General features: G+C 48.6%; 1 long non-coding RNA gene across 1 annotated transcript; it reads left to right on the forward strand.

Moving 5' to 3' along the window:
• Positions 1–26,955: 26,955 nt before the first annotated feature.
• On the forward strand, positions 26,956–41,612 carry LOC142923342 (uncharacterized). The gene is made up of 5 exons (XR_012940689.1): positions 26,956–27,127; positions 29,620–29,736; positions 35,081–35,255; positions 40,540–40,623; positions 40,890–41,612. It is a non-coding gene; the product is annotated as an uncharacterized LOC142923342 (long non-coding RNA).
• The last annotated feature ends 30,477 nt before the right edge of the window (positions 41,613–72,089 follow it).

A 72,089-nucleotide genomic window follows, 5' to 3' on the forward strand; every position in this document is an offset into this window, starting at 1 on the left:
ATTATAACTAGTATAACTACTACTGTTACTACCACACCGTAGTGTTATTATAACTAGTATATCTACTACTGTTACTACCACACTGTAGTGTTATTGTAACTATCATAACTACTACTGTTACTACCACACCGTAGTGTTATTATAACTAGTATAACTACTACTGTTACTACCACACGAGTAGTGTCATTATAACTATCATAACTACTACTGTTACTACCACACCGTAGTGTTATTATAAGTAGTATAACTACTACTGTTACTACCACACTGTAGTGTTATTATAACTATCATTACTACTGTTACTACCACACTGTAGTGTTATTATAACTATCATAACTACTACTGTTACTACCACACCGTAGCGTTATTATAACTATCATAACTACTACTGTTACTACCACACCGTAGTGTTATTATAACTATCATAGCTACTACTGTTGCTACCACACTGTAATGTTATAGCTATCATAACTACTACTGTTACTACCACACTGTGGAGTTATAACTATCATAACTACTACTGTTACTACCACACCGTATTGTTATTATATCTAGTATAACTACTACTGTCACTACCACACTGTAGTATTATGACTAGTATACTACTGTTACTTCCACACCGTAGTTTTATAACTAGTATAACTACTACTGTTACTACCACACGTAGTGTTATTATAACTAGTATAACTACTACTGTTACTACCACACCGTAGTATTATTATAACTAGTATAACTACTACTATTACTACCACACCGTAGTATTATTATAACTAGTATAACTACTACTGTTACTACCACACCGTAGTGTTATTATAACTAGTATAACTACTACTGTTACTAATACTGCTACTGTTACTATCACACGGTAGTGTTATTACAATTATAACTACTCTTACTAATATTACTTCTGTTACTACCACACCAAAGTATTCATATTACTGCAGTTACTACCACACCACAGTGTTATTACTACGGTTAATACAGCACTACCACTTAGCCACATCACACGTGTACACTCACGTATACACTCACGTATACACAGGTGTACACTCACGTTTACACTCATACACACTTGTACACTCAACAACAACAGACCGCCATTCCCCACTAAGTGGCGGTGATGTCACCATGGTGCCTCTGCCAGGCTAGATGCACTTGAGGCCACGTGACGTGTCGAAGGTTCGCTGACACAATGTCACGGGACACACCCAGATGCCATGCGTTGACTAAGATGCTTGGTGGATGCACCAGCTGTGTCCTTTACTGCGCCAACTTGCTGCATTTTATCCACCCAGCACTCCGTTCATTGTTGTGAGCGCCGCTCCTCTGCCCTGAGTTGTTGTTGGAGGGCGACTGCCTCCAACTGCCCAGTAGCGTCTTTCACGACCCTCCTCCATAGAGGTCGATCTTAACACCGCTGGTACCGGTCTTCAGCAAGTCCACTCAGCTTCACATCCTCCCGTATTGCATCAGTCCATCTCTACTCCAGCCCGTTTCTTGCCCTTTTAACCTCTATAAATGGACAAACAAGCAACTTGGGCATGAGGTGGTGGGGCATGAGGGCTACATGACCCAGCAAATGCAGCGTTGCCTGCCGGAGGAGCTCATTAATGGGACTGTGTCGCGGTCTTTCAAGGACAATCCAGCCTGGTTAAACCAAGGATGGACCGTACGCAGGCCAGCCTAAATGTTTCTAACCAGCGCAGATGTTCCATGAGGGGTCAACATTTCACAAGTATAGAGAAGGAAGGGCATGGCTGTGGTTGAGACGATCCAAAGCTTCGTGTTGCGTAACAGACCATGAAGCTTCCACACAGCATTAAACAGCCGATGAATAGATAATGCCGCCTAACTGATTCAGAGTGAGACCTCTGCTGTCAAACCGGAGCTGGTCATAAGCACACTGCTTAGATATGGAAAACTCTCCACTTTACACTCTACAAATGCTCCATTGTAGATAACACAACAACAACCGCCATTCGCCACTAAGTGGCGGTGACATCACCACGGTGCTTGTGCCAGGCTATGTGCACCTTGAGGCCATACACACACGTGCACACTTGTACATTTACACACTTGTACGCAATTGCACACTCACACACATGTACACACGTAAAGACAAAGGTCTTGTAGCCTACACAGAATATTAGGTCAAGTGCCCACCTATCAAGGACGGCACTAAACACAAGGGAGGTGGTGTGACCAGCGCCATGGCTGGCCGCCTTCGTCTCCCCCTTGCTGACGTTCACTACAAGCCACACCAGGTTCTCGTATTCATCTGAATCTAAGTAAGTTGGTAAATTTGTAAATGCGCAACTATTATAAGCCAGGTGATCACGAGGAGCGCACAGGGGATGAGAGATCGGTTCTGATGTTTGCTGTCGCCATTCTTAACCGCGCACTTGACTCGAACTCGGCTCGCCGGGTCCGTAGCGCGGTGCGCTATCCGCTACGTGAGCGCCGATGCCGCGTCAGTTGTTTCTGTCACAGTTGTTGCCGCCACTGCTCGCACCCGTAGCCCTCATCGTCCTCCCCGTCGTCGTCGTTGTAGCGCAGCGACCCGGCGTCCCGTCTGGCGGCCGCCCGCAGCGGACGTCCCCGTACTTCCAGACCCTCGCCGTGGCCGAATCGCAGCGCCAGCGCCCCGAGCCGGCCTCCCTGAGCTCGCGGGAAGATCTCGACCGCTGGTAAAACGGTCGTGGCCGGCCCAAGTTCGAGTGCGCGCCCTCCCTTCTTACAGGTGGCCCAACTCGGATTTGGAGCTTGGGCAAACGTCCCCAATTCCCAATTCGGCAGCCTCTCACCACCGTTGTGACGGTTCAGAACTGGTTTCTAGTGCATTGCACACAATACCCGCTTGGCCACTCGATGTCCGATCACGGCCACGATGCACCACTCCGCTACTCCTTCGGCAATCATCTGGCTCGACCACCTCTATCCATTCAGAGTGGTCTACATCGGCCGCTTCTACTGCCACCCATGCGCCCACCACTCGCTCTGCCTGCCTGTCAATTGCCTTCAACCCAATGGCTTTGAATACACCACACAGTCTCATTGGCTCTGGGAGAATAAGCAGGCCTGGGCTTAGTGCTTAGATAGGAGACTCCCTGGGAATACCGGGTGTTGTGGGCTGTGGCCACAAGGTGACTAGTCGAAGGCGTGCATCGATGGATTCTTGATTCCATCTATCCTTATCATTGAGGTGCATCCTCGTCGTATTCATGACGTTCTACTTGGTACCATTTCCTCCCACACGCACCACTCAATCCAATTGGCCAAACATTCCAATGTAGCGGGAGCCTCCTGATAATGTCTTGAGACTCAGTAAGGCTCTCCTGGGTAAACAGAAGGCAGCTTTAACATTTTGTCATTAGTCACCCTTTAACCCTTGTCTCTACACACCAACCTGCAGCATGTTCAGAACTCATCCAGCTGACTGTTCATCAGCCCACCTTGGCCACCTGCTCCCCGTCAGCTGTTCCCTAACTTGGCCATTCGTCCGAATCGGCTGGCAGTGATTCAGCACTTTGGAGGCAAGGGTTGGCCACTCCGTGCTGGCCACATCACCCCCTCATGTGCCGTTCCGGCCTTAACAGATGTTTGCTCGCAGCATTTGCCCCGGCGGTCTCTTGAGGCGATAGGAGGGATCTTTGTCCTCTTGAGCTGGTGACCGAGCGATCGTTTGAGTGACGCGGCTCCCTGCCCACAAGTCGCCACCACAGATCGCGGGTCGCATGGCCCAGGACTCGGGCGAGCTCAGCCTCGTGGTCACGCACGGGGAGCCAGAAGGAAAACCCCACTCAGAAAGTGGAACGTATTGGCGACGTCCTCTTCGGTAACAAATGCCCTCCCCCTCTACTCCACTCCCATCACTTCTCACTTTCCTCATTCCGAGTGTGGCAATGTCTGACAATCCCTGTGTTTTCCCTGTCCCCAATTAGACTGTCAAGAAAGGCTCGGCATCCTCTTGAGCGAGTGGAAGCAGCCCATGAGGTGCGGTCTTGGTCGTGAAGCCCGTTGCGCTGACGCTACCGACGGCAGTATCGCGCTTTTATTCTGCCCTCGGCTTCTTGTGGTGCTCACAAGGGGCCGGCATTCCACCGCACTCCCTCCCCAGCAACTCAACTACTCTCATTGCAAGGCCCACTATTCGATTCCGGATCAGATAATTTGTATGGTCTTGTTATCATTTGTATTGTTTCTCAATTATTCTCCGTTTAACGATTAAATGTAATAACTTGTTCAGTTTTGTGTGCTCTGTTAGCCGCGGTCTCGCGGCTAACAGGTGTCACATTGACCATCACCACCATGGGCCTAAATGTCAAATATATTGAACAATTGGAAATAATAACTTCTCACGCACGCAACTCGGCGCTTTCATCAGGTGCGTATCGCGTGGCGTGATTATCAAACGTGCGGTTAGGGTCGAAGCTAGTTTTGTGTTGTTTATCAAAGTCGGGGCCATGGTCCGGTCGGCCCAAGTGCATGTAGAGTCCGGGCTCCGCTCGGTTCGGGGTACTGCCGGTGCCGCCACGCTCGTGACGCCGGCACTGGTGTCTCTCCGCAGCTCGAGCGAGCGCTACGAGGAGGAGATGGTGGTGCGAGCCGAGGCTCTGGTCAACTCCGGCAGGCGGCTGGTACAGAGGTACGAGCAGGAGAAGAGCCCTCTCGCCGACGGGCTGCTCCACCCACGCTCGCACGGATGGCCGGATGACGTCGCGTCCGCCGAACCACCGACCCGACGGACGACCCCCGCCCAGCCGCCAGCCCACGGGTACCCCCAACAAGTAAATCACCCGACAAGCATCATCCTGACCCACCGACCAAAAAAATTACAGACCGATAACTTACCACCCCATCCAATGACCCCAAAAACACTTTCGCAACAATATATATGAACCCGACACCCGACTTGCCCACCCTCTGACTCTATAAGACACCGAGGCTAATACAATACAAAGGCAACGCAAAACTAGTTTAGCGCCAATGGATTTGACTAAAACCACTCGTGCACAAGGCCAGTTGAAAAACTATCCTGACATTTTTATAAATTAATACACACCGTGAGGAGGGGAATTCCTTAATCGGCATGCTCGAAGTGGTCGAGTGACACGGACGTATGTTCTCCTGTACGTGCATTACACGTAGTAATGTTCTCCTGTAAACGAGGGCTACTCCGAGGAAAATGTGCACAGCGCACGCTGCGCTCCCACGGTTTCGTCTTTATGATGAGCCGCGCTTTCCATGTCACAGCGATCTGCAGGTTCTGCGCTTGTTTAGCTTGAGGCTGTAGTCATCGCCGCGATGCCGCCAGGGAGTCTGCTGAGTGAGCTCCTGCGCCCCGTTATCAATCGAAGGCTCGCGTCGACGAGCCGCGTGCCGCCAGGCTCGTTCGGAACAGGACTGTGGCTGGGAGGGCTCGGCGGGTTGTTTACAAGTTCTTGGGAGACGCCGCCGTGTTTACACAACCAATGGGGGAGCAACGTCGGCTCGGAATGAACTCGGCAAAATTATATCACTTGAGAGAGAAGGCTGCAGATTTGTGCGTGTCGTTGTCTCGTTACCAGCTTTTGGTGAACACTTGGGTGTCACGTGGTGCATTTTATCATTCTCGTGACAGACTGCAAAGGCTGAGGGGGAATTTCCTCACATCCGACAAGACACAATATACGCACAGACACACGTAAAATGTACCCCCTGTACTTTCCAATATTCCTATAACTGTGCTTGATTCAAGACACTTATTACCTTTTTACCGGTGACACATTTAATGGTCATGTTTTTTTTCTGGCTGTTTTGTGTGCTTGGGTCTTTGGGACTGTCCGTGATGAACAAAAATAAAATTAGTTCCTTGAGTGTAATCCCCTCCATATACGTAGGCTTTGTTCGGGCACTCCAGTTTGCTGCCACACACGACAACCAATTCCGCTCCTGCCCTTGTCCTCAGGACCCTCTTGGAAATGCAGCTTGAGACCACCAATCACTGCACCACCACTCCCCGAATGCATGATATTGCAACATTGGTCAAAAATAAAATCCATTCCAGTCATTCTCAGTACAACAACGGATGAAGGCCCCTCCCGTACGTCGCGTTCATAATGGGGGGTCATTTTACCATATTTCACCACGCTGGTGAGTGCGAGTTAGGAAAGCGTGGGTGCCGGTCAGTCCAGATGTCGCTCGCCACTGATACGTGCCGTGGGTGGGAATCGAACTCGGGTCGCCGGGTTTGTAGCGTGATGCGCGTAGCACTGCATCACCGCTTCCCAAACGCACGTATTGCACCATGTACCTGTACTGTGCAAAACAAGTGTTGGCACACACGCATGTCCTCCTTTCTTACAATTGCTCTGACGCTTCTCTGAATCCCCTTGCTGGCAGGTGCTCAAGTCATCCACTCGCTCACCATAGCACTCTCATGGGACAGCTGCCGGGAAGAGGTTTCTGATGGGTGCTGGGTGGTATCTTTTAAACATCGCCAGGCACACCCCAATTCTCCATTTCACAGCCTCGAGACGTTTTGCACATTTGTAGATGCAGGGCTTTACATTCCTCGCTCTACATTCCCCCCAGGATGCTACTGTATTCTGGCTCGGAGTGGGAAATATCGGCGTAAGGCACTACCACTAGAGTGTAAGGTATGCCTTTCCATAATAATGCTTCATTATCGTCCTCATAATCTTATAAGTCTATAAACAATTTTATACAAAATTGTGAGGACCAAATAAAGAGAGATTGATGTGGCGTGGCAAAATAATCCCCGGTGCAGCGATCCGGAGCCGTTCCGGCTGAAAGTAAACATTGAGCGGCGCGATGGAGAGAAAGAGCAGTCTAATCACGAGAAAAGAAGGAGCGATGAAGGGGCCGCTCCTACCTCTTGTAGCAAGCCTCCCTTCTCACGCCTCTGGATACTTCACTGTCTATCAATGCTCACAACACGCTCGATTCTCTCCTTGTTTTTTTTTATTCTCGTCGATTCTTTTGTATGGAAGCCCCCGTTTCAGTGAGCCCGGTGCTCTCCTCCATCCCGTAGGCATTAGGACGTGACTCGCCTCCTCCCGTGGAACGTCTGACCTCCATGCCCCTCCCTGCGCTCCGCTCCCACAATGCGCCCTCTCCTCACCAGTTCCCAAGTTCTCCATTCGGTGGCCACACTTCCCCTACAAGGTGAGCCTGCAAGCGGACCCGGGAAGCTGCGATCCTTCGTGAACTCGCCAGCACTTTCCTTCAGCATCTTTCTCTGGAGGCTTCCTGAAGTCCGGAGCTCCGGACTGATTAAGAAGCTGAGTCTGTCTAAACTCCTTTATTACCTAAGGATGATTCCTTCCCGCATTATTTTTTGTACGGTGTGGCCCAAAAGTCAGGACACATCGGGTTTTTATTGTAGAGTGTGGCCCAAAAGTCAGGAAACATAAGGTATTTTTTTACAAGGTGGCCCAAAAGTCAGGACACTGAGTGATTGTCCAGGGTGGCCAAAACGTCATGGCACATCGGGGTTATTGTTGTACAGTGTGGCCCAAAAGCCAAGACACATAGGGTTATTGTACAGGGTGGCCTAAAAGTTAGGACACATTGATTTATTGTTCAGGGTGGCCCAAAAGTCAAAAGAAAATTGATTTTTATACAGGGTCGCCCAAAAGTCTTGACAAGTCTCACACAGAGAGACTGTGTGAGACCCAGAGGCATTGGGACCATGGAGACCGATAGATTTACATATAGCCTCACACCGAGACCCATCGAAACACAGAGACAATATACTTGCACAAAGACACATAGACTCACAAAGAGACTCAGACAATGGACTCTCACAGAGAAAAGACTCACACAGAGACCCATAGACATACACATCGACTCACACTGATACCCATCAACTCATACAGAGACCCAAAGACTCACACAGAGACGCATCCACTCGCTCACCCACTTATTCACTGCTTGTGCACCCACCCACTTACTTACCGACTCCCTCACAAGCTTACTCGCTCACTCGATCCCTCACCGACTCACACATCCACTCAGCCACTCACTCACTCACCCACTCACTCACTCACCCACTCACTCACTCATAGACTATCTCAGAAAATCACCCACTCACACACTCAAATGCTCGCTCACCCAAACATTTACCCACTCATCCACTTGCTCAACGACACGTGCCCAGACTCACTCGCACCCAGTCTCATTCGCTCCCAGACTCACTCGCTCCCAGACTCACTCGCTTTCAGACACTCACTCACAGTTCTTGCTCAGAAGCTCACTCACCCACTAATTCAGAAACTAACTCAACCACCAAACCACCGACTCAAATAATTCCCTCACTCATCCGCACCCACTCACTGACCTATTTCTTCATACATTCACTCTGCCACTCACTGGCCAACTCACTCACTCATCCACTCACTCAGAAACTCCTACGAACCCCGAGCCATTCACTCAAAAACTCACCTTCTCACTCACCCACCCATTCACCCACTCACTCATCCAATAACTCCCTCACTCATTAAAGTACTCACTTACTCACCCATTTTCTCAGCCACTCAATCGGAAACTCACTTACCAACTCGCTTAGACACTCACTTACTCATAAAAGGACCGTTTTACTCGCCCACTCACTCAATAACCTGCTCCTTCACTCATAAAATAATTTAACCTCTCAGTCACAAACTCGCTCATCCACTTGCTCAAGCAGTCAATCGCTCACTCAATATTTTTTCCATTTATTCCCTCCATCAATCATTCAGCAACTCACCCAATCATTAAAGAATGATGTACTCACAAACGCACCCACAAACTCAGTTAACCACCCACCCTCTTACTCAAAAACTAAATTTTCCAATCATTCACCTACCCACTCATCTCGCTCACTTCCTCACCCACTCACTCATATACAAACTCGGTCACCCACTCACTTAGAAACTTACTCACTACTCACTCACTCACTACTCACCCACTCACTCACTCACGGACTCACTCACAAATTCACACTGTCACTCACTAAGAAACTCACTCATCCATGTGTAACGACCCCAGGAGACCGTTTATCGCGCGGTTTCCACCACGCGAACGACTGCGGCTGTTGATCGCGCAGCTTCCGCCACGACGATCCCCTCCACGGTTTAGTGTTTCCCCCTCGTAACCGTGGAGTTTCTCTGGGTGCTTCGGTTTCCCCCCACTTTTGTAAGCGCTCGTCATTCATTGGTCGAAATATCTTAAAATGAAAACTCAATTCAGGACCTTACTATGACTCAGTGTGGCTTTCCTGGAGTAAATATATTATTATAAAACATTACAGGAAGTTAATATTCAATTCTGATTCCGCACCCCTCAATGCCCTTTTTAAGTTCAATTTGTGCATGTCCAATGACATGATGACACCTGCTGGTTACAAAAAGGGAAGCACGGGTACAGGCACCGCTGAAACAACATCCAATCCGAAAGGGAGAGGCATCTGGGCCAAAGGTAATGGGTGGGGCTGGCCGGGATGCTTCGGGAACCCGCTCGAAGGTTCTACTATAGGGCGTGGCCAGTGGCGGAGCCTAGCCGCGCTTGCGGTGATATAAGCGGGGGCGGAGGACTCTTGGGTCCGGACTGCGTCGCTGCTCGCCGTCATCTCTCTCTGTCGTCCGACCACGTGGAAGATCTACCTCGGCTTCCATCACCCTCCTCGGCACGCCACCAGCCAGCGGCTTGGCCGAGCACGGATGGTGGAACCACGCTGAGTTACCGGCCGTGTGTTTGTAGCCCATAGAGATGCTAACATCCAGTGTTGTATTCGGAGTGAGAGATACGGTGTTGTGCCCGTATATGAATAAAATAAATCCCCTCTGCACAACGTGTCGCGGAAATCGCTCATTACACAAGTAAGACTCACACAAGCATCCATACTCAAAGGCCCATAGATTCCAACAGACATCCACACACTGCAATATACACACACATAGACTCACACAGCGACCTTATAGACTCGCACACAGACCCATAGCCTCACACAGAGATCCATACATTCAGAGACCCAAAAACTCACACCGAAATCCATAGACTCGAGGCCAATAAGAATACAAATTAAAAATATTTATATGTACTGCAGGAATCTAACGAGCGATAAAGATATTTTTCACAGATGTCCAGTCAGGCGGGTCAAAATGTAACAACAAAAATAGAATACAAAACACGACAGGAGAGATATACAAATTATTTACAAACATACAAATGAAACTAAACAATTTTTTATCTTATCACAGACCCCTTAGACTCAAAGAAACCTAAACTCCTTAATTACTAAACCTATAAGAATCGAAACCCATAAACCCGCTAAACCTCTAAACACCTAACCCTCTAAACCTATAACCCTCTAAACCCGTAACCTTCTAAACCCTAAAACTCTATCCTTAACCTTCTCATCCTCAAAACCGTAACTTTCTAAAACCCTCAATCCCTAACCTTCTAAATCCCAAACCATCTAAACCCCAATCCTCTTAAACACCTAACCTTCTAAACCCCTAACTCTCTAAACCTCTATAACCCTAAATACTAACCCTCTCAACATGTAACTCTCTAAACCCTCTAAACACATAACCCTCTAATCCTATAAAGGGTTTTTGGGGTAAGTTAATGTAAATGTATCGTTACACCAGCCACCACACGACAGCCAATTCATAAATTCTATCACATAACTAAAAAATGCCGATTTGTTTCTACTTTAGGACACCGGTGTGTTGGGAGACTAACCCCAAAAAAAACCTTTATTACAGATAATATTGTTAAGTGTAGGTGTTAAACCCTCTCATCCCTGGCCCTCTAATCCTTTAGACCCTTGAAAATCCTCAAACCCATAACAAACATCGCTGGAGAGTTTCTTTGAAACAGGGGAAAGACCCAATGATGAACCCCCCCACCTCTGGTCCATGAAAAAATTGTCTTCCACGAAACCGGTCCCTGGTGCCAAAAAGGTTGGGGACCGCTGCTCTAAACCACTCACCCTCTAAACCTCTAAACCAATAAAACCATAACCCTTTACAACCCTAACCCTCTCATACCATAATAATGGTTTGTTGGGTTAGATTGTGTAAATATAAATGTCGTTAAACCCGCCACCATCCGACAGCCAAATTAGTAAATCTTGATTTGAAGCTTTTGTGACTGCAGGAATCCATACTCTTAGAAATAAAATAAATCATGACGTTTCGATCACAACACAAGCGGTCATCATCAGGCAAAGGAGTCAGCCTCTAAAGGCAAACTGTTCATCAGGGTTTGGGAAGGGCATATCCCAGGTGTATCAACAACACCAGGAGCATGGGCGGTGCACGAGTGCCAATGCAGCAACAATGCCAATGCAGAAACAATGCCAATGTAGCAACAATGCCAATGTAGCAGCAATGTGAATGCAGTAACAATGCCAATGCAGTGGGTGAGAGAGCTGCCGTGGCAAGATGTTAAATAGGTAAGAAAGGGGGGTAGGAGCAAGGAGGTCAGAGAGAGGGAGGGGGGGAGTGGGGTAGGGGGATGGGGGGGGGCGCTGCGTGAGCGCTAAGGGGAGAGAGGACGTGAAGCTGGGGGGGAAGTGGGCGGGGCTGCAAGTGGGAGGCTGGGAACGCTGGGGATGCAGAGGGAAATTAACTTTGATAAATAGACTAGTACCCGACAGATGTGATGGAACAACCATCAACAGTTAAGGTTTTACTTGGTTAATAACATCCTTCCAATGATTGCTCAATTTGTATCCATCTTCTCTTTTGAAGTTATGTCTATGTTTATAAATCTGGATGGCTTCATGAACAAAACTTTGATGGTAGCCCGAAGGTTTGCAGAGTACCTTGGTATCTGAAAAAACAATATCATGCGAGCCCACAGTGTTATAATAATGGTCAGCCATGGCAGAGGTATTGGTTCTGCCGTGTTTCAGATCTGCCTTGTGTTCGCGAACACGGTCCGAGACATGTCGTTTTGTTTCCTCAATGTAGCTGCTACCGCAGGTACAAATCAGTTTGTAGACTCCAGATGGGATTAGATCACGGATTAAGAAGGTATTCCACTTCGGCCAATCGTTTCCACTATCAACTCACCTACCTACAAACTGGCCCGTTTTCTGTCTAATACCTTGCTTCCATTCACGGGCAAGACTACCTCAGCAGTACGTAACTCAGCTCACTTGGTCTCTCTAATCAAGGGAATTTCACTGTCCCCAGATGATTTGCTAGTCAGCTTTCATGTGGTTTCTCTGTTCACCAAGGTTCCTGTACCTGACACTTTAGCAATAATTGAAGATTTAGTCCAACATGGACTGAATCTTGATGTACCTACTCTGCTTAGGCACTGCCTTACCAACACGTACTTCACCTGGAATGGTACTTTCTACAAACAAAATGAAGGTACCCCCATGGGTACCCCCTCATCACCAGTGATAGCGAATGTTTTCATGGAGAAATGTGAAACAGATGCCATCCAGACATTCACCCTACGTCCTTCCTCGTGGAAGAGATATGTAGATGACACTTTCGCCATTTGCCCACATGGCTTGCCAGCATTGAACGAATTTCTCAACCACATCAATTACATACACCCATCCATCAAATTCACCATTGAAGTAGAGAAGGATGGTAAGCTACCATTCCAGGATGTTTTGTTTGAGAAGAGACCTGACGGCTCGTTGGGACACGCTGTCTACAGGAAGCCACCCACACATATTCCTATCTGAAACCTGATTCCCACCACCATCCGGCACAGAAGAATTCCCTCATCAAAACACTGCACCATAGGACCCACTGCATTTCCGACCAACACCACCGAGCAAGTGAACTGGAACACGTACACCATGCCCTCAAGATGAAAGTTTTCTCGGACCGCATTATTCGTAAAGCTGTTTCTCCAACCATTGGAGAAACAACCCCCTCAGAAGCCAATCAAAACCATCACGTTACCAAACATAGCAGGTGTTACCAAAAATATGTCCAAAATCTTAAACAAACACAAGATCCAGGTCCGATTCAATAAAGTACACAAAATCCGTGATCTAATCCCATCTGGAGTCTACAAATTGAGTTGTACCTGCGGTAGCAGTTACATTGGGGAAACGAAACGACACGTCTCTGACCGTGTTCGCGAACACAAGGCAGATCTGAAACACGGCAGAACCAATACCTCTGCCGTGGCTGAAAATTGTTATAACGCGGTGAGCTCGCATGATATTGTTTTTTCCGAGACCAAGGTACTCTGCAAACCTTCGGGCTACTATCAAAGGTTTGTTCATGAAGCCATCCAGATATATAAACATAGACATAAATTCAACGGAGAAGATGGATACAATTTGAGCAATCATTGGAAGGATGTTATTAACCAGGTAAAACCTTAACTGTTTATGGTTGTTCCATCATATCTGCCGGGTACTAGTCTACTTTTCAGAGTTAATTTCAGCCTGCATCCCCAACGTTCCCAGCCTCCCACTTGCAGCCCCGCCCACTTCCCCCCCCCCAGCTTCACGTCCTCTCTCCCCTTAGCACTCACGCAGCGCCACCCCCCCATCCCCCTACCCCACTCCCCCCCTCCCTCTCTCCCCTCTTGCTCCTCTCCTCTTTCTTACCTATCTAACCTCTTGCCACAGCAGCTCTCTCACCCACTGCATTCGCATTGTTGCTGCATTGGCATTGTTGCTACATTGGCATTGTTGCTGCATTGGCAGTTGCTACATTGCCATTGTTGCTGCATTGGCATTGTTGCTGCGTTGGCGCTCGTGCACCACCCATGCTCCTGGTGCTGTTGATACACTTGGGCTACGTCTATCCCCAAACCCTTATAAACAGTTTGCCTTTAGAGGCTGACTCCTCTGCCTGATGACGACTGCTTGTGTTGCGATCGAAACGTGGTGATTTGTTTTATTTTATTTCTAAAGACACAAAGTTTATCACATTAACAAAAACTTCCAATTAGTTTCTCCTATAGCACACTGGTGTGTTGGAGACTAACCCAAAAAACCTTTATTATGGATAATATTAGTTGTGAAAGTCGAGGTCTTAAATCCTCTACACCCCTAACCCTCTCAACCCCTAAACCTCATCACCCTATAAACCTCTAATCCTCAAAACCCCTAAACTTTGAAAACCCAAATCTTCTAATCCCCCAAACATCTAAACCCCTAAACTTATAACCTTCTAAACTCCAAACCCTCCAAACCAATAAACATCTAACAATCGAAACCCATAAACTCTCTAAACTTCTTAAACACCTAACTCTCTAAACTCATAAACTTCTAAACCCTAACCCAATGAACCCCTAACCCTCAAAACCCCTCACCCTCTAAGCACCTATACCATAAAACCCTAAACCTCTAACCCCCTAACCGTCTAAACCCCTAAAAAAACCCCAAACTCTAAAACCTATACCCTTATAAACTACTAAACTTCTAACCCTCTAAACCACTAAACCTCTACATATCGAAACCCATAAAGCATCTAGACCTCTAAACACCTAACTATCTAAATCCCTAACTCTCTTAACCCATAATATTCTAAACCTTAACCTTCTAAAACCCTAATCCATAAAACCCTAACCCTCTCAACCCCGAACCCTTTAATTCCCTAAACCCCGAAAACAATAACCCTCTAAACCCCTTATGCTTGAAAACCCTCACCCTCTAAATCTCTAAAACCTCTAAACCCTTAAAACCCTAACCCTCTAAACCCCTTACCCTTTAAACCCCTCCCTCTAAAACCTTAAACCCATCATCCTTTAAACCTGTAAACCCCTAAACTCTTAGTCCAATAAATGTCTAACCATCTAAACTTCCAACCCTCTAAACCCATAACCCTCTAAACCCCTATACCCTCTTAAACCCCTAACCCTCTTAAACCACTAACCCTCTTAAACCACTAACCCTCTTAAACCACTAACCCTCTTAAACCACGAACCCTCTGTGTGGAGTATGTTGAGTAGTCGGTATCACGCTGTGGGTGGGTGCAGGGTGTGTGTGATGGGTTCAGGTTGTGTGTGGTGGGTGCAGGGTGTGTGTGGTGGGATCAGGTTGTGTGTGGTGGGTGCAGGGTGTGAGTGGTGGGTGCAGGGTGTGTGTGGTAGGTGCAGGGTGTGTGTGGTGTGTGGTGGGTGCAGGGTGTGTGTGGTGTGTGGTGGATGCGGGGTATCACAGACTGGGTGCGTGCAGGGTGTGTGTGGTGGGTGCAGGTTGTGTGTGGTGGGTGCAGGGTGTGGGTGGTGGGTGGAGGGTATCACACGGTGGGTGAGTGCAGGGTGTGTGTGGTGAGTGTGGTGAACGTGGTCATGGTTCACACCACGCCTACTGTGCAGTGGACCGGCCACCACAAAGCAGCACGCGTCGGAAGAGTGAGCGGATGGCTCTCCCTATGCGGGCCAGGCTCCCTTGCTTCTTCTTCTCCTCTTGTACCACCAACTCCTCCACAAGGGTCTCCTTAAGTACCACAAACTCCTCCACAAGGGTCTCCTCCAGTACCTCCAGCTCCTCTATCAGCGTCTCCTCCTGTACCACCAACTCCTCCACCACGATCTCCTCCTGTACCACCAACTCCTCCACCAGGGTCTCCTCTTGTACATCCAGCTCCTCCACCAGGGTCTCCTGCTGTACCACCAACTCCTCCCCCAGGGTCTCCTCCTGTACCACCAACTCCTCTACCAGGGTCTCCTCCTGTACCTCCAGCTCCTCCACCATGATCTCCTCCTGTACCACCAACTCCTCCACCAGGGTCTCCTCAAGTACCTCCAGAACCTCCACCAGGGTCTCCTCCGGTGCCTCCAGATCCCAAACCAGGGTCTCCTGCTGTACCACCAACTCCTCCACTAGAGTCTCCTCCTGTACCACCAACTCCTCCAACAGAGTCTCCTCTTCCTCCAGCAGCACCAGCTCCTCCACCATGGTCTCTTCTTCCTCCACAACCTTCAACTTCTCTTTAGAGGCCTTGGCGAGCAAGGAGGATGGGCGCTGTGCCGGCTCCACTCTGTGAAGAGATGCGCATGACACCGTTCCAACTTCCTGCTCCAGCAGAGATCAGTCCCCCCCCCCTCCTCCCCGCCCCCCCCCCATCGTCCATGGGTGGACTGTGTGCCGCAGAAGATTAACCCATATAATTAACAGTGCCGCTATAATGCAGCATAGCTTTGCCCACCGTGAGTCTGGTTATGAAATGGGCATTAGTCTGGCGGTGTCTCAGTGGATGCAGGGCAGCATGGCAAATCAATTGCCGCTTCATTATCTGTCCTAACCCAGAAACCAATTATGGAATCTACACGTTCTTTATGGCTGGAACTCACAGCCAGAGAGGACCTGGGTTTGATTCCCATACGTGGGCCACTTTCTCCGTGTGGAATGTGGAGTGTGTTCTACCAACCCCCCTACCCTGCCCCCGCCCCCTGCATGAGTTTCCAGAATCAGAATCTTTATTTAGACTGGATGAAGAGGAGTCTGATGAGCTATTAAGCTCTTCTTTCACAGATGTCCAGTCAAGGCACAGGATCAGCAAGTTACAACAACAAACAAAACAAAAGGAGTACAAAGTATAGAAGAGTCACTAAAAAAAAAATTTAGGCGTATAAATACAAATGGCATAAATAAATAAAATCCTGTTAGTTTTTCAACACTAAATGCAAGCTTGGGCAAGGCAGCGAAACAACAACAAAAACAGCCTCACACCACACCAAGACAACACAATCCTTCAATAAAATTGCACATTAAAATTTCACTTCCATTCCTCTGGGTTTGGCAACGGAACCCTCAGAAACACGCCGTGCAACCAGTGTTGGATGGACATCTCCGCCAGTGTTGTAAATTGCACCTCCAAATCACTCAATTGGGATCGTACAGCAGCAGTAGCAGTAGATTTGTTCTGTACAGCAAAGAACTTGGCAGGACCCTCCTGAAAAAGAGTCTTGAGACTGAGTGAGGCTATTGCTGGCTAAATAAGCGTAAAAGTAGAATAAAGAGAAATCGATATTAAACACACACAGGAGCACAGTCGTCCCCCAGGTACGGTGTATGGGGGTGACCACCCCGGGCCCTGAGCTTTGGGGGGCCCTGAGCTTTGGGGGGCCCTGCGCTTCGATGTCACGGTGCAAGACGTAATACTTCCGTTTAACACATAGGCTCTCGCTCCGGATTGGCTCACAAGTGGTGACATTACATTCATCCCTCTATTTAAGACCAAAAGAGGGTGATTTCTCCGGGATTCGAAAGGCCACACGGTGTAACTTGCCCCAGGCCCCGCACCCTCGTATAGACTGCCTTGACCACTGGACTAGCAGATAGTGGCTTACCGTCGCTTAGCAGTTCCAGGGCGCTTCACACTGCCAGGAGCAGCAGCGGTGGTGGTGGTGGCTTTGCTGGCCGTGGTGGTGCTGGTGGCTGCGGTCCGGAGCCAGCTATGAGCCAACGCCTGCGTTGGCGTCATACGGCAATTCGGATCCCATCTGTTGAGAGATGCACGGGGGACACACGCGGCCACGTGGTGAGAGAGGCATGCTGAGAGCTTTGATGTTCCTTCCTTTTCCCACGAGGTCTAGGAACGCACAGCAGCAGCGGAAGCTGCAGTAGCAGTGGAGCCCTCTGATGCCCAGCAGTGGCTTGCACAGACCTCCCACTCCTCCACAGAGGGGTAACTTCACAGAGGGCCAGTGACACCGCTTATTGGCAGGTCCACTCAGCTCCACATCTTCCTGGTGATCGGTGCAGAGCGGTCGCTGATAAATTGGAGGGGGGAATCCTCGTGGGGAGGGGAGGGGGGGAGTGGTGGGTGGTTCTTACCGCAGACAGGAGCTGATGAATTCGACAAACTCCGGGTCGTCGCTGTTGAGCACCTTGTGCAGTGGGAAGCTCCCCGGCACCCTTTTTTTGCCTGGGCAGAACATCTTCCCCCGATGGTCTGCAGGAGCCATGCACAGCGGGAGAGACGAAGTCACCAACCACCACGTCGCCCACCTACTCACTTACTGACCAATCCATCAACCCACTCATCCACCTACCCACGCATACTCTTCCACCTACCCAATTGCTCACCCACTCATCTACCCACCCACTCACCCACCCTCTCACTGACCCGCTGACCCACTCACTCACACACTCACCCATCCATTCGCGCAATTACCCACCAACCTACTCGCCTACTTACCCACATACCCACCCACTTGCCCACACACCCATTTACCCACCCACACACCCAAGGAATTAAAAATACAAAAACGCCCCCTCCAAAACAAAATAACAACAGCCTGAGGCTACTCCCTAAAACTGAATCCGGTCTGTCACTCACCCCACGCTTCAACTCACCAAAGAAGTCCGTTCTGTCGGGTGCTGCATTCACAAAGTATCTTGGAGGCATCCCCAGAATCTGCACATGGTTGACATGAAGACAAAGGTCACCCGTAAACTGTAGGGGCAAGTGCTGTTAGATCGAGTAGCAAAAGCAGCAGCGTTTGTTGAGGGCCAGCACTGTGGCGCACAGAGACAGGAGTGGCGGGCCACATTGACCCAGGTACTTCACACATTCCACGAGGTACTCAGTTGAGGCTGACTCAAACTAGAGGAGGCCCAGGACTGTTCAGACAATCGTCACTGGTGTTGGCCATGAGCTGGAATCGAACTCAGTTTCTAGCACAGCAGGCTGACCGCTATACTACTGCTCCCTTACACATACAAGACACACACGTGTACACGCAACATATGACGGCCGTTATTCACAGATCACCAAGTGGCCACCCCCCCTCCTGCCACCCCCATAGCCCATGACTTCACGGAAAGAGAGGGGGATCACGAGCGGACAGACGCCGTGTGGGAAATACCTCTATGCAGCGCGGGAGGTGATCTTCGTGGCTGTTGGACCGGAATAATTCCCTGCCCGTCGCCAACTCCGCCACCGTGCAGCCCAACGCCCACATATCCACTCCGCATGTCAAGCTATAACCCAGCAACAGCTCCGGAGCCAAGTATTCTAGGGTCCCACCAACATTCATAGCTGTACAATAATCACAAGAACAACAAACATTGGTGCGTGTGTACACACTGTGTCTTAAACAGCATCATCATTATACACATAAACAGTCACATGTACAGACACTCAGATACTCACACACAGACACACTCAGACAAACGCTAACATATAGACACTCACCCGGACGCAGAGACACCCATGCGTAAAGACAGCCATACAGACACCCACACGCAGACACTCACACACCCAGGTGAGGTCACTCACGTTGACTTTCCACAAAAAAGCTCGTGCCAAAGTCCGTGATCCTCACGGTGCCAGTCACGGTGTCTTTGACGAGAACATTTTCCTGGAGGGGTAGAATGAATTCAAACTCAGAGGTTACGCCGATATCATTCATCCAGCAGTGGATCAATCACATACCACAACACGCACTAAACAGGGGAACTAGATGAGGCATAGCGCTGTCGACTAGCGTCAGTCAAGTGCAATATTCGCTGTTTTCTGACAGCTGTCACTGGGTGGTGCCCCTTTCAAGTACGTCAAAATTGGAGATGTGAGTAGAGGCGTGTCATGTTCAAAGCACTCTCAGGCACCATCAAAGTAAAGGGGGTGGCTCTATTGACAACCGATTGCCGTTGTTCCAACAGGAGAGCTGCATGGAGCTCACAGCTGGATGAGTGCCCGTTAACGAGTTACAGACAAAAAGCCACTCACAAGAGAGTGCAAGGATTCCGTGATGGTTTCCACTGCACCTTTGTCTTTGGACGTTTTCAATTTGTAGAATGGAATTCGATAACGAGCAGTTGTCAGGCCAAAATGTACGTTCTTTTTGACTCCGTTTCGTGTCTCCCAGGGTTTGGGGCAACGCTGATCAACGTTGCCGGTTTTGTCTCTGGTGAGTCCCCAAGAGCGACACGACTCTACACTATAGTTTAATTCATACCAGATCATCTTCACCAGAGGTAGCATGACCCTGCCTCCTTCCAGTGAGAAGGGCAGAGCTAACGTATCAACCTTGTGACCAACATGGCCGGTTTTCTCTGTGGAACGAGTCCCCAATGAAGATACACCTCTGCACCAAAGTGAAAGCTGAACGCTGTGTCCACTCACTGGCTTGATGTCTGCGTGGACGATTTTCCTGGAATTTATGTGGCACAAGAACTTGAGGATGCCCCTAGTGTAGGTTTTCACCATCGCCATGTCCAACCGCCGGAGCCCCGCTTTTCTATTCACTTCATGAAGGCTCTCCCTGCGAGAGAGGCAGAAGCAGCAACAAAAACAGCATCAGTGCCATCCCCTACAATGCTGCACTGATTCTGATAACGATAATCATGTTAATCTTGTACGTTCATGTGCACGTTCATGACCAATATTAAGAGTTATAGTTCCGTGTGGGTTGAGGTCGTCAGTTTGTCAATAAACCAAATAAATTGGCATATATGCCAACTTGACAACTTTATTTCATTGGCTTTGTTGCCGGGTGGTGGAGGGTTATGTATTGGGAGAAGATAAAAACTCCACACAGAAAAGAAGCTCGGATTCTCGCCGAGAGACACAAGCATCACCACTGCTATCCAGCCACCCTGCTGATTGAGTGGAGGCGTGGCTTGGTAAAAGTGGCAGGGCTATTGGAGAAAAGAGAAGTGGCCTCCAATGCACCCATGACACATGGCAGCTCCACAGTATTGCAATGCATGGGTGGCGTGGGAATCTCAAAATTAACAGCTTGCCGCGGTGGCGAGATGACATCTCCCCCGCCTGGTATGGAGGAGGTCGTAGGTTTGATCCCCACCGTGACGCCTGTACATTTGGAGTTTGCATGTTCTCCCCGTGGGCACGTGGATTTTTCTGTGGGTCCACTGGTTTTCCCCTCCACATTTAGAAACTACATGTTACTTTTTAAATTTCGATTTAAAGCTTTCGTGACTGCAGGGATTCATATTCTTGGTTCTTTCGGTAAAGTCACGTAGAAGGGAAACAATAAAATTATAAAAATAAAAAACAATCAAATTCCCACGACGTTTCGACTGCAACACAAGCAATCATCATCAGGTGTGAAAACCACAACAAGAAAATTTGAAAAAAGTGGCGGTTATTTTTAACGTCGTGAGAATTGTATTGTTTTATATTTCTATTATTTTATTGTTTCCCTTCTACGTGACTTTACCGAAAGAATCAAGAATATACATGTTACTTTGTTAAGTTTTTATTTGTGGCCAGGTCGCTTCTAAAAAATAACGAAAGTTTGTTAAGTTAGTTAACCACATTATTGGCGGAGGCGGGGGGAGGGGGCATGCAGTACATACTTCAACAGCTCCAGGACGATACAGTGGTGTCCTCTGAAATAAAATGTATTCAGGACTTTGATGATGTTGAAATCTTCATCACTGCCCTCGCCCTGAAGTTCCAGAGCTATCTGGAGTTCCATCTTCTGGTATGTTTCTTGCTTGGAGCTGCACAGAGGAAGTCCACAAATGAAGATCCTATATTTGCTTAAGGGATATCCAGAGCCAAATTCTAGCCAGAATAAATTAATTAAATATGAATTCACCAGGTCTAACAGCACCATGAGTTCCAGTAGTACACTCAACTATCATTGGTGAGGAGCTACCACAGAGGGAGCAGGAGCCGATGTAGTGCACCCGATAAGATTTGGAAGTGAAGAGCCATTCAAATCGGATTGGTCATTTGAGAAATATAAATGAAAAAGCATGTTAACACAACGCATCTTAGCTTCAATGTGGCTCTTCTATTAGGGCACACTTTTCGCACAACGCGGAATGTGCCCGTAATAACACGAACGCGTCCATTGCATAACGGAACGCTTTTCGATTTAAAACAAAACACACTTGTTAAAACGTGGAACATGCCTGTTAAAGCACGGAACCCGCCCGTTATAACACTATTTGTGAGTAGTCAACAACGAACTACTTTCTTGAGCTGCAATGATAAATTACTCGCAATGATAAAGTAACATGACGGTATACCCTCAGTTATTGGTCTCGTCATCTCAAGGTGTATGAGTGCATTGTATCTCGCCAAACATTATTATTACATTATTTATGGGTAAATTATTTTCGCTCAATACTTTTTTGCTGAACGCGGAACTTTTCAGGAATTTATCTACAGCATTAAATGAGGAATTACCGTAATGTGCAGGTAATCCTTCAGCAATGGGATGCTTTGCCCCAATATTAGTTTACACTGTGTGTGTATTTTAAGCTTCATGGAGTAAAAATTTGAGAACCCAGAAGGAACTGATGCAGAACAGGGGTATAACATGTAAACTCCATACAGGAGGGCACCCGAATCAGGAGTCGAACCCAGGCCCCCCTTCTCACTTTGATGCACAGGTGTCACCACCGCATCGCACGGCTGCCCGTGGCAACGGACTTAACAACATCGGCCTCGTGACGGCGCGGCTCTGAAGTCTTACCTTGATGGTGACACCAGGATCTTGATGGCCACCAGGATGTTCCTTTTGTGATCAAGGCACTGGATCACCTGGCCTTGACCTCCTTCTCCAATCTTCTTCAGCACCTCATAGCGGTAGTGGAGGTGTTCATGCCGGAACTGCACAAAAGGTACAATCATTTAAAGTGAAAATAATTCCAATCACAAAGTTTAAGAAGTGAGGATGTATATTCTTTGGGTCTTTCGGTAAAGGCACGTCGATAGGTTCAAAGAAAATAACCAAAAAACAATCAAAGGGCTGCCAGGTGAAAATTAGCATGTTATTGAGAGATTAGCATGTTAATGAGAGATTAGTATGTTAATGAGAGATTAGCATGTTAATGAGTCATGAGTATGCTAATTAGAGATTAGAATGTTAATGGAAGATTGCAGAGCAGCAACCGAGGGGTCGGCGCGCGAAGTGGCTGTGTTCGTGAGAATCCTGTGAAAGCGCAAGTTTGAAATGGGCATGAAGCACAACTAACATCGGAAGGTGGTAGGATGGGAACATCATAGCCAGTTATGACTTAAACTGGTTGATAACGTCCTTCTAATGATTGCACAGTTTGTACCCATCTTCTCGGTGGAAATTGTGTCTGTGTCTATATATATGGATGGCTTTATGAACAAATCTTTGTTGATAGCCAGTAGGCTTGCAAAGTACCTTCGTCTTAGAGAAATACATTTCGTGTGAGCCCACCGCGTTAAAACAATGATCAGCCACGGCTGAGGTATGGTCCTACCGTGTTTCAGATCCTAACGAGTTTCGGATCTGCCTTCTGTTCCCGAACATAAGGCAGATCTGAAACTGTCGGGTTGGCTGCCCACCACTTGCATTAATATTGGCTGCTGACATTTGGGCTACGCCCAATTCAAACCCTTATAAACAGTTTGCCTTGGGAAGCTAACCCCCCTTTTCCTGAAGACGACCACTTGTGTTGCGATCGAAACGTCATAGTTTTTGTTTTTTGTTCTTTTCTTTGAACCTATATATGTGACTTTACCGAAAGACCCAAAGAATATGAATTCCTGCAGTCACAAAAGCTTTAATTCAAGATTTAAGTGAGAATGTAATTTTCAAAAGTATTCTCTGTAATTATTACGTTTTTTTTTTACCTGTCATTGTGGAATATTCTAATGTCCGCTGGCTCAGTCACCCTTGAAAAAAGAGCTTCTTAGCTCAATGGGCTTTACTCGGGATTAAAAATTCTGATTCTGAAGTACATTGGTGTGTGTGTGTGTGTAATAGCCCTGGTTGGTACTTCAGGTGCAATAACAAGAAGCCGCAAACCCCGCTACCGATGGGCCCTGTGACCGCCCCCACAGTTGGTGTTTTGTGACAAGCCTCACCAGAATGTAATTTCGTTCGTAGTCGTCGTATCCACCATTGTTGAATCCCTCAGATTTGTTGTAGAGTGCAAAGTACCACACTTCCTGCATGGCTGCGAGTTCCAGCTTCTCACGGTTGGTCAAGTGAGGGCCAAAGAGAGCCATGATTTCTGCAGACATGAGAAGAACAACAACAGCTGTGTGATCCCAAATTTGAGCAATTTGTAGGAAAATATTTCAGGATTGGGATATTTTGGCCAATACCAGGTATGTCTGTATGTATGCTAAACTTCTTTTGCACCGTACGTTGGCCACCTGGATATCACCCATGCATCATGGTCGCTATGAAAGCTCCACTGCATCATGGCCACTGTGACATCCACCATACAACATGGCCATCGTGATGTTACAGCATTCACCATGGCCCTCTGTGACGTCCCTCATTACCGTTCTTACCTTGCGGTGATTTGCTGCAGGCGGAGGCGGTGCCCTCTGGGGACAGCGCACTCCACGTGGTGCAAGATTCGCCCTTACTCCTCGCCTCTCCAGCTCGGCTCATCTACACGCACACAAAGACAAAGGTCCACCACATAAGCTTTAGCAAGATGTTGGGGAAAGCGCAGGAGGCGAGCACTGAGCCAGGATCTCTGAGATCCTGGGCTACACAATCAGGAGGGTCCTGCCAAGATGTTGTCAGTTCTCAGCGTTGGGATATTTGGCCGATATCTGATGTCACACTTGCATTTACAATGAGACGCGTGTGGATTTAGAGGACACACGCAGGTGAATGGCATCCTTCAAACTGTTAAGAGAAGTGGGCCTGGACCAGGAAATGCCACGGCCAGGAGGAACAACGATGGCCGATGGTCAAGAACAATAACGGAGCTGCAGCCAAGTATCGGAGCAATTCTGAGAGGACCGCTGCCGGAAAGATGGAGCGACAAAATCGGCGCTTAGTGGATTATTCAATCCCAGGATCATGAGGGGTGGTAGCAGGGTCTCAGGGAAGGAGGCCTTCATCCAGTAGTGGATAGATAAAAGTACTGTAGATTATTCACGTGTAGACAGGCAGGTACACAGACAGGATCTCGGGGGAGATACTCTGATAGATGCACACACACTCAGGCAGGCAAGCAGATGCACACTCAGGTATATGGATAGGTGACTGGTAGCCACACGCAAAGTGGAGAGCACACGTCCATCCATACTTCACCACACGAGTGGAGGAGCCACACGTACCTCCATGGTGGCAACTTGCAGAGCAGGGTGCACAGAACTCGCAGCGTCTCTCGCACAGTCCGGGTCTCTGCATGCGGAGCAGGAGACGAAGGCGAGGATCACAAATAGTCGAGGGGGCGTGACGGCACCCAGATCTCAACACGAGGACTCACATCCTCACCATGAACGCACATCATCAACGCAGACTCACATCATCACCACTTACTCACAACACGAAACACAAAAATAACAACAACCGACATTCACCACAAAGTAGCGGTAATGTCACCACGGCGCCTGTGCCGGGCCAGGTGCACTTTTAGGCCACGTCAAGTGCCGAAGGCTGTCAAGACGTCACGGGATAGACCCAGGTTCCAAAGGTTGGCTGAGATGACTGGTAGATACACCAGCTGTATCGCAAACTGTGCCAACTTGCTGAATTTTATCCGCCACTCGTTGTGAGCGTCACTCCTCTGCCCTCAGTTGTTGTTGGAGGGCGACTGCCTCCAACTGCCCAGTAGCATCCTTCACGAGCTTCCTCGTGAAGGATGCTATTTACACCGCTGATACCACACTTCTGCAAGTCCACTCAGCTCCACATCCTCCCAGACAGCATCAGTGCATATTTTCGACAGCCCATGTCATGCCCGTTTAGCCGCCTTTATGCGGCCAAAAAAACTGCTTGAATATTCGGGCTACAAGACCCAGCCAACGCAGCCTTGCCTGCCGGAGGAGCTTACTGGTGGGAAAGTGTCCAGATCTTTCAAGGATTTGTGAGCCCCTCACACAATCCAGCCTGTTTAAAGCCATGACGGATCGTAGGAACCACCACTAACACCACGAACAACACCACCACCAACAACACCAGCACCACCACCAACAAGAATATTACCACCATCAACACCATCACCAAAAACATCACTAACACCACCAACAATACCAACACCACCCCCATCAACAACACCCCCATCAACAACACCACCCCAATCAACACCACCTCCATCAACACCACCCCCATCAACACCACCATCAACAACACCAGCAATACGATCACCAAAACCACCAACACCACCACCATCAACACCACCAACACAACCACCAACAACACCACAATCAATACCACCAACACCACGAACACCACCACGACCACCAAAACCACCACCAACAACACCACCACCATCAAAACCACCAACAACACCACCTCCACCACCAACACCACCACCAACACCACCACCATCAACACCAACAACACCACCATCAACAACACCACCAACTCGACTACCAACACCACCAACAACCCCACCAACACAACCACCATCAACACCACCACCATCAACACCACCAACAACACCACTAGCAACAAAGATAAAGATCCCCCTTATAGATGAAATAGACTGTTGGGGCAAGTGCTGATAGCCAGCAGTACCTATGAAGGCCAGAACGGCACACGAGGGCGTGGGTGGCCAACACAACGCCCGGCCGCCTTTGTCTCCCTAGTGGCGACGTTTACACACCACACCAGGTACTCATTTGAGGCTGAGTCGACCTAGGGGAGGCCCAGGATCGGTTCACATAATTGTCACCGGTGTTGGCCTTGAGCGGAAATCCAACTCGGAGTCACCGGGTTCATAGCGCGGCGCGTTAACCACTACACACACACAGACTCACACACACACACAGACTCACACACACACAGACTCACACACACACATACTCACACACACACAGACTCACACACACACAGACTCACACACACACAGACTCACACCACCACACCGCTCCTCACCTTCGCCAGAGTCTCTCCCCGCCTCTCCAACGGACAAACTGCCAGGGGGAAGCGCGTGGCGCGAGACGAGGGGGCGGTTCCATGTGACCACGCCCACCATGACGTAACCAGCCCTGAGCGCCTCCCCCCACCGGAGCTCCTCCCCCCTTTGGCCACACCTCCTCACCCTACCCCTTTACCACCTTCGCCCCGCCCCTCTCCCCGCCCCTCCCCCCGCTGCTTCTTCCGCTGAGGCCGGGGCGAGTGGAGGCGGCGCTGTGCATTGTGGGTGGCGAGCGGCCGATTTGGATTCCCGCTCACGGCCACCGTCGGTGGCTCGCGAGCTTCTGAAGCGGCGGCTCGGTGGCTGGGCCACCTCTACGTCGACTCAGCCCGAAGAAGGCGAGAAGCTTGCACGGTGTGGACACAGCAGCAGTGGCGGTGGTGCGGGGGAGGGGGAGGCAGAGGAGGCGCCTGGCCCACAGCCGTCACGCGCTAGGCGCCTGCTGAGTTCACGGCCCTGCTGCTGATGATGATGATGAGGAGAGGCACTGCCAGATTGCGGCTGATGGGATGAGTTAAATTTAGTTTTTTTGTATCTCTGGAGGGACGGATTTGTTGTCGTGGCAGAAATGGCCTCCACTTGAGGCCGCGATGTGGAGTATTTGGTCTCCTCTTCCACGCTGGGCGTAGCCACACTTTACCCTCCACACGCGGGCCGTGAGCTCACTGGACTTGCAATGCAGAGGTGCAGGTTCGAGTCCATTTCACACTCAGCCACTCACTCACTCAGCCACCCACTCAGCTACTCACTCACCCACCCACTCAGCCACCCACTCACCCACCCACTCACTCAGTCACCCACTCACTCAGCCACCCACTCACTCACCCACTCACTCAGTCACCCACTCACTCAGCCACCCACTCACTCAGCCACCCACTCACCCACCCACTCACTCAGCCACCCACTCACCCACTCACTCACCCACTCACTCAGCCACCCACTCACTCAGCCACCCACCCACTCACCTACCCACCCACTCATCAACTCACCCACCCACTCATCAACTCACCCATCCACAGAGGGATAGAGACCCTTCATGCAGTGGTTGTGTAGTATCTACGTCAATATTTTTGTTTGGTTATGGTGGTGGTCGTGGTGGTGGTCGTGGTGGTGGTCGTGGTGGTGGTCGTGGTGGTGGTCGTGGTGGTGGTCGTGGTGGTGGTGGTCGTGGTGGCGGTCGTGGTGGTGGTTGTGGTGGTTGTTGTGGTTATGATTGTGGTGGTTGTGATTATAATTGTGGCTTTAGTTTTGGTTGTATAGGTGGTTGTAGTGGTGGTTGAGGTTACAGTTGTGGTGTAGGTGGTTATGTTGGTTTGTTATGGTAATTGTGGCTCTGGTTGTGGTGGTTTTGGTTGTGGTTATAATTGTGGTTGTGTAGGTTGTGGTTATATGTGCGGTTGTGGTGTTTGTGGTTATATTTGTTATAATTGTGTAGGTGGTGGTTGTAATGGTCATAGTTGTGGTGTAGGTGGTTATGATGGTTGTTATGGTAGTTGTATATATTTTGAACTTCTATCACACCCTACCCAGCCAACCGTGCTAATTGGAGGTGTGGTTTTAGTTGTGGTTATTTTATGGTTGTTTTGGTTATAGTTGTGGTGGTGATTGTGGTTGCTGTAGGTGCTGGGATGAAGGATGCGTTCTGGGTCCTCTGCCCATGCGACTCCAACAGCGATGGCTCCAGCCAGCACTGCCGCCCCTGTGCCGCGTTGGTCACATGACCTTGCCTCCCAGCATACCTTGCAGTCGTCGTTGATTCTGGACCATCTTTACCTCCTGCATCTCTAGAGGAGCTCTCGCTTCCTCCACGCACTCGCCTCCTACCTCTGCTTTCTCTCCCCGTGTCTCCCTCCTCTCTCTCCCTGTGTCTCCATCCCGCTCTTATTTCTGGGTGGTCCAGGTTCAGGGGTCAGGAGTTTACTGGCTGCACTCCAACCTTTGACCTTGGCTGTCACTCGAGTGGATTTGTCGCACAGCAGTCAACCCATAGCATCAGGATCTGTCCCGTGACCTCCTCCTGCGCCTAGCCTGGAACAGCAGTCAACCTGTGGCACCGGGATCTGTCCTGTGACCTCCTCCTGCACCTAGCCTGGTACAGCAGTCAACCCATGGCACCTGGGTCTGTCCCGTGTACTCCTCCTGCATCTAGCCTGGTACAGCAGTCAACCCATGGCACCTGGTTTGTTGTGATATTACCGCCACGTAGTGGCGAATGGTGGCCATTGTTGTGAGTTGGTGGGCTTTTGTGTAAGTAATGGTGATTGAGTGTGTGACTATCATGTCGTGTGTGCGAGTTGGATAGTAATGGTGTGTTTATGAGGGTAAGTGTGTGTGGGTGTGTGAGAATCGTGGTGAGGATGTGAGTGATGGTATGTGACAGTGTGAGTTTGATGGTGATTGTATCATGGTGAGTGCAAGCAATACTGTGAGTTTGACTTATTTGCCCCCCCTCCCTTTACCCACTACCCACTCTTCCTTCCTCTTCCTCTCTCCCCCCACTCTCCCCTACCCCCTCTACCTCCCTCTCTTTCCCTGCCTCTCTATCCCTCTCCTTTCTCCCGTAACTACCTCGCCTGTTATACAGGAGGTCGTGGGTCGATCCCTACCCTCACACCTGCTATATATTTAAGTTTGCATGTCTCTCTCTCCCTGTGGTCGCGTTCAGAGTGTTAGGTTTCTATAATGTCGACGTGATGATAAGCCACTTCGTTGACCGATAATTTTTGGCCTTTTCTATTCTGAAGAAGAGCTGTGTAGCTCGGTGGGCCTCACCTGGTAAAATATAAATAGTTTAGTTTCCTCTCTTCCTCCTCCCTTCCTCCCTCTCCACACCCCCTACCCCCCAGCACAACAATAAGAAGCAGGAGGAGGAAGGTTCGTCTCCCAAGCCGAGCGCTTCTGGGTCCACCTTCATGATCCTCCCTCTGCCCCAGGGTGGAAAGATCCCCTCGCACAGGGTTACGGTATCCCACCCACATACACACAGGGTTACGGTACCCCACCCACATACGCACAGGGGTACGGTGTCCCCGCCACACATACGCACAGGGGTACGCCCCCTACTCACATGCCAGGCTATGTGCACCACACAGAGACCCAAAGACTCACACATAGATCCATAGACTCACACAGACCCATAGACTTACACAGAAACCAATTAACTCAAACAAAGACCCGTCGAAACACCGACAATATACTTGCACAAAGACCCATAGACTCACACAGACTCATCCACTCGTGCACCCATCCATTCAACGACTCACAGGCTTACTCGCTCACCCAATCCCTCACCTACTCACTCAGCCACTCACTCAAGAACTCGCTCACCCATTTACCCACCCACTTGCTCACCCACTTGTGCATCCACTCACAGAATCACTCATAAACTCACCCACTCACACGCTCAGAAACTGACTCACAAAATAATTCACCCACTCGTGCACTCACTCGCCCACTTCCCCATGTGCGCACAGATTCACCCACTTACTTACTCACTCACAGACTCCCTCTCTGATAGACTCACTCACAGACTCAATCGCTCACAGACTCACTCAGAAGCTCTCATCCACTAACTTATTCAGAAACTCACTCAACCACCGACCCACTTACTTAAAAACTACCTCACTTATCCGCACCCACTCACTGACCTACTTACTCATTCACTCGCTCAGCCACTCACTGACCAACTCGCTCACTTGCAGACTCACTCACTCATCCACTCACTCCGAAACTCATTCCTCCACCCACCGACTCACTCGCAACCATTAACTCATCCACTCAATCATTTCACCCATTCACTCATCTACTCACTCAACTACTCACTCATTCAACAACCCACTCACTCACCCACTCACTTGGAGACTCTCACCCACTCACTCACCTGCCCGCCCAGTCTATCAGCCACTCATTCAGAAACTCACTCACCTACGCACTCACCCACACAATCGATCAACAACTCACATTCTCAATCAAGCACCCACCCACACACTCACTCACCCACTCACTCACCCACTCACTCATCCACTCTTCCATTCACTTAAGAACCACTCCCTCAACCACCAACTCAGAATGTCACTCCTCCACTCACCCATTTACTCCCCCACTCGCTCACCCACTCATTCAACAACTTTCTAACTCGTAAACTCACTTGCTCATCCACTCACTCATCCATTCACTCATCCATTCGCTCATCCAATCTCTCACCCACTCGCTCACCCACTCGCTCACCCACTCGCTCATCCACTCACTCACAGACTGACTCAGAAACTCACTCACCCAATCATTCACCCACTGACTCACTCACACATTCGCTCAACCATTCACTCACAGAGTCACTCAGACTCACTCGCTCACAGAAGCAGGAAGAAGCTCACTCACCCACTAACCTATTCAGAAACTCACTCAACCACCAAACCACCTACTCAAAAACTCCTTTACTCATCCGCACTCACTCACTAACCTATCTACTCATTTACTCAATCAGCCACTCACTGACCAATGCTTACTCACTAACTCGCTCACTCATGCACTCAGAAAATCACTCATCCACTCACTTAGAAACTCCGACAACCACCGACCCACTCGCTGAAAAACTCACTCATCTACTCTCTCGCTCACTTTCTTATTGACTCACCCACTCCCTCACCAATTCACTCGTTTCCCCACTCATTCCTTCAGTAACTCACTCAATCAGCAACTCGGTCAATTATTATCTAATTCAATCACTCACCCATTCACTCGGAGACTCACTCGCTCACTCATCCTCCACTCACTCACCCACTAACCCACTCAGAAACTCACTCGGCTACTCACTCACCACTCATTCACCCACTCATCCATTCATTAAATAAATCACCCACTCGCCCACTTTCTCAGCCACTCAATCAGAAACTCATTCACCTACTCACCCACACACTCACTCACCCACTTACCTATCCACTCTTCCACTCATTCAAGCACCCACTCCCTTAACCACGAACTCAGAATATCACTCACCCACTCACCCTCCCAATGATTTCATCACTCACTCACTCCATCAGTCACTCACCCACTCACTCATCCACTCAATCAATAACCTGCTCATTCACTTACTCACTCACTAACGCGCTCATCTACTTGCTCAATTAGTCACTCACTCACCCACTTTTTCACATTTATTTCTTTCCGTCACTTCCTCATTCAGCTACTTCACCAATGATTAACTTATTCATTCACTCAATCACGTATCCACTCACTCACCTACTCACCCACCTACTCGCCCATCCACCCAATCACTCAGAAACTCACTCACCCACTCAATTAGCCACTCACTGACCCACTCACTCACTAATTCACTCAGAAATGCACTCACCCACCCACTCATTTATCAAATAATCCACTCTCTCACCTACACACCCACTCACACACAAATGTACACACTCACTAACCCTGTCCCTCACCTACTCACTCACATACTCACTCATCCACTCGCTCAACCACTCACAGATTCACTCACTCACAGACTCTCTCATCCACCAATTCTCACTTGGTCACCCACTCATCTACTCAATAATTCACCCACCCACAAACGCACACACAAAAACACCCACAAAGATAAAGATCCCCCGTATAGCCATAACAGACCGTTGGGGCAAATGCTGTTAGCAAGCACCTATGAAAGCCAGCATGGAACACGAGGGGGTGGGTGGCCAGCAACAGGCACGGCCAACTTCGTCTCCCTTGTGGTGAGGTGTGTGCACATCACCACTAGGGAGATGAAGTTGGCCGTAGGTCAACACAGCCTCAAATGAGTGCCTGGTGATGTGCACACACCTCACCAGACACTCATTTGAGGCTGTGTTGACCTACGGGATACCTGGTTCAGATAATCGTCACCAGTGTTGACCATTAGAGGGAATCAAACCTGGGTCGCCAAGTTCGTAGCGCAGCACACTAATCGCTATACTACACACTCACTCTCACAAGCTCACTCTCACAAGCTCACTCACTCTCACAAACTCACTCACTCTCACAATCTCAATCACACTCTCACAAGCTCACTCACTCTCACAAGCTCTCTCTCACAAACTCACTCACTCCCACATGGTCACTCACAAGCTCACTCACACTCACAGGCTTACACTCACAAACTCACTCTCACAAGCTCACTCACTCTCACAAACTCACTCACTCCCACATGCTCACTCACTCTCACAAACTCACTCGCTCTCATAAGCTCACTCGCTCTCACAAACTCACTCGTTCTCACAAACTCACTCGCTCTCATAAGCTCACTTACTCTCACAAGCTCACTCTCTCTCACAAGCTCACTCGCTCTCAAAAACTCACTCTCACAAGCTCACTTACCCTCACAAGCTCACTCACTCTCACAAACTCACTCACCCTCACAAACTCACTCACTCTCACAAGCTCACTCACTCTCACAAACTCACTTTCACAAACTCACTCTCGCACAAACTCACTCACTCTCACAAACTCACCCTCGCACAAACTTACTCTGACTCACTCTCACACAAAGACAAATACATTCCCTGTTTGAGATTCCCTTTTAGCCTGAAGAGACTGTTGGGGAATGTGCTGTTAGCGAGCACCTATTGAGACCGAATCAGCACACTCGGGAGTGGGTGGCTTTAGAGTTCAGTGTTACTCACTGGGGCTTCCATAGAGTTCGGTGTTAATCATTGGGTCTCCCATAAAGTTCAGTGTTAATCACTGGGACTTCCTTAGAGTTCAGTGTTACTCATTGGGGCTCCAATAGGGTTAAGTGTTAATCACTGGATCTCCCATAGGGTTCAGTGTTGCTCACTGGGTCTCCCATAGGGTTGCATGTTAATCAATGGGTCTCCCATAGGGTTCGTGTTACTCACTGGATCTCCCATAGAGTTCAGTGTTACTCACTGGGTCTCCCATAGGGTTGAGTGTTAATCACTGGGTCTCCCATAAGGTTTGGTGTTAATCACTGGGGCACCAATAGGGTTCAGTGTTACTCACTGGGTCTCCCATAGGGTTCAGTGTTAATTACTGGGGCTCCCATAGGGTTCAGTATTAATCACTGGGTCTCCCATCGGGTTCAGTGTTACTCACTGGGTCTCCCATATAATTCAGTGTTAATTACTGGGTCTCCCATAGGGTTCAGTATCAATCACTGGGTCTCCCATATGGTTGAGTGTTACTCACTGGGTCTCCCATAGGGTTCAGTGTTACTCACTGGGCATTCCATAGGGTTGAGTGTTACTGGGTCTCCCATAGGGTTCATTGTTATTTACTGGGTCTACCATAGGGTTGAGTGTTAATCACTAGGGCTCCCATAGAGTTCAGTTTTAATCACTGTGTCTCCCATAGAGTTCAGTGTTAATCACTGGGGCTCACATAGGGTTCAGTGTTAATCGTTGGGTCTCCCATAGGGTTCGTGTTAATCATAGACCCATAGATTCCTAAAACCCTAACTCTATAAACACCTAAGCCTCTATACCCCTAACCCTCTAAACCTATAACCCTCTAAACCCCTATACTCGAAAACCATAACCCTCTAATCCCCTTCACCCTTAACACCCTAACTTTCTAATCCCCTTAACCCTTAAACCCCTCACCCTCTAAACTCCTCACCCTCTAAACCCCTATGCCTCTAACCCCCTAACCCTCTGAACCCAAACCCCTAACTCTTTGAGCCCCTAACTTTCTAAACCCTTAAAAACCAAACCCTCTAAAACCCTAACCCTCGAAACCTATATCCTTCTAAAGCGTAACCTTCAGAACCCTTAACCCTGTAAACCTCGAAACCTTAACATTCTACAACCCTAATCCCTAGCCTAAATCCGAACCCATCTAACCCCAACCATCTCAAAATCTAACTAACCCCTAACCCTCTAAACACCTAACCTTCTAAACCCCAACCTTCTAAACCTCTAACCCTCTAAAAACCCTAAAACCCAAACCCTCTAAACACCTAACACTCTAATCTCCTAACCGTTTAAACCCCTACAACCCAAACCCTAAAAAACCCCTAACCCTCAAACATTTATACCACTAAACCCATAACTCTCTAAACCCCCAACTCTCCAATCCCATGTTTTTTTTTTGCGGTAAGATCGTGTAAATATAAATGTCTTAAAACCCATCACCACCCGCCACAGCCAATTAATAAAGTGCCAATTAGTTTCTACTTTGGCACATCGGTGTGTTGGAGACTAACCCAAATACACCTTTATTATGCATAACGCCTCAACCCCATAACTCCCCCTGTGCCACCCCCCATGTCCCCCCTCACCCCCACACCCCCCTCACCCCCCACCCACCACACCCCCCTAGCCTCCGCCCACTGCTACTTCCGCTGAGGCCGGGGCGAGTGGAGGCGGTGCTGTGCATTGTGGGTGGCGAGAGGCTGATTTGGATTCCCTCTCACGGTCACCGTCGGTGGCTCGCAAGCTTCTGAAGTGGTGGCTCGTTGGCTGGGCCTCCTCTACGTCGACTCAGCCAGAAGAAGGTGTGAACCAAGCGCAGTGTGGACACATCAGCAGTGGCGGTGGTGGGGGGGGAGACAAAGGAGGCATCTGGCCCACAGGTGCCTCCTTTGTCTTACTCCCCCCGTGTCTCCCTCCTCTCTCTCCCCGTGTCTCCCTCCCCTCTCTCCCCGTGTCTCCCTCCCCTCTCTCCCCGTGTCTCCCTCCTCTCTCTCCCCGTGTCTCCCTCCTCTCTCCCCATGTATCCTTCCTCTCTCTCCCCGTGTCTCCATCCTCTCTCTCCCCGTGTCTCCATCCTCTCTCTCCCCGTGTCTCCCTCCCCTCTCTCTCCCCGTGTCTCCATCCTCTCTCTCCCCGTGTCTCCCTCCCATCTCTCTTACGTGTTTCCCTCCTCTCTCTCCCCATGTCTCCCTCCTCTCTCTCCCCGTGTCTCCCTCCCCTCTCTCCCCGTGTCCCCCTCCCCTCTCTCCCCATTTCTCCCTCCTCTCTCTCCCCGTGTCTCCCTCCTCTCTCTCCCCGTTTCTCCCTCCTCTCTCTCCCCGTGTCTCCCTCCTCTCTCTCCCCGTGTCTCCCTCCTCTCTCTCCCCGTGTCTCCCTCCTCTCTCTCCCCGTGTCTCCTCTCTCTCCCCGTGTCTCCCTCCTCTCTCTCCCCGTGTCTCCCTCCTCTCTCTCCCCGTGTCTCCTCTCTCTCCCCGTGTCTCCCTCTTCTCTCTCCCCGTGTCTCCCTCCTCTCTCTCCCCGTGTCTCCCTCCTCTCTCTCCCCGTGTCTCCCTCCCCTCTCTCTTACGTGTCTCCCTCCTCTCTCTCCCCATGTCGCCATGTCCCCTTCTCTCTAGGTGGTGCAGGTTCAGGAGTTTTCTGGCTGCACTCTGACCTTTGGCCTTGGCTGTCGCCCAAGTGGGATTGTCGCACAGCAGTCAACCCATAGCATCAGTATCTGTCCCATGACCTCCTCTTGCACCTAGCCTGGCACAGCAGTCAACCCATGGGACCTGGCTCTGTTCCATAACCTCCTGCACCTAGCCTGGCTCAGCAATCAACCCATGGCACCTGGGTTGTTGTGATTACATCACCGTCATGTATTGGCGAATTACGGCTGTTGTCATTGTGGGTTTGTAGGCTTGTGTGTGAGTAATGGTGCATGTGTGACTTTCATGACGTGTGTGAGAGTAGGATGGTAGGGGTGTGTTTTTGAGGGTGAGTGTGTGAGTATCATGGTGAGTGTGTGAGTGTGTTTTAGATGGCTGGCAATGTTGATGGGTGGTGATGATGATGCTAGCCTTGTGCTAGAGAATGGCCCACTGAAACTAATATAACAGAGCATCTACCCTTCAAGTGCTGTCTGGTCCACATCGTAAAGGGTAGGACTTTCCCACCTGTTCTTTATTTAAGAGCAACGTTGGTCACAACAATGTTGTTACTTCTTACAGCTGGAATTTATCCTAAGTACATGGAGAACCACATTGCAGCCATGTGATAGTTTGTGTTGTGCAGTGAATGATGACCGGGCTGAGACCATTAACTCGCTAGACTTGAGAATCTGCTTTGATCACAGGCTGCTGCCTGGATTCAAACCCAGGTACTCCGTGGTGCCAATTCAGTGCTTTGACCACTAGGTCCATGGGCCGCCTCTAAACACCCCCCACGTTAAAGACATAAGCAGCAACCTGTTTAGTGAGCAGCAGCATTCTTTGAATATTTTGCCAAAGCAATTGGGATTGTGGAGCAGTGGCACAGTCCTGCATTTGCTTTCTCTTTAATCCACCAAACGCAACTTGCCGCTTGATTGTTGCGCACCCATTTTCACTGGTTGGTGCACAGAGGCAGGTGGATTTAAGATACTCAATCATTTGTTTCAACTGCTGTGGCAGATGGTGGAGCAGAGGGGCAGTGGGCAGAGGGCCAATGGAGTGGTGGGGTAGTGTAGCTGTGGGGCAGAGAATGGGATTATTTGTGGGGAAGAAGGCGAATCACCTGAATGTTTTCCCACCACCGCTTGTATGTACTCTGAAGAAGAACCATTTCGTAAAACGTCTCTTATTATCTATTTGTCCTTGTACCGCCGCAAACATAGCCGGGACAGCGCACACACGAGCCAAGGCACATTTAACCAACCCAGGCAGCACTCGCAAGCAATGCAACGTTACGTTGTGTCCTCCTGGGTTGATTTCACAAAGTTTATAGTAACACCAACAACAAATATATTGATCCTAATTCTTAACAGGGTGGCCTTGAGACTTGGCACGTGCAGGTTTTGTTCATTGTCTGCACCAGACCCCTCCAGCTCTCTCACACTGGGTCAGCTGCCCCTTCCACGTCCTGGAAACCATGGCAAGGTCATCCCATGAGGACTGCCTGGATGAAAACCAGCATGGAAGGGGCCCAGTGTGGGGCCGGCTATGCTTATGGAATAGTCCTGTGTGTATGTGTGATGTGAGGTGTCCTGGTAGCAGTCATTCTCCCCTGTAGTCCTGGCATCTTCTGCTCATCTTCATTCCCCAGCTGTGGTCGCAGTGGCACAGTCTCTCTGGGGAACCGTGCGGTGTGTGTGTGGCGTGTGTCACGGGGTGGGTGGGTCGTATGGTGATAGCGGTCATTGTTGGCACCGATCCACGACCACCGCCACCACGCCTACTGGGCGGTGGACCTGCCACCACAAAGCAGCACATGGCGGAGGAGTGAGGTGAACGCTGTCGTCACGCGAGCGAGGCCCCCTCGCTTCCTCTTGTTTTCGTGCATCTCCACCTGCACCTCCTCCATCTTCTCCTCCTCTGTCTCATCCTCCTCCATCCCCTCTTCTTCATCCTCCACTACCGTCTTCTCCTCTACCTCCTCATCCTCTTCCTGCGCCACCTCTGTCTTCTACACCTTCTCCTCCTCCACTAGCACCATCTCTTCCTCCTTCATCTTTTCCTCACCCTCCAGCACCACCATCTCCTCCACCCTCTTCTCTTCCTCCACCACCACCATTGTTTCCGCTTTGTCCGTCGTCTCCATCTCCTCCACCACGACCATCTGTTCATCCTTTGTTGTCTCCTTGCCTTCCGTCTCCGTATTGTCTTTATCCTCTCCCTCCGTGTTCTCCATTGTCACCATCACAATCTCGTCCTCCTTTGCCTTCTCTTCCTCCGATTTCTCCTCCTCCGTCTCTACCTCATCCTCCATCATCTCCACCTCTTCTTTCGACTCCTCCACAACCTCTGACTTCAATTCAAATGCCTGGACGAGTGAGGAGGAGGGCTGCGCTGGCTTAGATCAGTGAAGAGACAAACACGACACCGTTTCACCTTCCTGCTACGGCAGACATCGCCATCTCCCCATCCGTGGGTGGAATGTGTGGTGGATTCATTCGAGCTTAATATAAACAGCAGTAACGACATGGCCAGTGAGTGTGCTTAGTATTGGTGCTGTCATTCTCATGGGGCAAGGCTATCCTTGAGATAGGTGCAGCTGTGTCTCACACAGACTGTTGTAGTTTCACAGTAGTGGGTGGCGTTGCTGTGTAAATTTAGCTGATTCATTTTTAGTGATATTTTATGTGTCATTCTCCCCTTGGACATAGTGGCCTAAGCATTTAAAATTACATCGGTGGAGATCCTGAACATCCACTGTGACGGAATGGGTGTGTATCTTTGTGGTTAATGCAGCGGCAGTAATAACCAGGGCGGGAAGCAAGATCTGAACTGTAAGCGGTGAGCGATGAGTGTGCGACCTTTTGGCTGCTTCAACCCATCCAAAGATTTCGATAAAATATCCGACAGTGATTTGAGGTCGACAAAGCCGCCTCCCTTGACGTCAAAGGCATCTCAGAGTGCATTGAGCGCGATGAGCCACTCACATTTCGCATCTCAACGCATTTGAAATTGGACACCCCTCCCAGTGGTAGCTGTCTCTGTGCATTCCAAGGCAACTTGGCAGCTGGCCTGGAAACAGTCGTAAGAAGTCTGCCAAAATATCACGGTGTCTACATAAGGGAGAACCCATGGGCACCCCCATGGGTTCTCCCTTATCACCAGTGATAGCCAATGTTTTCATGGAGAAATTTGAATCAGACGCCATCCAGACTTCCACCCTCAGACCTTCCCTGTGGAAGAGATATGTAGACGACACTTTCGTCATTTGGCCACATGGCCTCCCAGCTTTGAACCTCTTCCTACACCACATCAATTCCAGACGTCCCGCCATCAAATTCACCATGGAAGTGGAGAAAGATGGCAAGTTGCCATTCTTGGATGTTCTGTTTGAGAGGAGACCTGATTGCTCATTGGGACATTCTGTCTACAGGAAACCCACCCACACAGATTCCTACTTGAAACCTGATTCCCACCACCCGACTCAAAAGAATTCTCTCATCAAAACGTTATACCACAGGGCTCATTGTATTTCGGACCAACACCACCTGGCCAGTGAATTTAAACACGTACATCTGGCCCTCAAGAGAAACGGATACTCTGACCATACCATCCGCCAATCTGTTTCTCCCTCCGCCAATCTGTTTCTCCCTCCATACAGAAACAACCACTTGATACTCCGGTCAAAACCATCACACTACCATATATAGCAGGCGTTACTAAAAAGATCTCCAAAATTCTAAACAAACACAAGATCCTGGTCCGGTTCAATACAGTACACAAAATCCGTGACCTGATCCCATCCGTGAAGGATGTCATTCTTGATTTACAGTACTCCGGGGTTTACAAATTGAGCTGCACTTGTGGTGATTGCTATATCGGGGAGACGAAACAACATGTCTCTGACCGAATTCGCGAGCACAAATCAGATTTGAAACACGGCAGAACGAATTCTGCTACGGCAGAACGAATTCTGCCGTAGCTGATAATTGTTTCAACGCTGTGGGTGATCACGATATAATTTTCTCCGATACCAAGGTCCTTTGCAAACCGACAGGTTATCATCAGAGATTTGTTCACGAGGCAATTCAGATTTACAAACACAGACACAATTTCAACCGAGAAGATGGTTTCAAATTAAGCAACCATTGGAACGATGTTCTAAATTGAACCAAACATTAAACTAATTTCAATGGTACAGTATATTTATTTCAAATAGTGGCACTCCAAACTTCCAAGGTCGTGATTTTTGTTTTATTTTTTACCTACGTGACGTTACCTAATAGAACCAATGAGTATGGAGCCTTGCAGGCACGAAAGCTTCAAATCTAAATTTCAATGGTACAGTATATTTATTCTAGTAGTGCTATTCCAAACTCCCAGGGTGGTGTATTATCATCTTGTGCTAATTCCAAGCTTTGTCAGTGGTGCGTTTCATGCTAATTTTCTTTGTCAGGGCGTTTGCTGTTTGCCCCCTCACAGCTTAAAGGGAGGCGACCAGCGCTTGGCTTTCTTCACTCCAACGCTGTCCGCTGGACAGGTTGGTCCCTTCACCTGATGAAGGCCGTGATTTTTGTTGTTTTAATTTTTTACCTACGTGACTTTACCGAATAGAACCAAAGAGAATTGAGCAGCGCGCTAACCACTACACTACCACTAAGCTACCACTACACTACCACTACACTACCACTAAGCTACCACTACACTACCACTACACTACCACTACCCTACCAGTACACTACACTACGCATGTCCATACGCACAGCAGTGTAATAGGATAACAGCGTTTTGTGATTATTTTCACAGGTTAAACATAAGAACACTGAAGGACTTCATGACGATGACAAAAATGCACGCCATTCTAATGCATTCTGCATTCAATTACTACTGAGATTGAGAAATTTGGCCTCTTGTTCAGCTTGGCCTCAGGTTCAGTAAATAATATTGTTTATGTGCGTCAAGTCTTTTTCAAGTCCATACTTCCATTTATTTGCCTTTTGTCGCAACGTACTGGGTCAGATTATCCTGCGCATTTGTAAAATATATCTCATAATCCCCCCTGGGGATGCAAATCTTCGGTTCTAGACGTCGCCTTTCATGAACGTTGCATTCACTTGTTGATTTCGTAAATTTACAATCCGCATATTAATCAGCGCTCCTAAGCTAATGTGGTCATTATACTTATGCCTATGTGTGCTGTATTGTTTTAGGAATGGCCCATTTTTGTTTTTCATTTTGTAGTGGTGTTTTGTGTTGAGTTCCGTCTCTTGAGTGTTTAAGTTTATTCTAGACTTCGTCACGTTAAGGTGGTGCTTTGTAGTCCTTTGTGGTCCTATTGACGAATAGCTTAAATCGAAAAGGACGTCAATTGGAAATGATTAATCGACTTTAAAGTGTTTGATTTGAGAATATTTTATAACTGTTGAATTCCTGAAAGTGAAATAATTTTCCTAGTTCCTTAACTGTTTGACCAAGCTAATTAATACAGATTTTGATGCGAGTTTTAACATTAAAATTCTTGCAGATGAATTAAGACCTGATTTGTTTTTTAAAGATGACTGATCGTACATTATTGATACCATATTCTTCCTTAAAAAAAACACGGACGAGTAGACATGCACACGAGTGTGTATCCAAACACGACTATATATACAGCGGTGGGCATTCACTTACGAATGTGCATATACAGGGGTGTACATACATACAGAGATACAATGCAGTGTACATGCACAGCAGTGTACACAGCAGTGTATGTACACAAGGATTGCGTTCCACTGCGAACACGACCGATTGTACCTACATACATATGCACACAAACGTGTACATACACAGACGAGTGCTCGTCTTGTGGTGTTTCCTATATTATGGTTTGTTATACATACACGCAGAAGTACATATATACACACGTGAGTGTACATACACAGCAGTGTACACACGCGCGAGTGTGCATGCACAGCAATATTATCGTTAATATTTTTTTGCAGATGAATACAAATCAGATTTTTAAAAGTTTTCTGATGGTTCGTTAACTGTACAATGCTTACAACAACAACCGCCATTCGCCACTAAGTGGCGGTGACGTCACCACGACGCTTGTGCCAGGCTATGTGCACCGTGAGGCCACGTGAAGTGTCGAACGCCCGCTGGCAGGAGGTCACTGGGCAGACCCAGGTGCCACGGGTCGACTGACTGAGATGACTGGCTGATGCACCACCTGTGCCCCCTACTGTGCCAACCTGCTGTGCTTTAGCCACCCGGCGTTCCGCTCGTTGTTGTGAGCGTCGCTCCTCCGCCCTCCGTTGTTGTTGGAGGGCGACTGCCTCCAACTGCCCAGTAGCATCCTTCACGAGCCTCCTCCACAGAGGCCGATCTTGACACCGCTGCTACCAGTCATCGGCAACTCCACTCAGCTCCACGTCCTCCTGTACCACAAAACTCCATCTCTTCTCTAGCCCGTGCCGCGCCCGCTTAGCCCCCTCAATCCGGCCAAACAAAAGCTGTTTCGGCATGCGGTGGCTGGGCATGCAGGCTACATGACCCAGCCATCGCAGCCTTGCCTGCCGGAGGAGCTCACCGATGGGACCCTGCCCAGATCTTTCAAGGATTTGTGAGCTCCTCACACAATCCAGTCTGGTTAAACCCAGGATGGATCGTAGGCAGGCCAGCCTAAATGTTTCTAACCGGCGAAGATGTTCCATTAGGGGGGTCCACGTTTCGCAAGCGTAGAGAAGGGAGGGAATGACCGTGGCCGAGAAGACCTGAAGCTTAGTGCGGAGCGACAGACCAGGTAGCTTCCACACAGCGTTACGCAACCGATGAAAAGATATTGCCGCTCGACTGATTCGGAGTGAGACCTCTGCTGTTAAACTGGAGCCAGTCATAAGCACACTGCCCAGGTATGGGAAACTCTCCACTCTCTCCACAACTGCCCCATCACCGATTGGGAGTTGTGGGGGTGGAGTGTCCGATGGTACAAAATACCCAGGCAGGTGCTTAGTTTTGGTGGGCTGATGGTAAGGCCCCACCTCTTAGTGGCACGCTCCAGTCTCAGCAGCAGCGTCTCCAACTCCTCCTCTGACTGAGCAGCTATTACCAAATCATCAGCATACATAACGTGGTTGAGCAATAGAGAGCCATCCCTTGACCGCACCCGGGCATCGATTAGCCTCCCATTATATCTGTACCATATGGAGATTCCCCCGGTACAGCTATTGAAGGCTTCACGAACTACGTGGTCAAAATAGATGTTAAATAATGTGGGAGCCAGAGGACATCCCTGTCGCACCCCAAGGTGTACAGGGAATGGCTCTGACTCCCGGCCACGTAGTTTTACCCGGGCCCGCTCACCATCATGAAGGTCCTTAATGATCGTGAGCAGAGGGTCAGGTACTCCAAAAGCACGAAGAACGACCCAGAGCCCAGGCCTACTGATGGTATCATAGGCCTTGACCAGGTCAATAAAGCAGAGATGTAGGTCTTGTTGGAATTCCCTACACCTCTGCTGTAGCAGACGGACAGAAAATATGGCATCTGTGCAGGACCGCCCTTTCCTGAAACCGCATTGGGGCTCCGCAAGCCTCTCCTCAGCGTGCCTGGCAAGGCGATGCTGAATAATCCTTGCCAGGACCTTTCCCGGCACACTGAGGAGTGAGATGCCCCTGTAGTTGTTACAGTCTGTGCGGTCCCCCTTCTTAAAAAGGGGGACCACCAGGGCATCCTTCCAATCCTGCGGAACCCGTCCAGTGGTCCAGACTGTTGTTATGATGTCATATAGGGCAGTCTGTGCACAAACGCCACCCTCCCTCAGCATTTCGCTTGGGAGATCATCTCTGCCCGCTGCCTTTCCTGGTCTCAGACTCCGGATCGCCTTCAATACTTCCTCAGCAGATGGCACCTCAGCCAGCCACTCACAGGGGGTGACTTCTTCCAATATTTGAGGCACCGCAGCCTCAGCAGGGTCATCCTCACTTTGTGCCACGATGTTTTCCTGGCTGAGGGATTTTCCCTCCCCCAGGACCTCACAGAAATGCTCAGCAAATCTGCGAACCTGTTCCTGCTTACAACAAACACCTGTACACACACACACACACGAGTCAAAGTCAAGTGTACATACACAGCAGTGTAAATACACTCTTACAAGCCATACCATTTCGATGATCATTAAAAGTGTATTACAGCAATTGTAAAAAAATTCGTGGACAAATCACCTTGGTTGTTCTGACAAACAATTATCAACACGAGTGTCCATAAATATATTTATAAAACAAGGTCAGCACGGTATAAACTTGCACCTCAAATTCCAAATCACAATTTGAATACTGCATGTCCCTGGTAACGCCTTTGAATTGGCAGCAGTTTGCAGCACATTGCAGGGTGAATATTAGCAAATGAACGCGAATAATGCGGTGAGATGAACATACGTATTCAGGCTTAAGCTCAATGGCCAGATTAGCGAAGCTCTGTTGCTAGATATGCATATTGTAAATTCAAAAAATAACAATGGAATGTAAAGTTCATGAAATGCCAAGTGGAGAACTCCATCTTTCATCATTGCAACATCATTCCAAACGACCCCACCATTGTGTGCTGGTGTCATTGTCTCAATTCTAATAATACCTGTGACTTACGGCTTTCTACACCTTACGCCACGCTCCCACACCCCCTTCATTCGTTTTTTGTTTCTCAGAAGGAGGCACTCCCTGTTGTTTGTCATTCCCCTGCCACGAGTAAAGTTTTGCAAAAACAACCCTCTTCCTTCATTGACGGTGCCGGACGGTAACGCTGTGGTGGATGTGAGCAATTTCCCCCACCACAGCGGCCCACGAGGCCTCTGGACGGGTGCAAGGGGCTGGTAAACCCCTCAATATTGAATGTAATTACCATGAAAACACGTCCAACATATTAAACGTGCTAAATATTGAATACATACACTGGTGTATACACACACACCGAATGTCGTATGTTACAGACTTAAAGGTGATTGGTTTTTTTGGCGTTACGTTATTATAAACCATGCTTACAAGCTAAACCATGCAGATGATTATTCAAAGTTTATGACAGAAATTGGAAGCATAACCACCCTCGTTTTCTCGAAGCACCCTGCTGAACAAGAGTGTCCTTAAATATATTTATAAAACACGGTCAGCACAGCATAAACTTGCACTTCTTAGTCCAAATTGAACTCGACATCATTTTGATCCTTCAGACTGTATGTCGCTATCAAATCCTCTAAACCTGCAGAAGTTTACAGAACATTGCGGGCGTGAATATTAGCAAATTAACACGAAGTACAGAATTATTCAGTGAGATGTGCATACTTATTATAGTTGAAGGACAATGGCCAAATTAGCGAAGCTATGTTGCTAGGAATGCGGATTGTAAATGTAAAAATTAACAATTGAATGCCAAGGCCATGATAGGCCACGTTGAGAACAAAGAATTTGGATGCTAGAGGGGAGTTATAAGGGGCTTAAAATTACACATCAAGATCATTTGGAGAGGAATTTTCCTGAGGATAGACGCTCGACTCCTCGCCCTGCAGACTACCCTTCTCCTGCGAGACCCAGCGTGTTGAGCACGATTGCGTGGCGACTTGTTGGCGACTTTGCTTCGGGAGAGGTCGTGTCGATCTCATCAGGGATATCGATACGCCGTGCATCAACAGGTAAGTTTCTTTGTTAGTGGATAATCTGGTAATCGCGTGTAGTTCGACTTACGAGACGTTACTCTGTCTCGGTTAGACGTTATTTAGAATTTGCTTAGAGTTTGCCTTTAATTATCAACAATGGAAAAGATAAACTCTCCACAGTGCCACGCACACACGCGTAAGCAGCCGTTCAATTGCTGTGTGTGGGAAGGCATTTGCACATAAACCACATCTTCATCGTCACCAGAAAACTCACACGGGCGAGAAACCGTTGAATTGTTCTCCGTTGGAGAGGACGTTTTCACGGTCATCACCCCGAAACAAGCATGAGAAGATCCGCAATGATAGCGAAGTGAAATCAAAAGGTGAAATACAAAGTGCTGCAATGAGTCCTGGAACAAAATCATCTTTCGACCCTATACGGGTGGATCCGGAGAGGTGCGTGGATGTAGTGGATGTGATGAGCCCTGATGACAATTCCTCTTTCGACCCCATGCGGTTGGATCCTGCGAGATGGCTGGATGTAATGAGCCCTGACGACAATTCCTCTTTCGACCCCATGCAGGTTGATACTGAGAAATGGCTGCTGGAGTGGCTGGATAATCAAAGTATTGAGTACTTCTGTTAAAGTCCTGGAATGTGCATGTTAGATCAATTAATAAGGCCGTCTTGTTTTAGGATTTGTCCATTCCTGTTATTCATTTTGTGGTGGTGTTTGTGTTGAATTCCGTCTTGTGAGTGTTGAAGTTTATTCTAAACTTCGTCACGTTAAGGTGGTGATTTGTAGTCCTATCGGATTACTTGTTGATGTGGTGTGATACGCAGTGGTTGTGAGGTGGTTCAATTCCTGTTGAGCAAAAGTTGGAGAAAGTCTGTGATTACAACTTTGCTCAATATTTTAAACATGTTCTTTAATTTTCATCATTGTGTAATGAATTAAATCACTTCAAATAATAGGTTTCAGAGTGTGCGTGGATTGCACGTTCGTTGTTCCTGTGTTTGATGGCTTGGACTTCTAGACGAATGGCTTCAGTCGAAAAGGATGTCAATTGGGGAAATCGACGTTTACGTCTTTGATTTTGAGATTATGTTTTAACTGTTCAATTCCTATTGGGAAATAATTTGCCTAGTTCTTTCCTGTTTGAGCATGCGTATTAATAAATATTTCGATAGAGTATTAACGTGAATTTTTTTGCATATTAATAAAGACCTTAATTGTTTTTAACGATGACTAATCGTACGTTATTGCTACCATATCCTTCCTTAAAAAAAACACGGACGAGTAGACATACACACACGAGAGTGCATCCAAACACGACTGTCTATAAAGCGGTGTGCATTCACACACGAGTGTGCATGTGTTTCTACGAGTTATAACGTTAATATACTTGCAGAACAATAAAGACCTGCTATGTTAAAGATGACTGATCGTCCGTTATTGCTACAATGTTCATAGTGAACACGTGTGGAGGCGAGTTTCAGGTGAAGCATCTCCATCACACAAGTTTACCCTGACCTGGTAGCATCGTGGCAGTCCGCTGGTCACACTCACCACGTCACACTCATTACGTCACACTCACTACGTCACACTCACGAGCTGTAGGGGCGGGGCTCTGTCCGCTCAGTGGCGCTGTTTTCATTAATTTAGCACCACGAGCGGGGAGTCTCATCCCTGTAGTTCCCTGTCGTGGTGGCGCATTCATTACCACGTTGCCCCTCAATTCTTTGTAGGACACAATAAAAAATAATTTGTTTGTTCCAATTCACAATCATACACGAGTACACATATACACTCCCATGTACACCCATACACGAGTGGACATACACAGCGCTGTAAAAACATACACGAATGTACATACACACCGCTTCATACATACACACACGGGTGCACATGCATACAAGAGTGCGCATACACACGAGTGTACATACACTGCAGTGTACGTACACAGGGATTGCGTTCTACTACACGAACAAATGTGCGAACAAATGATTGTACATACCTATACACACATTCACGCATGTACATATCCACATAAACGAGTGTAAATAAACACACGAGTGGACATACACAGCAATACAGATTCATGTACATACAAACAGTAGTAGACTAGGATAGCAAGGTTTTGTGATTATTTTCAAAGGTTAAACTGACGATATTAATCTTTGGACGTGTTTTTGTAACGGTAATTGTGTAGTGCCGTAGATGGGCCACACTTACCGGCAGTGGCCCATCTGCAGGCGGGGTCGGGGACCACGTGGCTCCCTCCGCGCAAAACTAGTTTAGCACCAATGGATTTGACTAAAACCAATCATGCACAAGACCAGTTGAAAAACTATCCTGACATTTTTACAAATTAATACACACCTTGAGGAGGGGAATTCCTTAATCGGCATGCTCGAAGTGGTCGAGTGACACGGACGTATGTTCTCCTGTACGTGCATTACACGTAGTTATGTTATCCTGTAAACGAGGGCTACTCCGAGTAAAATGTGCACAGCGCACGCTGCGCTCCCACGGTTTCGTCTTTATGATGAGCCGCGCTTTCCATGTCACAGCGATCTGCAGGTTCTGCGCTTGTTTAGCTTGAGGCTGTAGTCATCGCCGCGATGCCGCCAGGGAGTCTGCTGAGTGAGCTCCTGCGCCCCGTTATCAATCGAAGGCTCGTGTCGACGAGCCGCGTGCCGCCTGGCTCGTTCGTAACAGGACTGTGGCTGGGAGGGCTCGGCGGGTTGTTTACAAGTTCTTGGGAGACGCCGCCGTGTTTACACAACCAATGGGGGAGCAACGTCGGCTCGGAATTAACTCGGCAAAATTATATCACTTGAGAGAGAAGGCTGCAGATTTGTGCGTGTCGTTGTCTCGTTACCAGCTTTTGGTGAACACTTGGGTGTCACGTGGTGCATTTTATCATTCTCGTGACAGACTGCAAAGGCTGAGGGGGAATTTCCTCACATCCGACATGACACAATATACGCGCAGACACACGTAAAATGTACCCCCTGTACTTTCCAATATTCCTATAACTGTGCTTGATTCAAGACACTTATTACCTTTTTATCGGTGACACATTTAATGGTCATGTTTTTTGCTGGCTGTTTTGTGTGCTTGGGTCTTTGGGACTGTCCGTGATGAACAAAAATAAAATTAGTTCCTTGAGTGTAATCCCCTCCATATACGTAGGCTTTGTTCGGGCACTCCAGTTTGCTGCCACACACGACAACCAATTCCGCTCCTGCCCTTGCCCTCAGGACCCTCTTGGAAATGCAGCTTGAGACCGCCAATCACTGCACCGCCACTCCCCGAATACATGATATTGCAACATTGGTCAAAAATAAAATCCATTCCAGTCGTTCTCAGCACACGCTGGTGAGTGCGAGTTAGCAAAGCGTGGGTGCCGGTCAGTCCAGATGTCGCTCGCCACTGATGCGTGCCGTGGGTGGGAATCGAACTCGGGTCGCCGGGTTTGTAGCGTGATGCGCGTAGCACTGCATCACCGCTTCCCAAATGCACGTATTGCACCATGTTCCTGTACTGTACGAAACAAGTGTTGGCACACTCGCATGTCCTCCTTTCTTACAATTGCTATGACGCTTCTCTGGATCCCCTTGCTGGCAGGTGCTCAAGTCATCCACTCGCTCACCATAGCACTCTCATGGGGCAGCTGCAGGGAAGAGGTTTCTGATGGGGGCGGGGTGGTATCTTTTAAACAGCGCCAGGCACACCCCCAATTCTCCATTTCACAGCCTCGAGACGTTTTGCACATTTGTAGATGCAGGGCTTTACATTCCTCGCTCTACATTCCCCCCAGGATGCTACTGTAGGCTGGCTCGGAGTGGGAAATATCGGCGTAAGGCACTACCACTAGAGTGTAAGGTATGCCTTTCCATAATAATGTTTCATTATCGTCCTCATAATCTTATAAGTCTATAAACAGGTTTATACAAAAGTATGAGGACCAAATAAAGAGAGATTGATGTGGCGTGGCAAAATAATTCCCAGTGCAGCGATCCGGAGCCGTTCCGGCTGAAAGTAAACATTGAGCGGCGCGATGGAGAGAAAGAGCAGTCTAATCACGAGAGAAGAAGGAGCGATGAAGGGACCGCTCCTACCCCTTGTAGCAAGCCTCCCTTCTCACGCCTCTGGATACTTCACTGTCTATCAATGCTCACAACATGCTCGATTCTTTCCTTGTTTTTTTTTTTATTCTCGTCGATTCTTTTGTATGGAAGCCCCCGTTTCAGTGAGCCCGGTGCTCTCCTCCATCCCGTAGGCATTAGGACGCGACTCGCCTCCTCCCGTGGATCGTCTGACCTCCATGCCCCTCCCTGCGCTCCGCTCCCACAATTCGCCCTCTCCTCACCAGTTCCCAAGTTCTCCATTCGGTGGCCACACTTCCCCTACAAGGTGAGCCTGCAAGCGGACCCGGGAAGCTGCGATCCTTCGTGAACTCGCCAGCGCTTTCCTTCAGCATCTTTCTCTGGAGGCTTCCTGAAGTCCGGAGCTCCGGACTGATTAAGAAGCTGAGTCTGTCTAAACTTCTTTATTACCTAAGGATGATTCCTTCCCGCATTATTTTTTTGTACGGTGTGGCCCAAAAGTCAGGACACATTGGGTTATTATTGTAGAGTGTGGCCCAAAAGTCAGGACACATAAGGTAATTTTTTTACAAGGTGGCCCAAAAGTCAGGACACTGAGTGATTGTCCAGGGTGGCCAAAACGTCATGGCACATCGGGGTTATTGTTGTACAGTGTGGCCCAAAAGCCAAGACACATAGGGTTATTGTACAGGGTGGCCTAAAAGTCAGGACACATTGATTTATTGTTCAGGGTGGCCCAAAAGTCAAAAGACAATTGGTTATTATACAGGGTCGCCCAAAAGTCTTGACAAGTCTCACACAGAGAGACATAGACTCACACTCAAACTCACTCACGCTAAGACCCAGAGGCATTGGGACCATGGAGACCCCTATATTTACATATAGCCTCACACCGAGACCCATCGAAACACAGAGACAATATACTTACACAAAGACACATAGACTCACAAACAGACTCAGACAATGGACTCTCACAGAGAAAAGACTCACACAGAGACCCATAGACATACACATCGACTCACACTGATACCCATCAACTCATACAGAGACCCAAAGACTCACACAGAGACCCAAAGACTCACACAGAGACGCATCCACTCGCTCACCCACTTATTCACTGCTTGTGCACCCACCCACTTACTTACCGACTCCCTCACAAGCTTACTCGCTCACTCGATTCCTCACCGACTCACACATCCACTCAGCCACTCACTCACCCACTCACTCACTCATAGACTATCTCAGAAAATCACCCACTCACACACTCAAATGCTCGCTCACCCAAACATTTACCCACTCATCCACTTGCTCAACGACACGTGCCCAGACTCACTCGCACCCAGTCTCATTCGCTCCCAGACTCACTCGCTCCCAGACTCACTCGCTTTCAGACACTCACTCACACTTCTTGCTCAGAAGCTCACTCACCCACTAATTCAGAAACTAACTCAACCACCAAACCACCGACTCAAATAATTCCCTCACTCATCCGCACCCACTCACTGACCTATTTCTTCATACATTCACTCTGCCACTCACTGGCCAACTCACTCACTCATCCACTCACTCAGAAACTCCTACAAACCCCGACCCATTCACTCAAAAACTCACCTTCTCACTCACCCACCCATTCACCCACTCACTCATCCAATAACTCACTCACTCATTAAAGTACTCACTTACTCACCCATTTTCTCAGCCACTCAATCGGAAACTCACTTACCAACTCGCTCAGACACTCACTTACTCATAAAAGGACCGTTTTACTCGCCCACTCACTCAATAACCTGCTCCTTCACTCAGAAAATAATTCAACCTCTCAGTCACAAACTCGCTCATCCACTTGCTCAAGCAGTCACTCGCTCACTCAATATTTTTTTCCATTTATTCCCTCCGTCAATCATTCAGCAACTCAGCCAATCATTAAAGAATGATTTACTCACAAATGCACTCACAAACTCAGTTAACCACCCACCCTCTTACTCAAAAACTCAATTATTCAATCATTCACCTACCCACTCATTCACTCTACTCCCTCACCCACTCACTCATATACAAACTCGGTCACCCACTCACTTATAAACTTACTCACTACTCACTCACCCACTCACTCACGGACTCACTCACAAATTCACTCTGTCACTCACTAAGAAACTCACTCATCCATGTGTAATGACCCCAGGAGACTGTTCATCGCGCGGTTTCCACCACGCGATCGACTGCGGCTGTCAATCGCCCAGCTCCCGCCACGACGATCCCCTCCACGGTTTACAGTGTTTCCCCCTCGTAACCGTGGAGTTTCTCTGGGTGCTCCGGTTTCCCCCCACTTGTGTAAGCGCTCGTCATTCATTGGTCGAAATATCTTAAAAAGAAAACTCAATTCAGGACCTTACTATGACTCAGTGTGGCTTTCCTGGAGTAAATATATTATTATAAAACATTACAGGAAGTTAATATTCAATTCTGATTCCGCACCCCTCAATGCCCTTTTTAAGTTCAATTTGTGCATGTCCAATGACATGATGACACCTGCTGGTTACAAAAAGGGAAGCACGGGTACGGGCACCGCTGAAACAACATCCAATCCGAAAGGGAGAGGCATCTGGGCGAAAGGTAATGGGTGGGGCTGGCCGGGATGCTCCGGGAACCCACTCGAAGGTTTCACGATAGGGCGTGGCCAGTGGCGGAGCCCAGCCGCGCTTGCGGTGATATAAGCGGGGGCGGAGAAGGACTCTTGGGTCCGGACTGTGTCGCTGCTCGCCGTCATCTCTCTTTGTCGTCCGACCACGTGGAACATCTCCTGCGTCTTCCATCACCCTCCCCGGCACGCCACCAGCCAGCGGCCTGGCCGAGCGCGGATGGTGGAACCACGCCGAGTGATCGGCCATGTGTGTGTGTAGCCCGTAGAGATGCTAACATCCAGTGTTGTATTCAGAGTAAGAGATACGGTGTTGTGAACGTATATGAATAAAAGAAATACCCTCTACACGACATGTCGCGGAAATCGCTCATTACACATGTAAGACTCACAAAAGCATCCATACTCAGAGACCCATAGATTCCAACAGACATCCACACACTGCAATACACACACACATAGACTCACACAGCGACCTTATAGACTCACAGCGACCTTATAGACTCACACAGCGACCTTATAGACTCACACACAGACCCATAGCCTCACAGAGATCTATCCATTCAAAGAGACCCAAAAACTTATACCGAAATCCATAGACTCGAGGCCAATAAGAATAAAAAATATGTATTTGTACTGCAGGAATCTAACGAGCAATAAAGATATTTTTCACAGATGTCCAGTCAGGGGGGTCAAAATGTGACAACAAAAATAGAATACAAAACACGACAGGAGAGGTATACAAATTATCTACAAATATACAAATGAAACTAAACAATTTTTTTTATCTTATCACAGACCCCTTAGACTCAAAGAAACCTAAACTCCTTAATTACTAACCCTCTAAACCTCTAAGAATCGAAACCCATAAACCCGCTAAACCTCTAAACACCTAACCCTCTAAACCTATAACCCTCGAAACCTGTAACCTTCTAAACCCTAAAACTCTACCCTTAACCTTCTCATCCTCAAAACCGTAACTTTCTAAAACCCTCAATCCCTAACCTTCTAAATCCCAAACCATCTAAACCCCAATCCTCTTAAACACCTAACCTTTTAACCCCTAACTCTCTAAACCTCTATAACCCTAAATACTAACCCTCTCAACATGTAACTCTCTAATCCCATAATAAAGGGTTTTTGGGGTAAGTTCATATAAATGTGTCGTTACACCCGCCACCACACGACAGCCAATTCATAAATTTTATCACGTAACTAAAAAATGCCGATTTGTTTCTACTTTAGGACACCGGTGTGTTGGGAGACTAACCCAAAAAAAACCTTTATTACAGATAATATTGTTGAGTGTAGGTGTTAAACCCTCTCATCCCTGGCCCTCTAATCCTTTAGACCCTGGAAAATTCTCAAACCCATAACCTTCTAATCCCTAGTTCCCTAAACACCCCGAAATCTCTAAACTCCTAAACCCATAACCTTATAAACGACTAAAGTCCTAACCCTCTAAACCACTAAAAATCTAAATCCATAAACCCTCTACACCTCTAAACACCTAACTTACTAAAACCCTAACCATATAAACCGCTCACCATCTAAAACACTAACCCTCTAAACCCCTTTACCCTTGAAACTCTAACCCACTAAACCCCGAACGCTTTAAACCTCTAACTCTTTCAACCCCTAACCTTTTAAACCTTTAAAAACCAACCCTCTAAACCCTCAAAACCCCTGGCATTTTAGGAACCGGGCCGCACAGCAGGAGGTGAGCGGTGGGCGAGCCGCTCCTCATCGCTCGCATTACTGTCTGAGCTCCGCCTCCTGTCAGATCAGCGGTGGCATTACATTATCATAGGAGCGCGAACCCTACTGTAAACTGCGCATGCGAGGGATCTAGGTTGCGCACTCCTTATGAAAAGTCAGAATCCGACACTTATTTTAATCCGCGCGTGGCCTGCCCATTTTATTTACCACTTCCGTCCGCGCCTCTTTCCCGCACTGCGCAGTTTTGGTAAGCCCACAAGCTAACCCTAGCCGAAAATAAGTAAAAAACAAACATCGCTGGAGAGTTTCTTTGAAACAGGGGAAAGACCCAATGATGAACCCCCCCACCTCTGGTCCATGAAAAAATTGTCTTCCACGAAACCAGTCCCTGGTGCCAAAAAGGTTGGGGACCGCTGCTCTAAACCACTCACCCTCTAAACCCCTAAACCAATAAAACCATAACACTTTACAGCCCTAACCCTCTCATACCATAATAACGGTTTGTTGGGTTAGATTGTGTAAATATAAATGTGTCGTTAAACCCGCCACCATGCGACAGCCAATTAGTAAATCTTGATTTGAAGCTTTCGTGACTGCAGGAATCCATACTCTTTGGTTTTTTTCGGTAAAGTCAAGTAGTTAGAAATAAAATAAATTATGACGTTTCGATCACAACACAAGCTGTCATCATCAGGCAAAGGAGTCAGCCTCTAAAGGCAAACTGTTTATCAGGGTTTGGGATGGGCATATCCCAAGTGTATCAACAGCACCAGGAGCATGGGCGGTGCACGAGTGCCAATGCAGCAACAATGCCAATGCAGCAACAATGCCAATGCAGAAACAATGCCAATGTAGCAACAATGCGAATGCAGTAACAATGCCAATGCAGTGGGTGAGAGAGCTGCCGTGGCAAGAGGTTAGATAGGTAAGAAGCAAGGAGGTCAGAGAGAGGGAGGGGGGGAGTGGGGTAGGGGGATGGGGGGGGGGCTGCGTGAGCGCTAAGGGGAGAGAGGACGTGAAGCTGGGGGGGAAGTGGGCGGGGCTGCAAGTGGAAGGCTGGGAACGCTGGGGATGCGGAGGGAAATTAACTCTGATAAATAGACTAGTACCCGGCAGATGTGATGGAACAACCATCAACAGTTAAGGTTTTACTTGGTTAATAACATCCTTCCAATGATTGCTCAATTTGTATCCATCTTCTCGGTTGAAGTTATGTCTGTTTATAAATCTGGATGGCTTCATGAACAAACCTTTGATGGTAGCCCAAAGGTTTGCAGAGTACCTTGGTATCGGAAAAAAACAATATCATGCGAGCCCACAGCATTATAATAATGGTCAGCCACGGCAGAGGTACTGCTTCTGCCGTGTTTCAGATGTCCCTTGTGTTCGCGAACACGGTCCGAGACATGTCGTTTTGTTTCCTCAATGTAGCTGCTACCGCAGGCACAAATCAGTTTGTAGACTCCAGATGAGATTAGATCACGGATTAAGAAGGTACTCCACTTCGGCCAATTGTTTCCACTATCAACTCACCTACCTACAAACTGGCCCGTTTTCTGTCTGATAACTTGCTTCCATTCACGGGCAAGACTACCTCAGCAGTACGTAACTCAGCTCACTTGGCCTCTCTAATCAAGAGAATTTCACTGTCCCCAGATGATTTGCTAGTCAGCTTTGATGTAGTTTCTCTGTTCACCACGGTTCCTGTACCTGAAACCTTAGCAATAATTGAAGATTTAGTCCAACATGGACTGAATCTTGATGTACCTACTCTGGTTAGGCACTGCCTTACCAACACTTACTTAACCTGGAATGGTACTTTCTACAAACAAAATGAAGGTACCCCCATTGGTTCCCCCTCATCACCAGTGATAGTGAATGTTTTCATGGAGAAATGTGAAACAGATGGCATCCAGACATCCACCCTAGATCCTTCCTTGTGGAAGAGATATGTAGATGACACTTTCGCCATTTGGGCACATGGCTTGCCAGCATTGACCCAATTTCTCAACCACATAAATTACATACACCCATCCATCAAATTCACCATGGAAGTGGAGAAGGATGGTAAGCTACCATTCCAGGATGTTTTGTTTGAGAAGAGACCTGACCGGCTCGTTGGGATACTCTGTCTACAGGAAAGCCACCCATACAGATTCCTATCTGAAACCTAATTCCCACCACCATCCGCCACAGAAGAATTCCCTCATCAAAACACTACACCATAGGACCCACTGCATTTCCGACCAACACCATCGAGCAAGTGAACTGGAACACGTACACCAGGCCCTCAAGATGAATGGTTTCTCGGACCGCATTATTCGCAAAGCTGTTTCTCCAACCATTGGAGAAACAACCCCCTGAGAAGCCAATCAAAACCATTACATTACCATACATAGAAGGTGTTACCAAAAAGATGTCCAAAATCGTAAACAAACACAAGATCCAGGTCCGATTCAATACAGTACACAAAATCCGTGATCTAATCCCTTCTGGAGTCTACAAACTGAGTTGTACCTGCGGTAGCAATTACATTGGGGAAATGAAACGACACGTCTCGGACCGTGTTCGCGAACACAAGGCAGATCTGAAACACGGCAGAACCAATTCCTCTGCCGTGGCTATAACGCTGTGAGCTCGCATGATATTGTTTTTTCCGAGACCAAGGTACTCTGCAAACCTTCGGGCTATCATAGGTTTGTTCATGAAGCCATCCAGATATATAAACATAGACATAACTTCAACCAAGAAGATGGATACAACTTGAGCAATCATTGGAAGGATGTTATTAACCAAGTAAAACCTTAACTGTTTATGGTTGTTCCATCATATCTGCCGGGTACTAGTCTATTTTTCCGAGTTAATTTCAGCCTGCATCCCCAACGTTCCCAGCCTCCCACTTGCAGCCCCGCCCACTTCCCCCCCAGCTTCACGTCCTCTCTCCCCTTAGCGCTCACGCAGCCCCCCCATCCCCCTACCCCACTCCCCCCCTCCCTCTCTCCCCCCTTGCTCCTCTCCTCTTTCTTACCTATCTAACCTCTTGCCACGGAAGCTCTCTCACCCACTACATTGGCATTGGTGCTACATTGGCATTGTTGCTGCATTGGCATTGTTGCTACATTGGCATTGTTGCTGCATTGGCATTGTTGCTGCATTGGCATTGTTGCTGCATTGGCGCTCGTGCACCGTCCATGCTCCTAGTGCTGTTGATACACTTGGGCTACGTCTATCCCCAAACCCTTATAAACAGTTTGCCTTTAGAGGCTGACTCCTCTGCCTGATGACAACCGCTTGTGTTGCGATCGAAACGTTGTGATTTGTTTTATTTTATTTCTAAACAGACAAAGTTTATCACATTAACAAAACCTGCCAATTAGTTTCTCCTTTAGCACACTGGTGTGTTGGAGACTAACCCAAACAACCTTTATTATGAATAATATTAGTTGTGAAAGTCTAGGTCTTAAATCCTCTACACCCCTAACCCTTTCAACCCCTAAACCTCATCACCCTATAAAACTCTAATTCTCAAAACCCCTAAACTTTGAAAACCCAAATCTTCTAATCCCCCAAACATCTAAACCCCTAAACTTATAACCTTCTAAATGTCAAACCCTCCAAACCAATAAATATCTAACAATCGAAACCCATAAACTCTCTAAACTTCTTAAACACCTAACTCTCTAAACTCATAAACTTCTAAACCCTAACCCAATGAACCCCTAACCCTCTAAAACCCTCACTAAGCACCTATACCATAAAACCTTAAACCTCTAACCCCCTAACCGTCTAAACCCCTAAAAACCCCCAAAACTCTAAAACCTATAACCTTATAAACTACTAAACTTCTAACCCCCTAAACCTCTACATATCAAAACCCATAAAGCCTCTAAACCTCTAAACACCTAACTATCTAAATCCCTAACTCTCTTAACCCATAATATTCTAAACCCTAACCTTCTAAAACCCTATCCCTCTGAACCCCAAACCCTTTAAATCCCGAAACCCCGAAAACAATAACCATCTAAACACCTAACCCTCTAAACCCCTTACGCTTGAAAACGCTCACCCTCTAAATCCCTAAAACCTCTTTACCCTTAAAACCCTAACCCTCTAAACCCCTTACCCTTTTAACCCCTCCCTCTAAACCCTTAAACCCATCATCCTTTAAACCTGTAAACCCCTAAACTCTTAGTCCAATAAATGTCTAACCATCTAAACTTCCAACCCTCTAAACCCATAACCCTCTAAACCCCTATACCCCTAAACCGCTAACCCTCTTAAACCCCTAACCCTCTTAAACCACTAACCCTCTTAAACCACTAACCCTCTGTGTGGAGTATGTTGAGTAGTCGATATCACGCTGTGGGTGGGTGCAGGGTGTGTGTGGTGGGTGCAGGGTGTGTGTGGTGGGTGCAGAGTGTGTGTGGAGGATGCAGGGTGTGTGTGGTGGGTGCAGGGTGTGTGTGGTGGGTGCAGGGTGTGTGTGGTGGGTGCAGGGTGTGTGTGGCATGTGGTGGATGCGGGGTATCAAAGACTGGGTGGGTGCAGGGTGTGTGTGGTGGGTGCAGGGTGTGGGTGGTGGGTGGAGGGTATCACAGGGTGGGTGAGTGCAGGGTGTGTGTGGTGAGTGTGGTGAACGTGGTCATGGTTCACACCACGCATACTGTGAAGTGGACCGGCCACCACAAAGCAGCACGCGTCGGAGGAGTGAGCGGATGGCTCTCCCTATGCGGGCCAGGCTCCCTTGCTTCCTCTTCTCCTCTTGTACCACCAACTCCTCCACCAGGATCTCCTCCTGTACTACCAACTCCTCCACAAGGGTCTCCTCAAGTACCACCAACTCCTCCACTAGGGTCTCCTCCTGTACCACCAACTCCTCCACCAGAGTCTCCTCCAGTACCTCCAGGTCCTCCACTAGGGTCTCCTCCTGTACCACCAACTCCTCCACCAGGGTCTCCTCAAGTACTACCAACTCCTCCACAAGGGTCTCCTCCTGTACCACCAACTCCTCCACCAGAGTCTCCTCAAGTACCACCAACTCCTCCACCAGGGTCTCCTCCTGTACCACCAACTCCTCCACCAGTGTCTCCTCCTGTACCACCAACTCCTCCACCAGGGTCTCCTCCTGTACCACCAGTTCCTCCACCAGTGTCTCCTCTTCCTCTTGCACCACCAGCTCCTCCACCAGGGTCCATTCTTCCTCCACAACCTTCAACTTCGCTTTAGAGGTCTGGGCGAGCCAGCAGGATGGGCGCTGTGCCGGCTCCACTCTGTGAAGAGATGCGCACGACACCGTTCCAACTTCCTGCTCCAGCAGAGATCAGTCCCCCCCCCCCCCCTTCTCCCCCCCATCGTCCATGGGTGGACTAACTCTGTGCCACAGAAGATTAACCCAGATAATTAACAGTGCCGCAATAATGCAGCATAGCTTTGCCCACCGTGAGTCTGGTTACAAAATGGGCATTAGTCTGGCGGTGTCTCAGTGGATGCAGGGCAACATGGCAAAGAAATTGCCGCTTCATTATCTGTCCTCACCCAGAAACCAATTATGGAATCTACACGTTCTTTATGGCTGGAACTCACAGCCAGAGAGGACCTGGGTTTGATTCTCTGTGTGGAATGTGGAGTGTGTTCTACCAACCCCCCTACACTGCCCCCCCCGCATGGGTTTCCAGAATCAGAATCTTTATTTAGACTGGATGAAGAGGAGTCTGATGAGCTATGAAGCTCTTCTTTCACAGATGTCCCATCATGGCACAGAGTCAGCAGGTTACAACAACAAACAAAACAAAAGGAGTACAAAGTCTATAAGAGTCACTAAAAATAATAATAAAGTCTATAAATACAAATGTCATAAGTCAATAAAATCCTGTCGTTTTTCAACAGCAACAAAAACAGCCTCACACCACACCAAGACAATCCTTCAATAAAATTGCACATTAAAATTTCACTTCCATTCCTCTGGGTTTGGCAACTGAACCCTCAGAAACACGCCGTGCAACCAGTGTTGGATGGACATCTCTGCCAGTGTTGTAAATTGCACCTCCAAATCACTCAATTGGGATCGTACAGCAGCAGTAGCAGTAGATTTGTTCTGTACAGCAAACAACTTGGCAGGACCCTCCTGAAAAAGTCTTGAGACTGAGTGAGGCTATTGCTGGCTAAATAAGCGTAAAAGTAGAATGAAGAGAAATCGATATTAAACACACACAGGACCAGAGCCGTCCCCTGGGTACGGTGTATGGGGGTGACGACCCCGGGCCCTGAACTTTGGGGGGCCCTGCGCTACGATGTCACGGTGTCAGACATGATATTTCCGTTTAACACATAGGCTCTCGCTCCGGATTGGCTCACAAGTGATGACATTACATTCATCCCTCTATTTAAGACCGAAAGAGGAGGATTTCTCTGCGATTCGAAAGCCCACACGGTGTAACTTGCCCCAGGCCCCGCACCCTCCTATAGACTGCCTTGACCACTGGACTAGCAGATAGTGGCTTACCGTCGCTTAGCAGCTCCAGAGCGCTTCACACTGCCAGGAGCAGCAGCGGTGGTGGTGGCTTTGCTGGCCGTGGTGGTGCTGGTGGCTGCGGTTCGGAGCCAGCTATGAGCCAGCGCCTGCGCTGGCGTCATGCGACGATTTGGATCCCATCTGTTGAGAGATGCATGGGGGACACATGCGGCCACGTGGTGAGAGAGGCATGCTGAGAGCTTTGATGTTCCTTCCTTTTCCCACGAGGTCCAGGAACGCACAGCAGCAGCGGAAGCCGCAGTAGCAGTGGGAGCCCTCTGATACCCAGCAGTGGCTTGCAAAGACCTCCCACTCCTCCACAGAGGGCTAACTTCACAGAGGGCCAGTGGCACCGCTTATTGGCAGGTCCACTCAGCTCCACATCTTCCTGGTGATCGGTGCAGAGCGGTCGTCAATCAATTGGAGGGGGGGATCCTCGTGGGGAGCGGGGGGGGGGAGTGGTGGGTGGTTCTTACCGCAGACAGCAGCTGATGAATTTGACAAACTCCGGGTCGTCGCTGTTGAGCACCTCGTGCAGTGGGAAGCTCCCAGGCACCCTTTTCATGCCTGGGCAGAACATCTTCCCCCGATGGTCTGCAGGAGCCATGCACAGCGGGAGAGACGAAGTCACCAACGAGCACGTCGCCCACCTACTCACTTACTGACCGATCCATCAACCCACTCATCCACCTACCCACGCATACTCTTCCACCTACCCAATTGCTCACCCACTCATCTACCCACCCACTCACCCACCCTCTCACTGACCCGCTGACCCACTCACTCACACACTCACCCATCCATTCGCGCAATTACCCACCAATCTACTCGCCTACTTACCCACATACCCACCCACTTGCCCACACACCCATTTACCCACCCACACACCCAAGGAATTAAAAATACAAAAACGCCCCCTCCAAAACAAAATAACAACAGCCTGAGGCTACTCCCTAAAACTGAATCCGGTCTGTCACTCACCCCACGCTTCAACTCACCAAAGAACTGCATTCTGTCGGGTGCTGCATTCACCAAGTACCTTGGAGGCATCCCCAGAATCTGCACATGGTTGACATGAAGACAAAGGTCACCCGTAAACTGTAGGGGCAAGTGCTGTTAGATCGAGTAGCAAAAGCAGCAGCGTTTGTTGAGGGCCAGCACTGTGGCGCACAGAGACAGGAGTGGCGGGCCACATTGACCCAGGTACTTCACACACTCCACGAGGTACTCAGTTGAGGCTGACTCAAACTAGAGGAGGCCCAGGACAGTTCAGACAATCGTCACTGGTGTTGGCCATGAGCTGGAATCGAACTCTGTTTCTAGCACAGCAGGCTGACCGCTACACTACCGCTCCCCTACACATACAAGACACACACGTGTACACACAACATATGACGGCCGTTATTCACAGATCACCAAGTGACCACCCCCCCTCCTGCCACCCCCATAGCCCACGACTCCACGGAAAGAGAGGGGGATCACGAGCAGACAGACGCCGTGTGGGAAATACCTCTATGCAGCGCGGGAGGTGATCTTCGTGGCTGTTGGACCGGAATAATTTCCTGCCCGTCGCCAACTCCGCCACCGTGCAGCCCAGCGCCCACATATCCACTGCACATGTCAAGCTATAACCCAGCAACAGCTCCGGAGCCAAGTATCCTAGGGTCCCACCAACATTCTTAGCTGTACAATAATCACAAGAACAACAAACATTGGTGCGTGTGTACACACTGTGTCTTAAACAGCATCATCATTATACACATAAACAGTCACATGTACAGACACTCAGATACTCACACACAGACACACTCAGACAAACACTAACATATAGACACTCACCCGGACGCAGAGACACCCATGCATAAAGACAGCCATACAGACACACACACGCAGACACTCACACACCCAGGTGAGGTCACTCACGTTGACTTTCCACGAAAAAGCTCATGCCAAAGTCCGTGATCCTCACGGTGCCAGTCACGGTGTCTTTGACGAGAACATTTCGCTGGAGGAGGGGTAGAATGAATTCAAACTCAGAGGTTATGCCGATATCATTCAGCCAGCAGTGGATCAATCACATACCATGACACGCACTAAACAGGAGAACTAGATGAGGCATAGCGCTGTCGACTAGCGTCAGTCAAGTGCAATATTCGCTGTTTTCTGACAGCTGTCACTGGGCGGTGTGCCCCTTTCAAGTGCGTCAAAATTGGAGATGTGAGTAGAGGCGTGTCACGTTCAAAGCACTCTCAGGCACCATCAAAGTAAAGGGGGTGGCTCTATTTACAACCGATTGCCGTTGCTCCAACAGGAGAGCTGCATGGAGCTCACAGCCGGATGAGTGCCCATTAACGAGTTACAGACTAAAAGCCACTCACAAGAGAGTGCAAGGATTCCGTGATGCTTTCCACTGCACCTTTGTCTTTGGACGTTTTCAATTTGCAGATGGGAATTCGATAACGAGCAGTTGTCAGGCCAAAATGTAAGTTTCGCACGTCTTGAAAATTATTCTTTTTGACTCCGTTTTGTGTCTCCCAGGGTTTGGGGCAACGCTGATTAACGTTGCCGGTTTTGTCTCTGGTGAGTCCCCAAGAGCGACACGACTCTACACTATAGTTTAATTCATACCAGATCATCTCCACCAGAGGTAGCATGACCCTGCCTCCTTCCAGTGAGAAGGACAGAGCTAACGTATCAACCTTGTGAAAACATGGCCGGTTTTCTCTGTGGAACGAGTCCCCAATAAAGATACACCTCTGCACCAAAGTGAAAGCTGAACGCTGTGTCCACTCACTGGCTTGATGTCCGCGTGAACGATTTTCCTGGAATTGATGTGGCACAAGAACTTGAGGATGCCCCTGGTGTAGGTTTTCACCATCGCCATGTCCAACCGCCGGAGCCCCGCTTTTCTAATCACTTCATGAAGGCTCTCCCTGCGAGAGAGGCAGAAGCAGCAACAAAAACACAGCATCAGTGCCATCCCCTACAATGCTGCACTGATTCTGATAACGATAATCATGTTAATATTGTACGTTCATGTGCACGTTCATGACCAATATTAAGAGTTATAGTTCCGTGTGAGTTGAGGTCGTCAGTTTGCCAATAGACCAAATAAATTGGCATATATGCCAACTTGACAACTTTATATCATTGGCTTTGTTGCCGGGTGGTGGAGGGCTATCTATTGGAAGAAGATAAAAACTCCATACAGAAAAGAAGCTCGGATTCTCGCCGAGAGACACAAGCATCACCACTGCCATCCAGCCACCCTGCTGATTGAGTGGAGGCGTGGCTTGGTAAAAGTGGCAGGGCTAATGGAGAAAAGAGAAGTGGCCTCCAATGCACCCATGACACATGGCAGCTCCACAGTATTGCAATGCATGGGTGGCGTGGGAATCTCAAAATTAACAGCTTGCCGCGGTGGCGAGATGACATCTCCCCCGCCTGGTATAGAGGAGGTTGTAGGTTTGATCCCCACCGTGACGCCTGTACATTTGGAGTTTGCATGTTCTCCCCGTGGGCATGTGGATTTTTCTGTGGGTCCACTGGTTTTCCCCTCCACATTTAGAAACTACATGCTACTTTTAAAATTTTGATTTAAAGCTTTCGTGATTGCAGGGATTCATATTCTTGGTTCTTTCGGTAAAGTCACGTAGAAGGGAAACAATAAAATAATAAAAATATAAAACAATAAAATTCTCACGACGTTTCGACGGCAACACAAGCAATCATCAGGTGTGAAAACCACAACAAGAAAATTTTAAAAAAGTGGCGGTTATTTTTAACGTCGTGAGAATTTTATTGTTTTATATTTATATTATTGTATTGTTTCCCTTCTACGTGACTTTACCGAAAGAACCAAGAATATAAATGTTACTTTGTTAAGGTCAGGTCGCTTCTAAAAAACTAACGAAAGTTTGTTAAGTAAGTTAACCACATTATTGGCGGAGGCGGGGGGGCGGCATGCAGTACATACTTCAACAGCTCCAGGACAATACAGTGGTGTCCTCTGAAATAAAATTTATTCAGGACTTTGATGACGTTGAAATCTTCATCACTGCCCTTGCCTTGAAGTTCCAGAGCTATCTGGAGTTCCATCTTCTGGTATGTTTCTTCCTTGGAGCTGCACAGAGGAAGTCCACAAATGAAGATCCTATATTTGCTTAAGGGATATCCAGAACCAAATTCTAGTCAGAATAAATTAATTAAATATGAATTCACCAGGTCTAACAGCACCATGAGTTCCAGTAGTACACTCGACAATCATTGGTGAGGAGCTACCACAGAGGGAGCAGGAGCCGATGTAGGGCACCCGATAGGATTTGGAAGTGAAGAGCCATTCAAATCGGATTGGTCATTTGAGAAATCTAAATGCAAACGCATGTTAACACAACGCATATTCGCTTCAATGTGGCTCTTCCATTAGGGCACACTTTTCGCACAACGCAGAATGTGCCCGTAATAACACGAACGCGCCCATTGCATAACGGAACGCTTTTCGTTTTAAAACAAAACACACTTGTTAAAACGTGGAACATGCCTGTTAAAGCACGGAACCCGCCCGTTATAACACGATTTGTGAGTAGTCGACAACGAACTACTTTCTTGAGCTGCAATGATACATTACTCGCAATGATAAAGTAACATGACGGTATACCCTCAGTTATTGGTCTCGTCATCTCAAGGTGTATGAGTGCATTGTATCTCGCCAAACATTATTATTACATTATATATGGGGAAATTATTTTCGCTCAATACTTTTTTGCTGAACGCGGAACTTTTCAGGAATGTATGTACAGCATTAAATGAGGAATTACCATAATGTGCAGGTAATCCTTCAGCAATGGGATGTTTTATCCCCAATATTAGTTTACACTGTGTGTGTGTATTTTAAGCTTTAGGGAGGAAAAATCTGAGAACCCAGAAGGAACTGATGCAGAACAGGGGTAGAACATGCAAACTCCATACAGGAGGGCACCCGAATCAGGAGTCGAACCCAGGCCCCCCTTCTCACTTTGATGCACAAGTGTCACCACTGCATCGCACGGCTGCCCGTGGCAACGAACTTAACAACAACATCGGGCTCGTGACGGGGCGGCTCTGAAGTCTTACCTCGATGGTGACACCAGGATCTTAATGGCCACCAGGTTGTTCCTTTTGTGATCAAGGCACTGGATCACCTGGCCTTGACCTCCTTTTCCAATCTTCTTCAGCACCTCATAGCGGTAGTGGAGGTGCTCATGCTGGAACTGCACAAAAGGTACAATAATTTAAAGTTAATATAATTCAAATCACAAAGTTTAAGAAGTGAGAATGTATATTATTTGGGTCTTTTGGTAAAGTTACGTAGATAGATTCAAAGAAAATAACAAAAACTAAAACAAATCAAAGGGCTGCCAGGTGAAAATTAGCATGTCAATGAGAGATTAGCATGTTAATTAGAGATGAGCATGTTAATTGAAGATTGCAGAGCCGCAACCGAGGGGTTGGCGCGCGAAGTGGCTGTGTTCCTGTGAATCCTGTGAAAGCGCAAGTTCGAAATGGGCATAAAGCACAACTAACATCAGAAGGTGGTAGGATGGGAAGATCATAGCCAGTTATGACTTAAACTGGTTGATAACATCATTCCAATGATTGCTCAGTTTGTATCCATCTCGGTTGAAATTGTGTCTGTGTCTATATACTGTATATGGATGGCTTCATGAACGAATCTTTGTTGATAGCCAGTGGGCTTGCAAAATACCTTCGTATTGGAGAAATACATTTTGTGTGAGCCCACCGCATTAAAACAATGATCAGCCACGGCCGAGGAATCGGTCCATTCCGTGTTTCAGATCCTACCGAGTTGGCTGCCCACCACTTGAATTAATATTGGCTGCTGACATTTGGGCTACGCCCATTTTAAACCCTCATAAACAGTTTGCCTTTGGAAGCTAACCCCCCTTTTCCTGTGATCGAAACGTCATAGTTTTTGTTTCTTGTTATTTTCTTTGAACCTATCTACGTGACTTTACTGAAAGACCCAAATAATACGAATTCCTGCTAGTCATGAAAGCTTTAAGTCAAGATTTAAGTGAGAATGTAATTTTCTAAAATATTTTCTGTAATTATTAAGTTTAATTAAAATCTGTCATTTTGGAATATTCTGATGTCTGCTGGCTCAGTCACCCTTAAAAAAAGAGCTTCTTGGCACAATGGGCTATACTCGGAAATACAAATTCTGATTCTGAAGTGCATTGGTGTGTGTGTGTGATAGCCCTGGTTGGTACTTCAGGTGCAATAACAAGAAGCCGCAAACCCCGCTACTGATGGACCCTGTGAATGCCCCCACAGTTGGCGTTTCGTGGCGAGCCTCACCAGAATGTAATTTCGTTTGTAGTCGTCGTATCCACCATTGTTGCATCCCTCAGATTTGTTGTAGAGTGCAAAGTACCACACTTCCTGCATGGCTGCGAGTTCCAGCTTCTCACGGTTGGTCAAGTGAGGGCCAAAGAGAGCCATGATTTCTGCAGACATGAGAATAACAACAACAGCTGTGTGATCCCAAATTTGAGCAATTTGTAGGAAAATATTTCAGGATTGGGATGTTTTGGCCAATACCGTTATGTCTGTATGTATGTTGAACTTCTTTTGCACCGTACGTAGCCAATGGTGGCAAATGGATACTCGGGGGAAGGACAATAAACTACACATGAAAAGACGTTCTAAAGAAAGTAGTTTTCAATCTACATGATTTAAAAGTGAACAGCTACAGTGGCTTCCTAATATCGGAAGCGCATCTGAAAGCGTGTGATGTGCTGAGGCCAGAGCACACATAATTATCCCCATGCAACATGGCCACCATGATGCCGTCTCCCATGCAACATGGTTACCATTAAGTCCCCAATGCAACACGGCCAGCATGACGTCCCCCATGCAACTTGGCCACCTGGATATCACCCATGCATCATGGCCGCTATGAAATCTCCACTGCATCATGGCCACTGTGACATCCACCATACAACATGGCCATCGTGATGTTACAGCATTCACCATGGCCCTCTGTGACGTCCCTCATTACCGTTCTTACCTTGCGGTGATTTGCTGCAGGCGGAGGCGGTGCCCTCTGGGGACAGCGCACTCCACGTGGTGCAAGATTCGCCCTTACTCCTCGCCTCTCCAGCTCGGCTCATCTACACGCACACAAAGACAAAGGTCCACCACGTAAGCTTTAGCAAGATGTTGGGGAAAGCGCAGGAGGCGAGCACTGAGCCAGGATCTCTGAGATCCTGGGCTCCGCAATCAGGAGGGTCCTGCCAAGATGTTGTAAGTTCTCAGTGTTGGGATATTTGGCCGATATCTGATGTCACACTTGGATTTACAATGAGACACGTGTGGATTTAGAGGACACACGCAGGTGAATGGCATCCTTCAAACTGTTAAGAGAAGAGGGGCTGGGCCAGGACATGCCACGGCCAGGAGCAACAACGATGGCCGATGATCAAGAACAATAACGGAGCTGCAGCCAAGTATCGGAACATGTCTGAGAGGACAGCAGAAAGATGAAGCGACAAAATCGGTGCCTGGTGGATTATTCCATCGCAGGATCGTGAGGGGTGGTAGCAGGGTCTCAGGGAAGGAGGCCTTCATCCAGTAGTGGATAGATAAAAGTACTGTAGATTATTCACGTGTAGACAGGCAGGTAGATAGGATCTCGGGGGAGATACTCTGATAGATGCACACACACTCAGGCAGGCAAGCAGATGCACACTCAGGTATATGGATAGGTGACTGGTAGCCACACGCAAAGTGGAGAGCACACGTCCATCCATACTTCACCACACGAGTGGAGGAGCCACACGTACCTCCATGGTGGCAACTTGCAGAGCAGGGTGCACAGAACTCGCAGCGTCTCTCGCACAGTCCGGGTCTCTGCATGCGGAGCAGGAGACGAAGGCGAGGATCACAAAGAGTCGAGGGGGCGTGACGGCACCCAGATCTCAACACGAGTCAAGTCACAACGCGGACTCACATCCTCACCATGAACCCACATCATCAACGCAGACTCACATCATCACCACTTACTCACAACACGAAACACAAAAACAACAACCGACATTCGCCACAAAGTAGCGGTGATGTCACCACAGCGCCTGTGCCGGGCCAGGTGCACTTTTAGGCCACATCAAGTGCCGAAGGCTGTCAAGACGTCACGGGATAGACCCAGGTTCCAAAGGTTGGCTGAGATGACTGGTAAATACACCAGCTGTATCCCCAACTGTGCCAACTTGCTGAATTTTATCCGCCACTCGTTGTGAGCGTCACTCCTCTGCCCTCAGTTGTTGTTGGAGGGCGACTGCCTCCAACTGCCCAGTAGCATCCTTCACGAGCTTCCTCATGAAGGATGCTATTTACACCGCTGATACCACTTTTCTGCAAGTTCACTCAGCTCCATATCCTTCCAGACAGCATCAGTCCATATTTTCGACAGCCCATGTCATGCCCGTTTAGCCCCCTTTATGCGGCCAAGAAAAAACTGCTTGGATATTCGGGCTACAAGACCCAACCAACGCAGCCTTGCTTGCCGGAGGAGCTTACTGGTGGAAATGTGTCCAGATCTTTCAAGGATTTGTGTGCCCCTCACACAATCCAGCCTGTTTAAAGCCATGATGGATCGTAAGAACCACCACTAACACCACGAACAACACCACCACCACCAACACCAGCACCACCACCAACAAGAATAGCACCACCATCAACACCATCACCAAAACCATCACTAACACCACCAACAATAGCAACACCACCCCCATCAACAACACCACCCCAATCAACACCACCTCCATCAACACCACCCCCATCAACACCAACAACACCACCATCAACAACACCACCACCTACTCGACTACCAACACCACCAACAACACCAACACGACCACCAAAACCACCAACACCACCACCAGCACCATCAACACCCCCACTAACACAACCACCAACAACACCACAATCAACACCACCAACACCACAAACACCACCACCAACACGACCACCAAAACCAACACCAACAACACCACCACCACCATCAACACCACCAACAACACCACTAGCAACAAAGATAAAGATCCCCCTTATAGATGAAATAGACTGTTGGGGCAAGTGCTGTTAGCCAGCATTACCTATGAAGGCCAGAACGGCACACGAGGGCGTGGGTGGCCAACACAACGCCCGGCCGCCTTTGTCTCCCTAGTGGCGACGTTTACACACCACACGAGGTACTCATTTGAGGCTGAGTCGACCTAGGGGAGGCCCAGGGCCGGTTCAGATAATCGTCACTGGTGTTGGCCGTGAGCGGGAATCGAACCCGGGTCGCCAGGTTCATAGCGCAGCGAGCTAACCGCTACACTATCGCTCCACACTACACACACAGACTCACACACACAGACTCACAGACACACACACACAGACACACACAGACTCACACACACAGACTCACACACACACATAGACTCACACACACACAGACTCACACACAGACACACACACAGACTCACACCACCACCCCGCTCCTCACCTTCGCCAGATGCTCTCCCCGCCTCTCCAACGGACAAACTGCCAGGGGGAAGCGCGTGGCGCGAGACGAGGGGGCGGTACCATGTCACCACGCCCACCGTGACGTAACAGCCCTGAGCCCCTCCCCCCACCGGAGCTCCTCCCCCCCATGGCCACACCCCTCGCCCCACCCCTTCACCCCATTCGCTCCGCCCCCTCCCCTCCCCCCGCTGCTTCTTCCGCTGAGGCCGGGGCGAGTGGAGGCGGCGCTGTGCATTGTGGGTGGCGAGCGGCCGATTTGGATTCCCGCTCACGGCCACCGTCGGTGGCTCGCGAGCTTCTGAAGCGGCGGCTCGCTGGCTGGGCCACCTCTACGTCGACTCAGCCCGAAGAAGGCGAGAAGCTTGCACGGTGTGGACACAGCAGCAGTGGCGGTGGTGCGGGGGAGGGGGAGGCAGAGGAGGCGCCTGGCCCACAGCCGTCACGCGCTAGGCGCCTGCTGAGTTCACGGCCCTGCTGCTGATGATGATGATGAGGAGAGGCACTGCCAGATTGCGGCTGATGGGATGAGTTAAATTTAGTTTTTTTGTATCTCTGGAGGGACGGATTTGTTGTCGTGGCAGAAATGGCCTCCACTTGAGGCCGCGATGTGGAGTATTTGGTCTCCTCTTCCACGCTGGGCGTAGCCACACTTTACCCCTCCACACGCGGGCCGTGAGCTCACTGGACTTGCAATGCAGAGGTGCAGGTTCGAGTCCATTTCACACTCAGCCACTCACTCACCCACCCACTCAGCCACCAACTCACTCAGCCACCCACTCACCCACTCAGCCACTCAGCCACCCACTCACTCAGCCACTCACTCACCCACCAATTCAACCACTCACTCACCCACCAATTCATCCACTCACTCAGCCACCCACTCAGCCACCCACTCAATCACCCACTCAGCCACCCACTCACCCAATCACCCACTCACTCACCCACCAATTCAGCTACTTAGCCACCCACTCACCCACCCACACAGCCACCCACTCACTCAGCCACTCACTCAGCCACCCACCCACTCACCCAACCACAGAGGGATAAAGACCCTTCATGCAGTGGTTGTGTAGTATCTGCGTCAATATTTTTGTTGTTTGGTCATGGTGGTGGTCATGGTGGTGGTCATGGTGGTGGTCATGGTGGTGGTCGTGGTGGTGGTCGTGGTGGTGGTCGTGGTGGTGATCGTGGTGGTGGTTGTGGTGGTTGTTATTATAATTGTGACTTTAGTTTTGGTTGTATAGGTGGTTGTAGTGGTGGTTGAGGTTACAGTTGTGGTGTAGGTGGTTATGTTGGTTGTTATGGTAATTGTGGCTCTGGTTGTGGTGCTTGTGGTGGTTTTGGTTGTGGTTATAATTGTTGTGTAGGTTGTGGTTATATGTGCGGTTGTGGTGTTTGTGGTTATATTTCTTATAATTGTGTAGGTGGTGGTTGTAATGGTCATAGTTGTGGTGTAGGTGGTTTTAATGGTTGTTATGGTAGTTGTATGTATTTTGAACTTATGTCGCACCCTTCCCAGCCAACCGTGCTAATTGGAGGTGTGGTTTTAGTTGTGGTTATTTTATGGTTGTTTTGGTTATAGTTGTGGTGGTGATTGTGGTTGGTGCAGGTGCTGGGATGAAGGATGCGTTCTGGGTCCTCTTGCCGTCTGGCTCCAACAGCGATGGCTCGAGCCAGCACTGCCGCCCCTGTGTCACGTTGGTCACATGACCTTGCCTCCCAGCATACCTTGCAGTCGTCGTTGATTCTGGGCCATCTTTACCTCCTGCATCTCTAGAGGAGCTCTCGCTTCCTGTAAGCGCTCTCCTCTTACCTCTGCTCTCT

Source organism: Petromyzon marinus, unplaced genomic scaffold (genome assembly GCF_048934315.1).
Source record: "Petromyzon marinus isolate PM22_M1 ecotype Great Lakes invasive population unplaced genomic scaffold, UKy_Petmar_22M1.pri1.0 PM_Scaffold_432, whole genome shotgun sequence".
Taxonomy (NCBI): domain Eukaryota; kingdom Metazoa; phylum Chordata; class Hyperoartia; order Petromyzontiformes; family Petromyzontidae; genus Petromyzon; species Petromyzon marinus.